The sequence below is a fragment of the Perca fluviatilis genome, chromosome 10, assembly GCF_010015445.1.
Source record: "Perca fluviatilis chromosome 10, GENO_Pfluv_1.0, whole genome shotgun sequence".
In the NCBI taxonomy this organism is placed as follows: Eukaryota; Metazoa; Chordata; class Actinopteri; order Perciformes; family Percidae; genus Perca; species Perca fluviatilis.
In genome coordinates this window covers 11,710,784-11,777,168 of record NC_053121.1, presented here as the reverse complement: position 1 = coordinate 11,777,168, position 66,385 = coordinate 11,710,784, and the positions used below count along the sequence as shown (strand labels likewise).

The 66,385-nt window shown below is 40.1% G+C and overlaps 2 protein-coding genes and 1 long non-coding RNA gene across 6 annotated transcripts in view; 1 reads left to right on the top strand and 2 right to left on the bottom strand.

Moving 5' to 3' along the window:
- Positions 1–5,746: 5,746 nt before the first annotated feature.
- On the bottom strand, positions 5,747–10,648 carry LOC120567272 (trypsin inhibitor ClTI-1-like). The gene is made up of 4 exons (XM_039814179.1): positions 10,517–10,648; positions 8,626–8,717; positions 7,922–8,031; positions 5,747–5,920 (listed from the first exon to the last, which is right to left on the bottom strand). The coding sequence occupies exons 1-4, from the start codon at positions 10,563–10,565 to the stop codon at positions 5,869–5,871; spliced, it is 303 nt and encodes a 100-aa protein (XP_039670113.1). The 5' UTR covers positions 10,566–10,648; the 3' UTR covers positions 5,747–5,868.
- Positions 10,649–17,411: 6,763 nt separating this feature from the next.
- csnk1a1 (casein kinase 1, alpha 1) lies at positions 17,412–50,217 on the top strand. 4 transcript variants are annotated; one of them, XM_039814175.1, is made up of 11 exons: positions 17,412–18,131; positions 18,433–18,539; positions 23,200–23,326; positions 24,673–24,771; positions 30,276–30,359; positions 36,120–36,259; positions 36,681–36,759; positions 39,241–39,315; positions 39,400–39,506; positions 39,973–40,121; positions 49,386–50,217. In XM_039814175.1, exons 1-11 carry the CDS (start codon positions 18,009–18,011, stop codon positions 49,391–49,393), a joined length of 1,098 nt encoding a protein of 365 aa, XP_039670109.1. In that variant the 5' UTR covers positions 17,412–18,008; the 3' UTR covers positions 49,394–50,217. The 4 variants fall into 4 exon arrangements, with proteins under 4 accessions (XP_039670109.1, XP_039670110.1, XP_039670111.1 ...); XM_039814177.1 differs by having other exon boundaries at positions 17,413–18,131; positions 39,973–40,085; XM_039814176.1 differs by lacking the exon at positions 49,386–50,217 and having other exon boundaries at positions 39,973–40,126.
- Positions 50,218–66,249: 16,032 nt separating this feature from the next.
- LOC120567332 overlaps positions 66,250–66,385 on the bottom strand; it is a 13,043-nt gene continuing 12,907 nt past the window's right edge. The window contains exon 3 of the long non-coding RNA XR_005640544.1: positions 66,250–66,385. This exon is cut by the window's right edge and continues 3,510 nt beyond it. This is a non-coding gene — a long non-coding RNA (uncharacterized LOC120567332).

Below are 66,385 nucleotides of genomic sequence, written 5' to 3'. Positions count from 1 at the left end.
AAAACGTTGAAGAACCCTGTCCTATAGCCTTCTTTGAGGATGTTTAATGTTGATATTAGCAACTGCTCTCTGAACAATTCCAAACTTTAATTCAATATTGATGGATCTGGACGCTTATCTTACCTAAAAAAATAGCAAAAAAAAACTATGGAATGCATAAAATATACATATTAAAGCCATGTCACATACACAGGTCTAAATGCACTTTGTGACATTCACTAATAATCAGTCGAAATCCTCTTTTAGACTAGGCCTACTTCAGAAACACACGTATTGTAGGTTTTATTTAGTTTTTCTTTGTCTTTTACACATTTTTACATTACTGCAAAATGCTGCTTCTAAATTATGCAAGTTGTAATAAGTTATTGTAACATAGCATGCTTTCTGAATAGTCCACAATATGTTCTTCTTACATCTATTTCTAAAAAAACATATCCTGTTCCTCCCATCCCTACTTACACTTCCGTTTTCCACGAGCGGAGATAGGATTACTGACCTGCTGGCAGCAGTTTGGGGTTAACATTAGCTTTTAATTAACTACTCATTCATAACAGTTTGCCATTGTGGGCAATCGTTTGTTACAATGTTTCATCTGCCCAAAATAATAGGGTAACGTTACCATTATATTACCCATGTTGTAGTTGACACTTTACCGCTCAATGTCACTAATGCTATTTTGCACTTACGTTAGCTGTAGGTTAACTGTAGGTCTGTTATTGTTTTGCTGATTAACCTTACAAACGTTAGCTTTTTTTAGCCATTAGCCTCTTTGCTATTGCGGACAAGATAAGATAGACTTTATTAATCCCACACTGGGGAAATTCCTGTGCTACAGCAGCTCAAAAAAGAAAAATGTACAGACGCAAATAACACAAATAGACATAGGAGAAAAAATATACAAAAAGTATTATAAGAAATAGAAAAAATATACTTAGTTATAATAATAATACCGTAGTAATAATACAAACATATTTACACAATAAACACCATTCTATAAACAGACAGTATATATACACAGATATACAGATGAGTAAGGTGCAGATGAATAGATTGGGCTCGAGAGACAACATGGTAAAAATTATAATATAATATGATAATAAACATTGCATCAAGAAGTGCTTTTCACTGATTAGCCACAGGAAGTGAAATGTCATTTTCTGTGACTATATTTTGGTTAATGTGGACTGTGGACTTAGTGCAACTAAGATGAACCTTACGTCTCCGTGGTGCAACCAAACAACACAGTTTTAGTATCAAAGTAACTAGTTTTCAACGTATCGTTTAGTGTAATAGTTGATCATGTAAGGCACGTTCTCAATGGTTTGATTGGACTTATATCGTTGACCATATAGCTCGATTTGGTTTTGGAAATACTTTCCTTAACTGGATCAAACTATTAGCCTACATCTTAATCCTATAGCGGAGGTACTGACAAATGAAGTGGAGTCTGAGCCCTTCAATATTACAAGATGTTGTCCCAAGGTTCACCTCTATCACCACTTCTGTTATTAGCTGTTGAACCACTAGCAATAGCAGTTAGATCTTGTAGGCAAAAACAGGGGATTACAATTGGCAACAGAGGCCATAAAATAGCTCTTTTTGCTGACGACAACATTTTATTCTTAAAACAATTAAACACATCCATACCAGCACTGTTAGATCTAATTGGCCTGTTAGTATGTCCGGACATAAAGTAAATGCTTCAAAATCATCACTAATTACTGCTTAACGGAAATGAAATATAATACATAAACCAATATTTATTTACTTTCAAGATGTCATCTGATTTTACATATTTGGGCATCAAAGAGCGAGTAAGAGCGTTCGCACCATGTTGGCTGAGTCCTGCAGCGGCGCAGGTTCGAATCTGACCTGCTGTCCTTTGCTGCGTGTCGTCCCCCATCTCTCTCCCCCTTTCCTGTCTATCCACAGTCACTCTATAATAAAGGGAAAAGCCCCCCAAAAAAATCTTAAAACAAAAAAAAAAGAATGGGGGATGTCCCTAACTATATCCATGATAGGGAGAATACATTTATTAAAAATGAGCATATTGCCTAAACTCATGTATTTATTTTAAAATATCCCTCTGGCGCCACCTGCAGGAATGTTTCAGAAACTCACAGCACTCTTCAGGAAATGTATATGAATAAGAAATCCTTAAATCTTAAATCTGCCTATCTCTGCTGTATCTTCCATTTGATACTAGGGGGCTGAAATGTCCAAATCTTTATTGGTACTATTTGGCAACACAATTGAGAACTATAATGTTCTATTTTTCTTCTGGAGATGCTACGTCTTGGATAGACAGAGTCATGCTCCTTGTTTTTTACAGTCTATGATTTGTACCTGTATTCAGCCAAGCTAAAGTACTTAAGAACACATACTGTTATAGTTCTCAATATGGTTAATGTATGATATGAGGTAAATAATATATAAACATATTGGACTATTCAGCCCAGTGTGGAGCAATGTTTCATATAAACCAGGCAAGCTGGCTGCAGGATTCCAGATATGGTCAAAGACAGGAATAAGTAAAGTAGGCGACCTCTTTAAAGATGGGATTCTAATGACCTTTGAAGAAATCTCTCTACTGTGAAACATTACAAGGAAACATTTTTTGAATATTTCCAAGTGAGGAACTTTACAGACCAACAGACTCAAGAACTCCTTTGTCCCTCATGCCATCATACTGTACAACTCCTCACTCGGGGGGAGGAGGAAATAGGGTAAAGAGGACAGAACAGAGAACAGAACACTGTGCAATAAATTATTTATAATCTACTCACATACGACACTCTAACTGCTCTTAACTGCTAATTTATGCTAAATGTCATTTATTTATTAACTGTATAATAACACAATACCATACACAGTCCTATATATCTATATATATATATCTTTATTTATCTGTAGTTCATTGTTGTTTTACTGTTTGTTTATTTTTGTAAAAATATTTAGCTTAAAGTTTATTGTTATTCTTATACTGTATTTATCTTTTTTCTATTTAAAGAGTGTTTTTGTAAGATGCTAAAATCTGCTGCTGGAAATCTAATTTCCTTGCGGGAGTCATCCCAAAGGGATCAATAAAGAGAAGTCGAAGTCGAAGTCTTTATTTCTGTTATAAAAAAACAATCAGTCGGGATTCCTGCACTCTTATTCTCAGAAAAAAATTATAACAAACAATTGCAATGAGAGGGGTTTGATTTCATCAATATAAAACTGGCTTGAATCTGCAACTCAAGAGAACAAGGAATGCAGAGTGCTACCGAACATGATGGAATTGAATCTGAAACCCCAAGAATATAAATGTATTGATTTTGCTATATTACAGGCAAAAAGGACTATAGCTCTCATCTGGACAAGAATGGAGGCACCTGCAATTGGTGCTTGGATCAAGAATATGGCGTAATGTATGTCCATGGACAGACTGATATATTAAGAGGCAAATTGGGGGTGTATGAGAAAATCTAGAGGCCATTTGACCAGTTTGTAAAGTAAGGAGTCACAGGGGAGCTGCTACTGTGATCCTGTCATATAATTAGCTTTTTTTTTTTTTTTTATTGTTGTAGTACGGCAGAGGTTGAGAGAGAAATTTTGTTGTGGATTGCGACAGGGGGGGTTGGGGGTTGATGTTCACGTTGTAAAAAGTTAATTTCCCATCCAGGCCTGGGATTCACATTCACTTATGGTTTGATAAAGTACTTATTAGGCTTTAACTTTTTATTGCGCTTATAAGAACACTGGCTAATGACAAAATATGTTAACCTAAGAAAATGATGAGATGTAAGCACTGGTAAAGTCAGTGATAAGGGTGCGTAAATGAAAAATAAATGCACAGGCAAGATGAGGAAAGGTGTTTAATATGATGTCATGTAATATGATGTCATATCATTAGATTGTTTGTCTCATATTATGATGTCATTTATGATTTTATGTCATGTAATATGATGTCATATAATATGTCATGTACTATGATGTCATTGCATATGATGTCATGTCATGTATTATGATGGCAAATAGTTAATTTACAGTAGTACAGACAATGATAATAATCACAAAATATGCTAATCATAATCATATCATAAGATGTCATGTATTATGATGTCATATATGATGTCAAGTCATGTAGTTTGTCATGTAATATGATGCCATGTCACATATGTCATATCATGATTTCATTTTATGATATAGCATTAGCATTGATAAAGTCAGTGATAAGGGTGCGTAAATGCATGAGTGCAGCGTGTAGTGTGATGAAAAGATGTTGCATAGCTGAGAGCAAAACAACAATGCACAGGAAGGATGAGGAGAGGTGTGTAATATCATGCCATGTAAAAATAATTAATGACTTGAGACTTGACTTGGACTTGTAATTTAATGACTTGAGACTTGACTTGAGGCATGATAACTCGGATTATGTACTCATACATTTGAATGTTATATATCAATAAATATAAAATAATATAATTTAATGTTGATGATGATTAATGTCACGTTTCCATCTAACTATCAAGTATGCCATGGTAGCAGCTCAACCTGTAAATCACGATTGGACGACTAAAAAAGCTCCCCGGTATGTGATTGTCATGATTGGATGTCAGTCAAATTGCCACACTGGCAATGTGTAACATCAAAGACCACTGCTGAAGCCATCTGGCTTTTTTTTAGGCCCATAACCGTTGACCAAACTTAATAAATGGGAGTGAATAACAATGAGATATGTACCATAAGGATCTGTAATTGTATCTATATGTTTAAAGGATATGTTGTGGAGTTCAATAAGTGAGGAGACAAAAGACGGAGATGCATTGAGTCAGCTTTACTCTCCACTTCAATAAGTAGCTATATGTATATAACACTGTACAGCGAGTGAGAACAACAGCGGCTACACCACGTTAAACCGGAACACACATATCAAAAACCCCTCTCCCTTAAAGGTACAGTACCTTGGTGAATGTCTCTTACTTTCTATATAAGTATAGTCCCTTATGTCTTACTTGTGGGTCACCACAATGTCCTTTTTAATTGATATTGTGACGATGAAGAATGGAAAGTGTCCTATTCACCTGCTCAGAAGCCTAATATCTGCAGTATCTGGGTCTTTTGTAAAAAAAACAAAATATCAGCCAAGATCAATTTAAGATAAGAAAATATTTTGCCTCTTCTAACTGGATGGCTTAATCCTCAAACATTATGTTAAAAGAGATCCACTATTTACCATCTTTAACATACAGTGTTTGGATACAGGATCCTACCACCCCTGTCTCAGACTTTAAATAAAAAACAGCATGTCTAGTTGTTCTCAAAGGGAAATATAAAAAGGGAATACAGGGAAAATTGGGGTAAAGAAAGACTTCACAACCTGGAGTTAAAGGTATCTCAAAATGATGGAACTACTGACACAGCCCTTATTATAGTATCATTGTTGGTTCTACAATAAGGGTTGTATGTGCAAAACATAGTAGATGCACCCATCTAAAAAAAATGCTCATTTTCAACAAGTGCTTAAATAAGGTGTCTCTCTAGCATGGGCTATGGGCAATTGACCACTAAATGTGTGAAATATAGAACTAGAAATGCCACTTTACTTTCAATAATTGATTTTTAAAATCTGTTCCTCCAACTTTATAGGAGTGCAATACGAAAAGTACCCCCAATACCGTATTTACTGACTGGTCTAAACTGGTGTATACATAGCTAAGGTGTTTGAGTATTAAAGGATGAAAGAGAGACACAAACAAGGGGGACATGTTGCAGTACGTAACTTTATTGAGAAGGCCACATACAGGGACGGGATATAATATGTCTATTACACAGCCAGACACAGGTGTGTGTTTGTGTGTGTGTGTCCATGGGCACCACAGTCCGTTAAGGAGGGCACTCCCCTTTGCTTGCAATTTTCACATTCGTCTTTTGGAGGCTGTAAAAAAATTTATAATACGTAAAAAACAGTACGCATTACAGCATTTTGGCTTGTCTTATGTGTGTGTGTGTGTGTGTGTGTGTGTATGGGGTTATTCTTGTGGCAATAATACAAGCAAAAACAGGAATACACATTTTAATGACTTTTCAATAAAGGAGTGACCAGCAGCTCTTTAGCACTGCAATCAGTGTCACAGTGTTTACTGAAACACATATGCCATAAATTAAATATTGTGTTTGTGGCTAACATTTATGAAATGGATGTATGTGATTCTCATCTGTATTTGATTATTAGGGGCTTGCTAGCATTAGCGTCCAGCCTGTTTCTGTAAACAAATTTATATTATGTAACATTTGAGCATGCAGGGAACAAACACATTACCATTAACAGAGTGTAAAAGGTCTTTATGATAGTGACAGCAGCATGCATTTTTCACTATATTTTCAGTTGGCAACCTGCACCAGGCTAATTCGGGCGTTAGATATGAGCACTAGGGAGGACAGAATCATGAGCGCAACAGATGAATCGAACATGCAGGAGTTGTGCAAATACATTTGAGTCAGCAATACGGATTCTCATGCTCGATCAAAGCTGCTCATGCCCCCTTTTGCCGTCTGAATCAGGGGCTTAGCACAAAATTCTGGGCCCTTAGAAAGGCATTTTCTATGGGCCCCTCCCCGCATCCACAGCTACTTATTCTAGCATCTTTTTGGGCCATCCTCACATGAGGGCCCTGGTACTCAATCCCCTTTTCCCCCCCAGTCCGACGGCCCTGGTCTGAATCACAGATGTATAGTAAGACCTGGGTAGAGGCCCTGTTCAGCGCATCGCGTCATACTCTGAAATCAGCACCACAATATGCAACTAAGGGCTGAACATTAACAAACACTTTTAGCACCCTTTGGCTACCAGAGAGGACAAGTTAGCTATTAGTAAGCTAATGTTAGCTACGTATTAGCAAGCTAAAGCTCTTGAAAACATAGTACTATAGCTTTCTGATTTATCCACATTCCACTATAACACAAGTTGCATACTGTGTACAAAATGCTTTAACTTAACCTGCAGATATAAAGTTAGCCTAAAACTGACATTTGGATATTTGACTTGGTAACAAAATGCTTGCTGTAAACATAACGTCGGACGTAATGTTAGCTTAGTGTCAAGATCCCACTGTTCCCATTCTTCCTGCTGATTCCTCACATCTGTATCCACTTGTATCTTCGGTTTGGCAGCTTTAAGTTATGGGTTCTTTACATTGTTGGTAGTGAATATAACCACACAGCAGCATTTAGGCATTTTTCTGTTGTTTGCTAGCTGACCGAATTGACGAGGAGGAACACTACACAAAATACAAGTCAACGGTGAGCGGAGAGTTGTTTTCCCCTCGGGACGTGCTCTGTCTGTATGAGAGTTGCTCAGTGGCACATGAAGCCATCATGGAGCCAACAATTACAAAAATGATCGCCACTGCTTCTGCATTGTGGTCATGTGGCCTAAACCACCTCTGAATGTGGTATGAGTGATCAGATCTCTGTGTGTCCTCAATGCCTTCTGGGTGCATTCACACCTGTACCTGAACTGTACTAGAGCTGACAGTATGGTGCAGATTCACATGCCCACAATAATTGAAGTTGTAGGCTAAATGATAAGGTATATAGAAAACGTAAATCACATGTAGTCGTAAATAGTTATATGGTCATTAAATGCTCCTTACAGAGGAGCAATGTATTTATAAGCTGACTTTTTTTCCTTGTGCAGACTTTAATTTTTGTAAAAGACACAATATCACACTCTGATGTGAGTGTATCCTGTTGCAGCCTGTTTGTCAAAAATGGTAGGCAAATGACCGCTCAAATGCTAAGAAGCCAAAACAGCTGGAGAACACTGAAAGAGCAGACTCTAACATGATCAGATAAGATACAATTTCACAATTTTCCACACACATTTTCAAATAATATTGCTACCATGTGTGTGTGTGTGTGTCTGTGTGTTACATGCCTGTTCAGCTGGCAGAGAACACACTCAGTGCTGTAGACCTTTCCATCACTGCCACATACTGGATCATACTCCCTGGTGCAGGTTCCGTCTTCATACTTCGCACAGCCAGGCTGGACACAAACACAGGTAGTCACATGATTATTGATTAGACACGCAGGCATTTAGGTTATCAATGTGTCATTGCATATGTCATATCATATGATGTCATGTCATATGATGTCACGTGTCACGACCTGGCTCTGGAGCCATGACAAAAGAGAGGGAGGCATAAACCGAAGGCAAAATAATTAATTTGCAGTACAGTATGTAAAAAGGAGGTTATTGTAATAACCACAAAATATGCTAACCTAAGAATACGATGGGGTGTAAGCATCGGTAAAGTCAGTGATAAGGGAGCCTGAATGCATGAGTGTGGCGTGCAGTGTGATGTTGCATATCTGAGAGCAAAACCATAATGAACAGGTGAGATGAGGAGAGGTCTGTCACATGATGTCATGTATAATGAGTTCATATCATATGATGTCATGTCACATAATATGATGTCATGTACAATTTGATGTCATGAGCCCCATGTTTTAAACTATTCCAAATTGAAATTGTCAAAAATCAACCCTTCAAAAATGATAATCAAACCGCCTTTTTTCAATCTGTAAACCAGTAGTCAAAATAAAAATACAGAATCAGATCACCCCCAGAAGTCTCACCTCTTTGGTTTCAGCCAGAGGGTCTGGTTTTGGTGCGTCAGACGGCACCGTCTCACTGTCTGGGCTCACAGTCTCATACCCCTGGAAAAGGACTACACACACACACACACACACACACACACACGGGTTATCTTTCACTCGAGTCAACTGCGACAATGCTCCATTAAGAATATGAACAGTTTATCAAACACCTTTGTACTTCTACTGTATACAAGAACAAGAACCCTAGCCCAGCCCTAATCTTAACTATCACAGCTAAATGTCTAATCCCAACCATTACTCTAAAGGTATTAACCTAAACCTAATTCTAACCTGAATCCTAAAACCAAGTCTGAACCCTCAAAGCGCCCTTTGAAAAAATGAGGACTGGACAAAAAGTCCTCACTTTGTAAAAATGCCTTTATACCTAATATGCACACACACTATCTCCATCTCCCACACCCCTCACAGGCTGGTTACATTCTTACATTGCGTGAGATGCTTTTGTCCAGAGGAATGTTACCACGCCAAGTCTTATGTTCCCCTAATCTTCCTTTTGTTTTGCTGCTATTTGTGTTTTGCTTTTGCTGTCTGGCGAAACCATGTTGAAACTCAAGAGGCTACTTTTGGCTGAGAAAAAAAAATGTACAAGGACTAAATATCAGACTACAGCATGATAAACAATTTTTTTAAACAACTTTATTCCTTGTACACCATGGTCTGACATATAAGCTCTTTCTGACCAAGTAGTTACAGGAACGTAGTTATAGGAACAGTCCACTTCTAAACAGTTCTACTATCTACTCTCCCCCAAAACAAGTTTTGCCATTTGTATTCACACTGACGGGTGGCCATAGGAACTGACCTTTTGTTATAACACTGCCATCTAACCACCACTATGCAGAAAAGGGAAAAGACCCTTCCCTGAAGTAGGAGCTGAACGAGTTACAGGAACTGTGGCCAGTGGAATCTAATAATCCCCAAATTGGTCCACTCTGAACACAAGAAAAAAAGCTTCTAGGAACCTTATGTTCTAGGAACTGCAAAAATCCCTCTGGTCAGAAAGCGGCTATTGATGGTATTGACTTCTGTCGGTTGACCTCTTTTACTAAAACTCTAGGGTACAAACAGTCGTGGGAAACTCAGCACCCTGTCATTGTTATCAGTTTCTATGGTTAGGCGTCATAATAATCTGGTCTGAGTTTACATGCTATTATACGATATCACTGTTATCTGTATGCTATTTGATTGGTTAAGAAGGAAGGCTGCTTAAACCAGTTTAAATCAGCCATGGGAAGATGCCATCTGAACCACAGAATCAGTTTTTTTTTTAACTGAGAAAACATGATCCATCACAGTTATGGTGTTAAGTTTCACAACATGTTTATTTTTTTTACTTTTATTTCTTTTGTTATAAAAACACATGAATTACATCAGTTTCATTTGACAGACAGTTTTTACATCATGAAGAGGCGCATCATCTTTAGGCATTTTTATCTTATTTATAGCCTCTTCTTTTTTGTTGTTGCATTTTTACATTTAAAGAAGTTAAGCAGGTTAGCCCTTTATAGCACTGTGATTACCCATTGCAAAATCATTTTGTCTCTTAATGAGTCCTAAAATCTTTTCTTTAAAAAAAAAAACAACAATCTGTGATAATACTTTATTATTACATTTTTTTTTACTAATTTTGTGGTCATTTTTCTTGACAATGACGCAGTGTTCTACTTTATGCTGTGTATTTTCTGTGTCCCAATTCTAGACAAACTTGTTTAACAAGGAATCCAAAGTGGAAAATCCACAAAAGCAACACTTTGAGCTGTTTCTTCTTTAAAGGTAAAACGTGTTTGAAGCAGAATCTGCGAATAAATGACATGTTAACATCATTACTTTATGCTGTTTATGAACTTACCAGAGACAGAGAGCAGCAGAGTAGAGAAGAGCAGCACAGTCAGCTTCATGGTTTCTTGTGTGTGTGTACGTGTTTCTGTTGGCAGCAGGTGTGAGTAACACACATCATGTTTTCCTTTTATACAAAACCTGTTGAGCTGGCTGTATTTGTATCTGTCCTCTGATTGGCTGCGCTGTAAAAGGTCAGATCATCTGATCAAGATGACACGATAATACTGTACTAGTATGTACAGTATGTGCACTACACTTGGTCGTGTGACAGGGTAGGATCATTTTTAACAGTGGAAAACAATCTGTGTTGCATTCCACGATATACAATCATTATGTGTGATTGAAAGATACCACTAGCCTGTTGAGCTGGTTGTATCTGTCCTCTGATTGGCTGCCTTGTTAAGGCCAGGGGATAGTCGCCAGATCATCTGATCAAGATAACACGACTGGATCAAAAGAATAACAGCCGGGAAATAAAACAAATATCCAGTTATATCTGCAGGCAAGAATATAGTGACCAGACTGATGTCTAGACTGTTAGAGAGAGAACTATGTTCAAGGTTTTAGTACGAGTACATAGACAACATAATCAACATGTGACACAAACACTGTGTCACACACATTTGGACAGAAGTGTGAACAGAATGTACAGGAAGTTCATCTTCGACATTGGAGTTTAAGATAAATAAACAGTAGTTTGGCCAACTATGTCTCTAAAGGTCCACTTGCCAGTAAATAGAGCTCCATGCCATACAGTACTGTTTTAGTGTACTTTATTATACTATATTATATACGCTAGTTTACTGTGTACCATACTATACAGTCATGGCTCCATTGCTTTGTGTTTTTCTCCGGATATTTTGGGATATTTATATCTATTTCTGATGAAGTGTTCTTTTCTTCTCTTATTTACTGGGTGTGTATCTGTTGACCTGGACGCTTACAATTTCCCTTGCAGGGTTACATAAAGTTGCATTAAATTTAATTGAACTAAATGTGCTATACTATAAAATTACTGAATTACTGTACTTTGTTTTCCCCTCCCATTACATTTAGTATGTGTTGTGAAAAGTGGATGAGCACTAGGTGGTGCCATGGGACTGGGTAATACCTTCTTAAACAGCTGATGAAGGCAGCAGGTGGAGAGAACTGTGCAGTGCAGTACAGAGGGGTTGACACTGGATACAGTCACAGTCTGTACAGTATGTGCACTACACTTGGTCGTGTGACAGGGTAGGGTCATTTTAACAGTGGAAAACAATCTGTGTTGTATTCTACAATGTACAATCATATGTGACTGAAAGACAGCCTGTTGAGCTGGCTGTATCTGTCCTCTGATTGGCTGCCTTGTTAAGGCCAGGTGATACTCGCCAGATTATCTGATCAAGATAACACAACTGGATCAAAAGAATGACAGCCGGGAAAAAACAAATATCCAGTTATATCGCACTGTCACAGAAGGCTTGTATCATGTGGACGCGCCGAGAGTTTGGTTGTCATTACTTAGAATTCCTCATGGGGAAACTATGCACTATAGCTTTAATAAAACATTTTTAAAAAATTCAAGCAATTTAAAAAGACTACTCTTGGTGTCTGTGGTATGTTCTGGAGTAGGTGGGACTCAAACGTATGACCTCAGTCTTTCTAAAATCCCAGCTTTAGCCCTGGCTCTGCTTCAGCACAGGCTCATGGCATTATACATCTTCGAATTGTGTTTTGGTGTCTGAGAAACCTTAAAACTCACGGATCTGGTGCTCAAACTAGACTTTCCGGATTGTAGTCCCCACCCTTAGGCTGCATTCATGCAACATCGTCAGAATGGGAAGAAGAGGTCTATTGCTTATCTTGCTACCGGTTTACTGAAACTATGGTAGCTGTTCACACTAAAGTGGGAGATATTGTCACTGTAAAAAAAACAAAAACATTGTTATCTGGCTAGCTATGAGGCACATGTCCAAGCTAAAGTGAAAGTGTATAAATCATGTTTTTTATATGAGATGGGCTACATCAAAGAGCAGAACTTTTGCGAACCTGTTGGAAAAGTAGGAGTAAAGTAAAGTATTGGCCTAGGCCAAAATTGAATACTTGACTTGCACAGTCATATATACTTTAGTTGCACATATATGCGTAATTCACTTGCACATACATATATACTTCACTTGAACATACTGTACATGCATAACATCTGTGAGTATGTATTTATGTGCGGGGTAGGTGGTTTGGGTGGAAGGCAGGATCACACAAACACTGGACTGTCAATCTGGGTTCAAGTCCCATCTGAAACCAAAAGACAATTTATTGATTTAGTGACTTATTTACATTGACTATTTAAGTTACGTAACAAAGGTACTTATTTTAACTCAAACCATGATCTTTTCATTAACCTAACCAAGTCTTTTTGCTTGAATTCACAACTTTTGGTGTGATGTTAACTGGAAGTTGCTACTACAAGGTAGCACACCAACCTCCAGTAACATAAAAGAAGTGGTTGAGACAGGTGGAAGGCAAAATGCATTAAGGTGGTCAACAATGCGGCTCAGGTCAAAGCCGTCTCTTTGCTTCAGGATTTACTTACAACTCCTTCTGTGATCAATGCCATTGCAACAGCTGGGATAAAGCCTGACATCCAGTGCGTCTCTGACAGCAATTTACACCCAGTCCTCACCTGCCAGCTGTTAGTAATGTGTCAGGTAGGTCGTTGTGGTGAATGTATGGGTCAAAATGGGAATTTGATAAATGAGACTGGGGTTTGCATCCTGTGATAAACTTATTTTATACATTAGGCTGACACATGGAAATGGAAATGTACTGCATTTATATAGCGCTTTTCTAGTCTTAATGACTACTCAAAGCGCTTTTACATAGTACAGGAACCATTTACCATTCACACACATTCATGCAGCATCGGGAGCAATTCAGAGTTCAGTGTCTTGCCCAAGGACACTTCGACATAGGACTGCAGGGTCAGGGATCGGACCACCAACCTTCCAATTAATGGTAGGCGACCGCTCTACCACCTGAGCCACAGCATGGTTAACTTTGGGAATTGAAGCAAAAATACTGGGTTAGGTTTAGGAAAAGATCATGGTTTGGGTAATCTCGCTGTGCCAGACCTTCCTCCACAGCGCTGCGAAAGAGGGTCTGGCTAGTCCACACAGCATTCCGGGATGGGAGAAAAACGTGCTGTGGTTTATTGGCATTTCTTTAAACCAATTACAATCGTCATGGGCAGCGCAAAGCACCGGGAAAAGCCAGAGTGCCGCTGCAACATAGCCTCGGGAAGGAACTTGTTTTGGTGGAACATGTGTACGTTCAAAAGTTGTTTTAGTCGTGCAACAGAAAACTCCGATCAGACAGATAGTCTAGCTAGCTGTCTGGATTTACCCTGCAGAGATCTGAGGAGCAGTTAACCATAGTCCTCAGAAATCCACCGGAGTTTAACATTCCAACACAAACAAAACGAAAGGTACCGGACCTCCGGCTGAAAAGAGTGAAAGTTTCGACGGCAACGGAGAAATACTGGAAGTGGAACGTCATAGACATAGACTATGGTTTGGGTTAAAATAATTATGTTTGTACACATCTGATAATCGTCATTTAAAAGTAGTTTGGACCAAAAGGGTCCAGCTTTTTCGATTTGATCCATATCTAAATGCCTCATCAAGTATTTAGCGGAATCCAAAGTTATGTATCTGTAGATCTCCCCTTTTTTGGAAGGGCTGGTTGGAAAAAGGAATTGTTACACTGGGGGATTTGGATATTGGTGGCATATTGAAATCCTTTGAGGATGTGGTCCAGCAATTTAGAATCCGATAATCAGATATTTGCAACTTCGCAATCTGTTATTGGGGATTTTTGAATTCAGTTCTTCAGCCCCGAAGGCACCAGAATGTTTAGATAAGGTGTTGATGAAATATGGAAAAGGACACAAGGCTTCTGGGTATTATTATGTTTATGCAGAACCTGTGGGGTGGAGCCTGGTCAGCCCTAAAGAAGACATGGGAAAGGGATCTGAGTATTACACTGGATGATGAGGAGTGGGACAGAATCTGTAGGAATATTAAAACAATGTCTTGTGCTGTGAGGGTGCGTCTCATTCAGATCAGTATTATGCATCGCTTCTATTGGACTCCCTCCAAATTGTTTAGACTTGGATTAAAAGACACACCAAAGTTTTCGAAATGTAAGACAGAGGATGGCCAATTACTTCATGTCCTATATTGTCCTGTGACAAGGTCTAAGAATTTTGGACCGGGATACTTGATAACCTATGTCGGATTGCAGGGACCCAGGTTCCATTCAGCCCAAGACTATTTGTTCTAGGAGATGTGTCGATCCTAAACGGAATATAGCCAGACAGATTCTTCAAAGTGGATGGAGAAATGAAGGGGTGCCTTCAATCCAGGAGTGGGTTTGTGAGATGGCTTGAGTGGCAGCATTTGAAAAAAAATTGTATGCATGCGGTGTGTAGTAGAGTGAGTGAGAGCGTGATGGTGATTAGCTTCGGAGCGAGTACCGACTCTAAAGTCATAGTGAGAGAAACAAAGGTTCTCCTCTGTTCTTTCTGACCACGGTTGAAAATCTGTAGCAGGAAAAGTTAACCCTCTCCGTGATTTCATGTTGTGGTCAATTTCTCCATAGCCAGGGCGTAGATTTAATGCAGAAGCATAAATTGGCCTTAAGAAGCAATGTACTGTGGAGAAGCACATACTATATGCTTATTGTTTTATATATATATATATATATATATATATACATATATATATATATATATTGTTATTTTATTTATTTGGTTTACAGTTGTCTATTTTGCTTTTGTTATTATTTTATTGTATTGTGTAGAATATTATGGTTAGTATTGAATCAAAACTGTTAATAAAAAAATAAGTAAGTTTGTTACATAAGTAATATACAGTAGTCACTAATGAATAAGTCATTAAGTTTACTTTTGGTTCCAGACAGGACTCAAACCCCAACCTCCTGAGTAAGTAAGTAGTAACCTCCTAAGTCCAGCATCTTTTACATTACATTACATGCCATTTAGCGGACGCTTTTATCCAAAGCGACTTACTATATATGTCAGAGGTCGCACGCCTCTGGAGCAACTATGGGTTAAGTGTCTTGCTCATGGACACATTGGTTGATGTATCACAGTGGGAATCAAACCCAGGTCTCCCACACCAAAGGCATGTTACCACTGCGCCATCACCACCACAGCATCTGTGTGATCCTGGCATCTACCCTGGCCACCTACCCTACATACAGACAGAGCTCATGGTGGTGGCCCCTGCACCACTGCTCAGGAAAGTTGGAGACCTGGCCCTGGTTGTGGATGGCTGCTCCATTTCCCCATCTCCTGAGGTGCGCAACCTGGGCGTCATCCTGGAATCCACTCTCTCCTTACGGTCCCACATCAACAACATCACCACCAAGTCCGCCTTCTACCACCTCAGAAACATCTCACGACTCCGGCCTTCACTCACACATTCAGTAACTGAGACACTCATCCATGCCTTCATCACCTCCCGTCTGGACTACTGCAACGGTGTCCTGTCTGGACTGCCCACCAAGGCCCTCAGCAGACTCCAGTATGTCCAGAACTCGGCTGCCAGGGTTCTAACCCACACGAAGCCCTGGCAGCATCACTCCCATCATCCAACAGCTCCACTGGTTGCCAGTCAGGTCACGCATCACCTACAAGATCCTCCTGCTCACCTACAAATCTCTCCATGGACTCTCACCACACCTCACAGATCTCCTCCACCCCCACACACACACACACATACCCAATCCCCTCCTATTTGTTTAACGACCTTGGGTACCTTGAAAGGCGCTATATAAGTCCAAGTTATTATTATTATTATTATTATTATTATTATTATTATTATACATAGGCCTACATACATACTTAGACATTTGATTTAGATTTTATTAGGATCCCCATTACCTGATGCAGAACATCAGCTACTCTTCCTGGAGTCCACACAAAACATAAAAACATTACAACAGATAAGACATTTCATTTACAAGTTATGCATGCATGTGCAAGTGAAGTATATATGTATGTGCAAGTGAAGTATACATGTATGTGCAAGTGTTTAGTACCAGTAATGTATGTATGTGCAAGTAAATGATGCATATGTGCAAGTTCTTTGTACCGGTATACAGCCTACTGTATATATGTGCAAGTGAAGTACTCAGTTCTGGCCTAGACGGCTTCTCATAGAACCACGGGTCTACAATACAATATCCATTTCACTTGAAGTCAGAGATATTTCATAACAATGTTTTGGTTATTTTATTAGGCTATTTTAAATATATTGTGCAAATTGGTGGACAAACAGTGTGCAAAATTTTTTTTCGTGTGAGATTCATGAAATGGCAAGTGTAAATGGCCTTTATTTTAATACCAGTTGATGTTGATAGGCATACAATAGCCTACAAATATAAATTTCTCTTTTAGGAGAACATCGTTATATAGCCTAGTTTGGGAGAAAGGGAAATAAAGCAAAAAAAACAAACAATAAAAGTTAAAGAAATATCACCTAAACAGCATAACCCTAAACATCTGGCTTAAAAGGCTTAAAAGTGGACTGCTTCTGTTTTGAAACTGCCAGATAGACTTATACATGACGCAGCCTGTTCTAACGTCAGTCGCACCTGTGGGTGCATTTAAGAGCTCTGGGATCGAACCTATTTTTTTTCTGGTGTCGAACCTACGGGTCGAACTTGGAATACTGTATGTAGCCTATCACTTTGCAGCGCTCATGTCATGAGTCACCTATTTTTTTTTTTATCTGGGGTCGAACTTGAAATACTGTATGTAGCCTATCACTTTGCAGCGCTCATGTATGTCACAAGTCTTGATTGTAGTATTTCCGAAAGCACCTGAAGGTGTCATGAGATAATCGCCTCCAACGGAAACCAGCTGAGAGAAAGGGTAGAGAAGACAAGATGGCGGAGTGAGTGGGTTGCGCTTTCTACAGACGGTTGCGACCCTTGAAGTTTGCTGAAAAAGCCCTTAACGGACTAAAAAGATTGAAAAAGCAACACTACCATCGGACGTTTAATTGAAAGGACCGTTTTTACTACTCAGCACGGAGGAAGTCCGGACATTTTTTCCGCGGCGGTCCTTGCGACAGCGTTAGCTTGATGCTAACGTTAGCCACCGTTAGATTTCTCTAGCAGCTACTTCGAGGTAGCTGGGTGGTTGTTGAAGGCCGCGAGCTTTTTAGTTTTGGATGTATATACTTCGATACTGACACGGCGTTCCGTGTTTCTCAGAGGAGGTTTTATTTCAACGAAGACCCAGTGTAGCTAGCTAGCTTATGAATAAAGCGAACACCGTCAGGAGAAACTTGCTTGTTCGGTTATCTGTCGACACAAACAGCTAACGTCAGTCTAATACTCATCAGGACTCTGTATGCTCTGCTGACCATCGGGCCGCTAGACTGCCACACACAGTTTCCTAACGTGAATCGGGTGGTCATCTGGTGGATATTATGGCGAGCAGCAGTGGGTCCAAAGCCGAGTTCATAGTCGGTGGAAAATACAAGCTTGTCAGAAAAATTGGATCAGGATCTTTCGGTGACATATATCTGGCCATCAACATCACAAATGGAGAGGTAACGAAATGTACTGCCTTAACACTCGTCTATATTCTTGATGGGAATTTGGTAGCCAGTTTTCCTGCCGAACACAACCGTGGCTGAGTCAAAGTATTTGAGGCAGATGGATTGCTACACACAGCTTTGTGAGTTAGCCTGCCAGTAACGTTAGCTGTAAATTTGACGTAGCTAAACTGCTAAACGATGCATTAATCGGCATTATTCATGTTACAGCGTGTGCCACGATATTTTGTCGTTGCTGTATCTAAATGCAACGTTGTAAATGTAAATGTGATCGTTTGTGTGTGTCCTTTTTCAGGAGGTAGCTGTAAAATTGGAGTCGCAGAAAGCCAGACATCCACAGCTGTTATACGAAAGCAAACTGTACAAAATCCTACAAGGTGGTGTCGGAATCCCACACATCAGGTAACGTCAAGTGGAATTGTTTTTACGTTAGCGACACTAATGATATGTTGTTCATATCTCATTGTCTTGCTATATTAGTGTTGTAAATTATTCTGTGTTGGGAGAAAAAAAAAGACAACTAATGCTAAAGAGACAGCAGCCTTGTTGGCATTAGGCCTGCTAATCTCTGACATTACTTAGTATATTCTAGGAACGATATATTTCCCCCGAACGCTTCAAAGCCTCATCGGGTTTTCACTGCACGAGTTGCTTTGCATCAGTCTTGTTTAGACTCAATCTGTGCACTTTTATTGGGATTAACAGCTGTTAAGGTTGAGGAAAACCAACTATGTGGTTGGAAATGGCCGCTCCTCTTTTGTTGCGTTAGCTCCCAACATGTCTTCCCGTGCCCTGTTAGAAAATGGCGGCCGAGCACAGAAGCGAAAACAACAACCCAAGCCCCACGGTAGAAATGTTTTCACCGCGTGATTTCAGTCCTTATGTGGCCTTGTCTCAACCGGTAACGGACCACACAACTTGTTTTGTTGTCTGAAGTAACTGTTAAGAGGGAGTTGTAGCCCAACAGAGCAAGTGGTAACGTTTGAAAGACACAGGTGTGCCCTACATTTCCAAACTGTAAACTACAACTCTAGAATATACACTATGCACTTTTATTCATAGTGTGCCGTTTGACCTTTTATGTTAATATTATGAATGGGCATGTGAAATTGAGAGGAGTTTGCACACTTTAGGAGCCTGTGACATTTATCTATTAATTGGATAGAAGGAAAAGGTTGTGTATGTGCCTTTATGGAAGATGACAGTAATAATGGTCTCTACCTGTACAGTGAACATACATAAATAGTATACTGAAGTTTCACATGTGATGAGAAGTCATTTGTTTATATAGGCCTAGTCTAAAACAAATGTAAGTATACTAATAAGTTGTTGATATTTATTGTATGACCGTGGCAGCAGGATTGTTTGACAAACAGTTTTGTGTGATTGCGATACATCAAGAGCTTAAATTATGTTACGGTGACAAGAGGTGCAGGTTAACTCGGCTTTATTCAGTATTATAATGGTCCAGTTGGTGTGTTTTTTAATCACCTAACGTTCATTTGACTTATTCTGTAGAATTGGTAAAATAAATATATTTGTACCTTCTTTTTAAAAAATGTACTTTTAGGAAATCAAATGGGTCATTTTGGTTCCCGTTGCTCTTCTCGTGTTAGGAAATAATCATGTTATTCATTGACTTTGTGTCACTTTCTAGTTGTCATACCAACCCTTATGTCTGCTATCTTGTTCATAATTCGTTTGAAATATGGAAACTACCTTAAGCAGTGAAGTAGTAACAGAGCCACATATTAAAACGTTATTTTATCACTTCCAGAAAACATCATGGAGAGCAATGAGGGCAAAACCACGCAACTGGTCAGTTTTAACCAGATATGCTCTGGCCCAGCTCAGCTAAAAACGCCAAATCTGTCAGTGTGTTAGTGTATCAATCACTTACAAGCCTGCTCTTTAAAGATGTGAAATTATCACAGGCAGTTGCCTCGGTCATGGACTCACGGGAGTGTGTCGCTGCAGTTTAATGCTGTGTGCCACTGCACAATGAATATAGGGGGAAAACACACTGGATATTTGTCGTTATTTTTGGCATTAAAGTTTTTTTTCTGCCCTGTGCGATAATATAGGAAACTCCTGATATACATATTAGTTTATGCACTCTTCTCTTGTTGTTGGAAAGTCACCTTTTCATTAAGCATAGCTCCTTTTTTAGGAAAAAGTATCTGCCTGTCTACCATACAGAAAATACCAACATTTGACTGGTGTTGATTTTCCTTTGCCTGTTCTATATCTGGCTTAACGGCGCTAACATGCACAGCCTTATACAGTACAGCTGGCACATGGCTGAATAGAGACAATGACTGTGGAGTCACGATGACTTGGTTGAAACCTGAACTCTGAACAGGCACACCTTTTTTCTTTTCTTTTTTTTTTTTACAAAGTAGAACTGCATTGTAAGGTAACCCTGTCATAGATCTAAGCACACATGGGTTGAATGCCAATTGTTAATTTTTGTCTGCACGCCATGGCCACTGTAGAGTTCTAATGCGGGAAACGTAAAATTCATTTTGTAGGCACCACAGAGCTGTAGTAATGGGTTGTAAAACGAGCATCAGTCTCATGCATGTGAGACTTCCACCTTTTACTGTAATGCAAGCAGGGACTGCTCATTGAATCTTCACACTGATAATGCTGGCTTAATGTTGCAGCAAAGTCTTGTCCGAGCCTGTCCAACCTGCTGATCCTGCTGCCCCTCCTCCACTCTGACTACAACTGGGCTTACCTTTTATACAGTGTATACACCATAGTTTCTGTCTTTTCCTCATTCTTGCTCTGTTTTTTCACTCTGTGTGAAACCGGTTCCTTTCTGACATTTGTCGTAAAATGTTATGTTAATTTAGCCCTCAGTTGATCAATGCTAAAACATAGAAAGCTTCTTTCAAACAAATTGATGTATTTGATCCTACCTGTCATTATGTCACAAAATGTTACACTATAAATTGTAGTTGTGTATGTTCTTTTTTTTTTTTTAATGAAAAAAGAAATTGGGCGGTTGACATATGAAAAAAAATATTTTCATTCAAATTACTCGGCGCTGGCGTGAGACATTAAGAATCCCAGCTATGGCGTTTCTGTGGTGTACTGTACATGTCAGTATTACCGCATACCAGCAGGCCACGGCAGAAAACGCACATCAGCATATGCGACCTAAACGCAACACTAGCCATGAATTGGCAATGCAAAGGACATGTTGTGCTGTTATGTGCACTTGCATGTTTTTCTGATTCTGTGAATTAAATTGGGAGTTTTAGGAAACTGGGGTGGGGGGAGTTACATTCTACAATGAAAACCTAGGCTAATACTTGGGAAGGTTTTATGGGACTACAATATTTTCTGTTCTCTGTATGTACAAATCTACTACTTTCAGACAAATGAGTAAATTAATGATTCAGTATTTTCCCCACCAGCATTTTATTCCCGGCATTTTGGAGAAGACTTTAAACAGAATTGTTTAGACCTTCCTATTGGGAAATAAATTGCACAAGGTAACAGTTAAGAAACCAAACGTCAAAAAGGCCAAGCAATAAAAACAAAAAGACTACTGTTGTAAAATGTATGGCTTCAGTTCTTCTAAAAACAAAAAAAATCCCAGCTTTCCCCCCTGGCCCTACTTTGGCACAGCCTCATGGTGTTAGAACACTTTGAACTGTTTTGGTGTCAGATAAACTTTAGAACTCACAGATCTAATGCTTGAACCAGACTTTCTGGATTGTATTTGATTTTCTTTTTTGTTGATTTTTTTTCACCTCTACCTGAAGTTACGTGACTTTACACATGCCCACACCCAATACAGCCCCCACAGTGTTTGACAGTGGCATAGTCAAGAGGCATGCATCATTTATACGTAGCAAAATACAAGTCATTTAATTGCAACACAGGCTGATTAATGTACACGTTGCCTACTTTTAACTCTTAATCTGATAAATGGGTCTCTTTTCTTAAGGTCTTTCACTGATGTGAAAACTACAATATGGCACATGTCGACCCACTCAAAACGACTACCAATGTGGGCCTGACCTGTGTTACAGTGGCTCCTTGAATGGGTTGTTCTCTGCTAGCCTGGTAGCCTTCAGATCTTATGGTCACGGCAACTGCTATTCTAAAAGAAATGCACCTGGTTTTCATTATGACAGCTTGAAACTAATTCAGTTGTGTACTATAATATTATGCTAAACTAGAGTGCAAAAAATGCAATTTTCCCTTGTGGGATAATAAAAAAAGTACATTTTGTGCCTTTATAAAATGCTGTAATGGCCAACTTTTGCATGCGTTCAAGCAATAGGGTTTTAAAAGGGAGGACACTGGTTTATATTTCCAATTTACTGCTTATAACGACACCGCTATTTGAGTCCACAGAATATTGTAATTATCTGTTAAATGCACCCACATGTCTTGCTGTTGAAAAACAAAGCCCTTTGAATGTATGTCACTAGCTTAGCCTCATAGAGATAAAGGTAAAAAATGTTTTAGTTTATCGTCCGGTTAGATGTTGTGTTTGCAGATTTTGTTGGTACTGCTCTGTACTATAATGTGCTTTTAGCCTTGCTAAATCCTTTTAGTTTGCCAAGCTCAACCTCAGCTAACTAAGCAGCCTCTTGGAACTCGTGTGTCTCTCTCTGTTTCTCTGTCTGCCTACCTATGTAATTACCAAACCAAAAAAATCTGTATGTCAACAAAATGGTGCAGGCAAAATGCTCTGCTTCTGAAATGCCCCTGGTGTGGTATGAAGCCGTGCAGAGGAACTGTGGATGGTATAAACATTATAGAAAGAAAACTGGTAGGAATTTGCCCTTACGGTAAAATTTTGACTACACTGTGCTGACCGGTAGAGCTTTAATTATGCTTGACCCCAAAAAAAGGGGAGGGGGCGTGTTCTGGGACCAGTTCTCATCAAAGTTAAACAATGTTTCCTACCTAAATATTATACTATTTATTTTTAAGCCGAAAGATCTGTGTTCAAAAGTGTGACATTGGTTCCGACAATGTGCTGTGATCAATTCAGATTGAACACCGACCCACCCTCATATCACTATTTTGTCCCCAGGTGGTATGGCCAAGAAAAGGACTACAATGTCCTAGTCATGGACCTGCTTGGACCCAGTCTGGAGGACCTCTTCAACTTCTGCTCTCGCCGCTTCACCATGAAGACGGTTCTTATGCTGGCAGACCAGGTAGCTAACACGTGAACACATCCACCTCTATGCAGTCTTCTGAATCAGTGAACGGGCTGAGGAACACCGTTCAGTAGTAGGCTGTGTAAGGTGGTCTGGTTTCCAAACTACTAGCTTTATCTGTGAGTGAGGAGTAAACATGATCTCTGCTTTGGTTTAAAGGTAAAGAAGGGGGGAAGAAAGTTTACTTTTCGCTGAAATTGTATTTTATGAGTTCACGTGGAACTGTGGAACTTCACTAGGGCTGCACGATTTGGGGAAAAAAAGTAATATTGCGATTTACGATGCTCAGTTGCGATAGAACGGTAGCATGAGTTTACTTGATTATCAAGGAAAATGCAGAAAATAAAGCTACCAATAATGTAGGTGTATTTTTTTTTTTTTAACGTGAACAAAGTTAAACGAACATGGAGAAATACATAAATGACAAAAATACAAACTCTTAGTTACAAATAAATTATACTTTGTACAACCTTCTCTTAAGGTCTACATGCTCTGAACCCCTCCACGCTTCAGATATTGACGTGGCCATACACGACACAGAGGGCCGATTCAGTGAGATTAAACACGGCAGCATAAGTCGGGCCTTAGCAAGAGCGAGAACGGCAAGGGAAGGAGTGGCGCCGTGCCGGAGTGGTGAAGCAAGAGGAGAGAGGGACCGCCGGTGAGCGGTGTTGGACTTGGCGTAGCGGCTGTGTGAGGGGGGAGGGGGGGGGGGAAGTGAGAGGGGAAAAAAGAGATGGCAGAGACAATGTGAAGTGAGTTAACAGTAAACCCCAAGCTTCTTAGGACACGGTGGCTTCATCCGTTGTTAATACCGTCGGTAAAGTGAAGGGTGTTAACAACGTGGAGACCTGGAGTGCACACAGCACACCTTTTTGTTTGCACACTTTTTGCGGTTATGTAATCGCACAGTGACGTTGCGCTTAGATTAATCATGCAGCCTTATTTTTCACAGCAGACATTTTGACATGCCCTAGCAGGAAAGCACAGGTGTAACTAATGACGTTACAAAGGGCTGCGTTACCAATGATGTTGTGCAAGCTGCTTCATTGGCTTGGCTAACTTGGATACTTGAGTTAATGTTGTAATGTAAACCGGGGTTTTTCATGCTGTAACGTGAAAATGTCCACGGTCTATAGTCTATTGGTGACTTTAAATGACCCATATTTGTTACTCATAAACCTGATGTGGCTTCTACATCCCTGGACAGGATAAGCTGTGTGTTTACAAGTTGAATTGATGGAACCACTTTCATTAAAATGTAAACCTATGTTAGCATGTTATGGGGAGGATGGTAATTAACTTTGTGAAATATTTAACTGTGGCCTTCTTTTCATCTTCAGATGATCAGCAGAATTGAGTATGTACACACAAAGAACTTCATCCACAGAGATATCAAACCAGACAACTTTCTCATGGGCATCGGCCGTCACTGTAACAAGGTAAGACCCGTCCAGGTTCTATACGTAAGTATGGATAATCAAAGCTATAGAGCTGTTGGCAGAAAAAAAACTGTATGTCATGGTAGCCATGTTAACGTTACAGTCCTGGTCCTGAGCTGATCTACAAATGTAGCTTTAGTAATGGTGATCTCTCCATATACTCCACTTGCTATCTTTTCATGGCTACGACTTGACCCACTGTTGCTGCTGTTTCAGAAAAACCTTGAATTTGGCACTTGGTCCATGGCATGTCTTTGTTAGCCTGCAAATGGTACCAAATGTCATGCTTTTATCACTTTTTTTTTTTTTGTTTTGACTGACCGCAACATTACCTGGTCTGGGCACCAACAAGCAATACGGGTTATTATCCCATATGAAAAAAATAGTCTAACAAAGAGAGGACCTAACCTAGTGCAATTTGTATTCAAATCAAATGCTGTTCATATCCTGAAAGATGTGATGGCTATAAGGGCAGTGGTGGAGTTCTGAAAAAAATGTAAGTGCTACATTCATGGTGCAATCTCACAGGCAGAAAATCACTTTTAAGGCTGCATTGCAAGTTTGAAGTCCAGTTTACACAGTTAATTAATACACAACTTGTGCCTCAAGTGTAGGTTTTCTTAAACTAAAATCAGCCTCATCAATGTCTGTATCAATGTTCAAAAACATTTATTTCTAAGGTTTCCATAATTTTTCCAAAGTTTCACTGCAATATTAGTTTTATAATCTTTAAAATCTTATCACTCAAAGTTTGTGTACATACGCCTGCATGTACATCTTGCATTCTGAGTGAATATTGATCTACTAGAGAACCAAACTGACATACATCAAAGTTCTTTTATTTGTCAAAATAGCAGGCACCCCAATATCAAAGACTAGAAGCTATTTTAAGAGTAGACAAATGAAGAAATTAATAAACACCTTTTCAATGAAATAAATGGTAAGGGATTAAATATGTCTATTAGATAAATAAACATCAAATGAAATACAAATACCTTCCCAAAATTAATAAGTAGGCAATTAAGTGAGTGAGATGGTCTCATGTTTTAAATCCAAAAGTAGGCTTTAGAAGATTGACAGCAGTTCTCTAGTGCCAATGATCGTTCATTTTGCGTTTAATGTTTAAGGTGTGAAAAGAACATTTTAATTAGCAGCTGAGTGTTAACTGCTTCAACTGAGAAAATAATTGTGTAATGTGGGAACTACCCCCTGAGTCGGTCCACACTGATACCAAGCAATGTAAGAAGTTTCAAACACATTTTCCAAATAGTTTGCCTTCCACTATTAGATAAAGATAAAAACAATTAAGAGATAACCTATCTTCAACATAATATCCAATCTAATTCCCCTATGATTTTGTGAGCTTGTATTCCATTTAGCTATAATAGAGCAGGTCACACACAAAGGTATACCTTTGTAGGAATGATGGCCAAAATGATCGAATTAAGACCCTACTTATCTAAACAGTTTTTTCTTAAATTATGTAATTACCTCTTCGTTATAAAGACAATATTGTTGATGTAGTGTAAAGGTTGCAGGGTGGTGTAGCCCAGTTTCTGTGTACCGGATTCTTGCTGAAGAACTGATTCTGCATTCTGGACTATGATGCTGGTTTTTGTAGCTACCCACACAAAACAAATATTCAAGCGACATTGTCTTCTTGTGATGTAATTTGTTTGCGTCTGGTCAGAGGTGTGTGTGTGTTCAAGTTGCCTGAAATTAAAATAGAATATTGTGTGTCCATTATTTTGAGCCCTTGCAGACAGGCAACGTCTGGCTAAGTTAAAGCAGGGGATATATACTTGACTAACTTTCAAAGAATGTGTACTCTGCTGCACAGCAGGTGTGCAACCTCAGCCCAACCTCCACTGATGTTTCCCGCTTATATGGCAGCCTTTCATCTCTGACACTGCAGTCTAGCTCTAGTTTGTTTGCAGACACATGTTCAGTTGTTGACAGGTAAGGTTCAGGCTAATTTGGAATGCTTATAAATATAATGGAATTGTATTGAGGATCATTCCATTCTAAAAATCAATAGGAAAAATTGAATGATAAATTTGACAGATGACCATGTTTCCCGTAGGATTTGTTTTCCAGCGGCGGTGCAGAAGTGCGTGAATGCGTGAAAGTTTGATTTTATTTTTACACTGCCAGAAGATATTTTGCATGTCTGCTGACACAAGAGGGGCTCTAGACAAATTGGTACACAGTTGTAGATGTCAAATTACGTTTTAGAATGCTTCAAGGCTTCACAAAATATGTGCGAGGTCAGTGGAGATTATTTGTTTCTTATTTTGGTTAGAAGGACCCCGTAATCTTTTTTTAGTGCGTCCTTGTTTTAGTATATTGACATTCTAAATGTGCTAATGTTGTTGATGTGTTTTTCTAGGCTGTAGTATTTTAAGCAGGTGTGTGTGTGTGTGTGTGTGTGTGTGTGTGTGTGTGTGTGTGTGTGTGTGTGTGTGTGTGTGTGTGTGTGTTTTGACGGAGAGTATGATGGTAGCAGTGAAGTTATAGCTGTGAATGTAGCAGTGCAGCGTGTGTACAGTTTAGGCTCTTTGTCGGTGAATAAATGCCACGACTCCTTAAGACCCAAACTAAGTTCCCATGTGTTGCTTGCCACCTGCTGATTTAAAGTAAAAGGGGTTAGCACCAAAGTTAGCGTCAACTTTGACCCAGACGTACTTAAAGCCCTGACACACCAGGGAGAATGTCAACTGTCGCTCCGAGTCGGGCCGACAGGGAGCGTCCGTCGCCCTAGTTTTTTGCCGCGTGTCTGCATCGTCTCCACCATTTAAAAAGAACGACCGCTTTTCAGTTTTTGAATATTTCCTCTTAAAAAAATGTATAGCTTTGAACTCATTTATCAATTATCTATTTTTGCACATTATATCCATAAAAGTGTAAACTTACAAGCAGAGGTGGAAAGTAACAAATGACAATTATGTTCATTATATATATATATATATATATATATATATATATATATATATATATATATATATATATATATATATAGTTTTTTTTGTTGTACTTTTATGCTTTAGAGTAGTGTCAGTATGTTACTATTGTACTTTGCTAGATTTTAAATCAAATTTTTTTTCGCAGTGAAAAAAAGAAATACAAAAAGTAATGTTTTGGCAAAATATCTGAAATCAAAATGTTTTTTTTGCGTTTTTCAAGGTTTCTGTCGCTTTTTTTTACTGTGCTTAAATCGCAAAAGATTAAATATAAAAAAGTATATCTCCACTCTCTGTTAAAAAAGTAACTATGTAAATGAACCCTGAGTACATTTTAAATTAACTACTTTTTACTTCAGTAGATTGTTATACCAGTAATTTTACTTGTACTCAAGTAAAAGTTCATCAGAGGGATCGTACTTTTAATTCAGGCCAGTTTATTATGTTTCGGGGAGATTTTTATAGCAGCTAATCCTTTAGCAGTGGCATTGTTCGAAGCATAAAAGGGAAACGGAGTGGGTCACTTTACAGTTGTGTAGCAGAATTAGTTCAATTACTTTTTAAATAGTTTTTTTTATACCTTTTTACATTTTCTAGAGTGGGGTTGCAGTATATCATGATGCAGATGTATGAATCCATCTTAAAGCAAATCAGAGCTCACTGTGTGCAATTCGAAGTTGGCCTTAGAATCGCACACAGACGCAGAATGCGCATGCACGTTGGCCATCAGCCGGCCGTTGGCTGGGGTCCTTGCTGTTTGTTCAACTGACAACTGTGAACATCAAATATGAGGCCGTGCAAAACACTTGATCAGTCGGCGGTAGTTTTTCAAGGAACTGCTTGGTGGTGTTAGTTCCCTAAAATGATAGTGAGTTTATTCACCGTGTACCAGAAAACCGGCAATATATATGTCTACTCAGATTTATAGGGACAAGATAAGTACTTACAGGCATCGTATGTCACAGGTATCTCTGACATACCATGTTAGGTTGTATTTAATCTCAGTATTTAATCTCTCAGATAGATAGAAGATAAGCCAATCATTGAATGAGGAACTGTTGAAGCTTGAGTGTCTGCATAGTCTTGGTGACAGAATTTGAATATCACTTTAGTAATAGACAGGAATTGGAATAGCTTGACCAAAGGAATAATATATTTGGATTTATTATCCAAACGCCTTTGTAGTTTGTCATAACCACCCCCCCCATTTCTTTAAGTGCCAGACTGCTAATATGTGCGTCAATGCTTTTATATATTGTGACAAATTGTGCAGTAATGATCTGTATAACCCCAATTACCACCAGCTTCGATGTGCTAGTGCTGATATTGATGTGCTTAGGGCAGGAAGATGCTGTTTAGTATCTTGTTCCCCAGTGTTGCCTCTGAACTGTTTTAATGGTTTAATAATTTAGGTTCAGCCGTCACTTGCTCATGTGTCAAGGTTGAAGCATTTGATTTGTGGTTGTTTGGGAACACGGCTACCTCCAAACGTTAGCTATCTCACCTGCTCTCTGCTCCTGGTTTTACCGCAACGTCTACACATTCTTCGGTTGTATCGCTGTCTCAGGTTAGTACTAGGGCTGAGTAAGGCTTGGGTCTCCCCTGCTTGCTTTGTATGTACGGGTCTCAATATTCCAGAAGTTAATACTAATTCTATCTTGGTAGACAGTGTTCTGGTATCCTGCCCCAAAGCAGTGCTAGGACCTACATTTGCAGGCTTGTCTTTGTAGAGATACTTTGTTCCGAAGCTGGGCTTGCTGCATTGCAAAAGTTTCAGTTGATAAGTCCTCAGAAGGCATCTTAATGTGATACAGGTAGTAACATAGTCTTATTAGACAATTCACAGGTGGCTCATTACCCATTTTTCACTTATACTAACTTGTCTGTCGTACAGATTTAACCCCTTATGTCTGTTTAGCTGCCTATGATTGACATTTTTAAACAAGAGGCAGGAACTCTTTAGTGTTCTGTGAACAACTTGGTTATGATAGTAATCAACTTCACTCTCCAGGGGCCTGTTAAAGCTTTCTTTGTTAGCAGATATTTAATATGCATTTGTTTTGCTGATTGGAGGACGGACAACCATGGGCTCTTTATCATCTGCTGCCGAAATCCCCTCTCACCCCCAGGTCTTTTCTGAGCCATGGTGTTGCCTGTCTGCACTGGCCTTTATTGTCACTGTCAGACATGATATTGAAGTTTCAACATCTCCACGTTTACAGAGACACTTTTGGCTTGTTGTACAGGGTTGATCTTACCACGGTTGTCCTGACGGAAGAAAATCACAGTCATGTGGTTTCTTCTAGACTGATGGCCCGAATGATCATATCTGTACCACAAAGATTTAAAGTGGATTTTTTTGACTGTGTAGGTCCAGCCTTGGATGTGCCTGTCCCAGCTGTAAAAGGCACTGTTAGTTGTATCTAAGGGAGAAAACCATGTGGGTGCAACCAGAAAGTGCCTGTTGTACTCATGCTAACTGTGACTGAAGGTGGATAGCGGCTGTGTGATTTTTGACCCCTGCCCCTCTACTGTCTGCCCTAGTGTTTAGACTCGTCAGTGGGGAAGAGGAAAAGAAGCTTGGCTGTTAGCTCTTCTCAGGACCCATCTTTCTCAGGATTAAACCAGGTGTGACCTTTACCACAACACCAGCTGCCTCACAACAGCAGTTGTCGCTTTGCAATCATACCTAACTACACTGGTTTAAAGTGAATCAGACCACCAGCACCCATCTTGCACTCACAATACCCAATGTATGTACCCCCCCACGTGTGCACTTCATTAAAGTGGGAGAGGAAAGCAAACTCTCCATCAGCATTGCCTAGGGAGTAGCTATTTGTTGTAATAAAGGGTCCCAGTCCCTCTAATTGTGGCTGAAAAATCTTCTTGCCTACATTTAAAAGCCAGTTTTTAATGTTTGTCCTGATAGTAGTGAATGCATTTATCCAAGTGGAATGCAATGATGCACTCTGTAGTAATTCACATTAAACCAAAATCATCTGAGCTAAAGCAGTATTGAACTTGATTAAATCTACTTATATTATAAAATAGCAGGCTAGCTGACCAAAAGTAAGCAGTGTGGCTCCCAGAACTGTTTAATTAACAACCATACCGATAAATACAAAAGCTGTATACGTGCCATCGAAAAGGAAGGGCAGAAAAGCTCTAATGAGAATGGTATCAGACAAAGTCTAGATGACTAACTAATATATTCGCATGACACTTTAAATGAAATCCCAGCCGAGCTGCATATTTAAACAGAAAATAAATGCTAAAATAAAAAGGCAAATTGAGTCTGCCATGGGTGTCTTAAAGGCCCCCTCCAGTGTATTTTGACATTTTAATTTTCTGACTATGTTGACTTACCACACTGTTCATTAAATATTTTTTACAAATAACTTAATTTTGTGCTCAAAGGTTGTTGCTAAAATGGGAATAGGACAAATGTCTATAGTAGAAGCTGCAGGTCATACGTCACCCTCCAAGCTTGCGCAGTTCTCTTACTTAGGGGTAATGTTATTTAGCTGATGGTAGCATTTGTGTATGCGGTGAACGGATGCAATCAATGCAGTGGATAACACGAAATCCCACCGTCATAAATGGAACAACACACTGCTGTCTCCTGCTGTCTTCTTTAACGCCTCGACCGATAGACCTGTTTGGATGTTTGCACCGTACACCAGCACCAGTCTTTTACAGGTCCAGATGCCGGGGAGCAGTGTTGTAGTCAAGACCACCCAAACCGTGAACAAGTCATAACCAAGACCAAAGTGTATCAAGGCTGAGACAAGACCAAGACTTTTAGGGGTTGAGACTGAGCCAAGACCAGACCAGTGCGAGTTCCACACTGCATGACACGATAAAATGCTAACTATAGGCACTTCTAAAAAATCTTAATCCATTTAATTTAGTGCAGCAAATTAGTCTTTTCTCTCAACACCTAAACAGTTCTCTTTAGGATCACAGCAAACCCCTAACAAATAAACAGTCAAAGTTCCGCACCGGACAAAGAAACTAAGCTTAGTCGACGCCTCTTGCAATAGTAAATCTTAGATTTTGTTCTCGTGTTCCGATGTCGGCTCTAAGGAATAACAGCCAGTACGCGTGGTTTGCAGGTGGAATCACGGTAGAAGTGTGGAGAATTGGAGCAATCTGCTTCTGTAAAATGGATGACTAAGAAAGACTGACTATTTTTTTTTATTTATTTTTTTTACTTGTTGCCAAGGGCTGGCAAGCTACGAGACACACTCTGGACGGACACTGGTGAGAGGCAGCGCACCATAGTTGGTTTGAAAGGGCCGGTATCCAGGCACTCTGGAGGTGTGTCTGTAGCGCAGGGCTGTGTGATTAAAAGGCTGTGATCCCTACACACTGATGTAAATGATCAGAGGAAGGTAATCGGGGTGAATGCCAGTCCCCGATCAGTTTAAAAGATGCCCATATCAGCTCTGATCCAATATTTGTAATCGGGATAGGGCCATCCCTACGGTCAGTTTAATAAAGCACCAGGGTTAGAAAATAACATTAAAGCATGGGGTGAATTAGCGGAGGTAACTAAACATTGTTTTCCCGGCAGTAACCTTTGGTGTTACTAGTTAGTATGACAAATGTATACAATTTGAGTTGCAATGGCTGTTCATGTAGGATATCCACTCGTGCTTGTTGACTCCAGGGAAATGAAGACCTTGTTTTACAATGCATCCACGTTCAGAAACACACACACGGTGAAATACTTCACACGGCGGAAATATTAATTTCCAAATAGTCGCCAGAACCTGCTTGCAACTGACTTCGGTGGCCGTGTGTGACGTTTTTCCAGCTAAATATGCTGCGTTTGAAGTCTTTCACGCATGTGGGTCACCACATTCAAAGGCTCACTCAGAGACTCGTGCCTTTTTTATTAGTAAGATACAATCAAGTAAAAGGAATGGGGTCAATAAACTAACTTAAACACAGCTCTTCATGTAAAATGTGAATCCAGCTTGTATATCAGTCTTCAAATGTAAATTATTTTTGAAAAGGTGTAAGTGTCATTGTAATCCCCTAGATACAAAGAAGCTTAGCTTCTGTGAAGCTGCTTGATCAAAGTCTAAGCAAACTGTCACTTTCCTTTTTTTGTTGAAAAATATATCGCTCATTCATCTGCTTCAAGTGAAAATGCTCACATTTACAGGATTTAAAAGTAGTTGCTTATTACTGCCAGGACCTTTTTAAAATACGAGATCATATTTTGAACCAGCCGCATTTTGCTATACAAATAATTCTCAAATACTTTAATTATTGTTAACAATATACAACAATATAATTGTCTTTCAGTCAAATTTAACCCTTGTGTGGTCCTTCGGGTCACCGGGACCCGAAGGACCACGTAAGGGTTATGTACTCCTGTTTATTTTGTTGAATTGCTCTCTAAACCCTGTCTCTTGTAAAGTTTGTTTCTACAGCACATTTAAACACAGTTTAAGCTGACGAAAATGCTGTACAAACAAGCACTAAGGTGCTGTATTAACCCTTGTTTTGACCACACAAGGGTTAAAAATAATGATTTATATTATTTTAAACCGTTTTTAATGTATCCCAGGATACATCTGTTGGTTATGTCACTGTTTTATATGAAGTAAACTTGACAAAAGAACATTTACCCTTATCAGGGTCTCTTATCTTAGCCCAGGATGTTCGGAGTTGCTATGGCAACAAGTGATAGCTACCGCTAGCATAGCTTTAGTGCAACATTCTGACCAATTATCACTTCTATACTTAAAATTTGGCACATCTAAACAAAATCAACAATTACCATCAACAGTCATAACCCTTAGGACCTCAGCACATGTTAGCAAACAAGTTGTTATTTACAGATTAAAAAATTAAGCACACAGATCCCCGTGGAACGACGCTAGCACAATGTATGCTAGTCGTTTGCGCTACAGTGTCGTCATTTACAGTAAGTTACTAATTTCACAACGCACGATGGTAGATTAAAACCAACAGACAGACTAACGTTACATTACTCAAACTCATGACGTTTAGGTGCTTCGGTGGATTTTTAACGTTCCAAAGCCGACTTGACTTGCAACTGTGGTTGGGGTGTCCTCCTAGGATAGCTACTACTCTGTGACGCAACAGTGTGCACGCAGGTATTGTAAACGTGTTTGATGGATGCAAACAAATGTGAACCATCTCATTTATAACATGCTTCAATGTTTTAATTGCGGTTAAACAAGGGAACCGCGATTACGGGACAATTAGGTAATAATTGTTACCTGCCTATACACGTGTACATTATAATGCAGAACATTTCACTTAAGCAGATATAACCTGAGTAATTAGAAAATGTAAAAGATAATTGACTGGCTAATATGGTGACACACTTCAGGTGTACTGGGGAGGAGATGCACCTAAAATCTCACTAATGCAGTCTATTTACACCAGTAGTTTATCGTAAGTTACCAGAATTTCAAGACACAATATGTCCAAGCTGCTATACTAGATTGTCTGTCTGGTATGGTCACATTTGGTCATAGCAGGTTATATTCTGCATGGGCGAGGAGTTTCCATACGTTGTGAAAAGTGGCAGTATCATATTGTCTTAGTTTCCATGTTGTGGTCACTTAAGTGTGTTTGAAACACTTTTCCGATAGGGTTTCTCTTTAATTATGCATCTAGTTTGAGGACGGGGGAGTTTCAACTGCCGTTTCACTACTGGTTGTGTTCCTTTTGATAGTAACTATAAGGGTTGTAAATCAGTTGTCTTTAGTTAGGCTTTGACTGCGTTCTGTTTCAGTGTAGGTTGTCACATCAGTATTCATTCTGGTCTTTTGACTTCATGACAATTTGTCAGGTTTGTATTAGAACACTTGTGGGATATGACCTTCATATGGGTTGTATTCAGGTTGAAGATGATTTAATGAAACAATCACTAAATGCACTAGTTGAAGCGATCTTGTATACTTTACATTGACCAACACCTGCTGTTTAATAGCACCAGTCTGAATAGCATAACTCCTGGGTGGTACTGTGACATTTATCTTCAAATGAGATTCAATGGTCAGCATTGCTCTGCAGAGGTGTGCTCTGACTTTTACACCAGAAACGCATTGCTTTTCACAGTGACGGATTTGGCAAAGATTGACAAGCTATGGGTTATGGATCAACAGGGCTGGTCTTAATGATTGAGGATGTACGCAGATGGATAAGCTGTCACAGGATAACATTAATGCAGAGCCCTCAGCCTCAGTCATTCTGTGCCCTGTTGAACTCCTGTTATGCCGGGATAGGTACTCTTGCTGCTGGTCCCAGTTGCCTTTTTTGGCCTAGAAAGCCCATATGTAGCCACGTTGTCTTGACGTTTAGATTCGCAGTTAGCACACACGGTGAGGTTGGGGTGATTTTAGTGTGCTTTTTCGGTCCGCTTCTTCATGAAGTGTTCAACTTGTGCATGACCACGGAGTATACCTTGGATGTTTACAGTGCTCTAGCGCACGAGCATTAAGAATTACAAATGACATCTGTCATTTTGATTGACTCTGCAACACGGTTACCCACAATAACTCAACCTCTACAAGAACGTAAATAAGTGGCATTAATGTCAATCAAAATGGCCGACTGATGAACAACATAGTTTTAGGAAAGCTAAACTGCAGCTGCTAAACTGGACAAGTAAGGCACCCATTACATTTTAGGGTTAGATGAAACTGGGCAGCTTGGTGAGTCAAGTGTGAAACGAACCAACTTCATTCAATCTACAATGGATCAGCACAGTGCTAATTGTATTTAGCTGCCGAATCTTTTGAATACAGAAATCATAAGCTAATTACCATCTTTCATAGCCTCTTCACTAAACTGTTTTTTCATTCATTAAACAGAGCATTTGACTGGCTCTAACACTCTTGATAAAAATGTGTGAATAATTATATTAACTTAATTTTGTATTATTATTATTATTATTATTATTATTATTATTATTATTATTATTATTATTATTTTGGTTACAACCTCTGAAAAGGTTCTTTAACTATTAAAATAAAAACAACAATGCACCATCACTATCATATTGTACAAGGGGAGGTAAATATTCTGTCTGATGCAGCTTTCACAAAACTCATTGGGTCTTAATTGTGTACAGCTACTGTTACCACATTAAAGCTATAAGTGACTTTATTTTAGTTGTTGATAATGACACTTTCCCCCTGTGCATGGTAATGTAACAAGGATCTCCTTAATCAATGCAATAATGTTGAGAAATGCATGTTACGTAGCAGGACTCAGCTAAAATTAATTAAAATATGTAATTTTGTGCATCTTCATTTCTGATTTTAACTTTTGGATTGTCATTGCTCTGTGGGACGTCACTGACAAATAACCACCATGTGTTCTCTCCCTCTCCGTCAGTTGTTCCTTATTGACTTTGGTTTGGCGAAGAAGTACCGAGACAACCGAACACGACAGCACATCCCCTACAGAGAAGACAAGAACCTGACTGGCACAGCACGCTATGCCTCCATCAATGCACACCTGGGCATTGAACAGAGGTCTGTGCAAATATTTGATTTCGTTCAACTCGTTTGGATTCATTCGTCAATTCATTCATTTAATTTGATTCTTAAGGACAATTTTAAAAGAAAAGCAATATCCCCTTTTTTTAAGATGAATGTTCCTAGAAATAAAGCCAATAATTAAAATGGTCTTGGCATTTGAAAACATGGGAACTGGTTTCTCGGTTGAGCTAAGCAATCTTTGCAAGTTGCTGTTTATCCTGGTCTTACATTGGTGTAACCAGCTTCTCACTAAATGTTTTGTTTTCCATGACAGTAATACATGAAATGTATATATGATATATAATAAATATTTATGAATGCAAATATGTCAAAGAGGCAGTGACGCCCTGCATCTGTACTTAACAAATACAGTTTTTATTCCATTATATTTGATCAATATTGTTGTTGTGTGCAGTCGCCGTGATGACATGGAGTCACTAGGCTATGTGCTGATGTACTTCAACAGAACCAGTCTGCCGTGGCAGGGATTAAAGGTATGGAAATATAACCGACTGCCACATCACAATTTAAATAGAATTTTTTTATTAATAAAAAACCACAATTTACAATAAAATGGTCCCTCCTGGACGGGCTGCCAAAGGCAGTTGCTATGGAACGCTAGCATATTAATTTTTTCATCACATCCTAGCATGACATTGATTACGTATTTGACTATTTACATTAATTCTTAGGTTCCCTTTCACTGTGCAACCACTGAAACTGTGCAGCATCAGTAGGATGACTTTGAAAACTGCTTGTAGCCTTTGCATGTCTTGTCTTGGTGGAGGTGTGTTGCTTGTATTGGCGAGGATGTTGCTCCACTTTCTCCGGTCACTAAGTTTCGGCTGCCAATAGCTCTGGAGAGAGGTTTTGCACTTGTGGCCACTTAATGGCCATAATCTCTTGTTTCAAGACCCGCATCAGATAGTTTCTGAATCATGGTGCGGCAGAGGCAGCGATTAGTGTATTTCTGTGTTCCTGCTTGCAAATTCTGGGCAACATTGTTGCAAGATGATTGCTCTCTAGTGTATCTGTAACACACAGCAAATAACATTTTATACATTTAGGCTGTAACTTGGGTCATTTACAGCAAGGATAGCCAATATCTCACACACACACACACACACACACACACACACACACACACACACACACACACACACACACACACACACACACACACACCCCTATGCTACCCTTAACTTGGGTTAACTATAAAACATATGCACTAGGTCACTTGCCAAACCTCGTCGACGCCGCAGTTTAACTGAAGACAGAAGGCTAGTGCGTCCAAGGGTAGGTGGGAGAGATCTTTCTCTGTATATGAAACTGGCGAGAATTGTCAGGCTGTTCACACATAAAGCCGCTTGTGCTCTCTTTATTCTTCTCCAGTGGGTTATTGTGATTCTTTGTATGCTTGTTGAAGGCCAGTATTGCATTCCTAAGGCTGTTTTTGTCTCTTTTAATGCTGAATGACGTGGGTTAGAGCTGCCAATAGCCTTCATTTCCTCTGCACCCAAAGTGTAGTTGAACACCAAACCACACTTTGTTCACTGGCCCCTCCGGGGTGTTGGGATCCAGCGCCTTCTTTCTCGAGTTGAAGTCATCTTCTGATATTGACGCACGTCGAGCGATCACGTCGAGTCCCTTCTTTCTTTGTGTTTTCACAACGCCAATGAATACATTGTTGCACGTTGTAAACTCTGTGTCTTTGAGGAGACCCAAGGAGCGACTGAGCGGTGGGTCATTAATGTAACTGTTAAGTTTAGCACGGAGACCAACACAGCTGCTCAGGCCATAGAGCTCAAAATGTCATTGGCCCGTCCCTTTGACACGGTCTTGAGGTCTAAAACTACACCTTTATCCGTACACCGGTCTTCAAAGCACTTCACAGCCCATTTTGTTTGCTTAACGGTGTTCAGTTAATTCCGTTTTTTTCTCTAGTTGGTCGACCTCTTTACAAATGGCGCTTTTCCATTACATGGTACCTACTCGCCTAGACTCTACTCGCCTTTTTTGGTTTTCCATTACGAAAAAAAGTACCTGGTACCTGCTAACGGATACTTTTTTTTTTTTTAGTACCTCCTCAGTCGAGGTTCCAAGCGAGCTGAGGCGAGCCGAGAAGGTGACGTGAAACCCTGCAGGCTACAGATTGGTCGGAAAGACTCGTCACTGCATTGCTAGCGACAGACGGCATTTTTAATTAGTTTAGCCAGCGGTGTTTTTTTGCTCCCGGAGGCTCCACGCAGAGCTTTCTCCGTAGCATACAAGTGGCCTGATGTTTATACTTGTGCGCTGGTGTGTGTCGAGTCGCCATGTGTGTGTAGCTGGTGAGCGAGGGAGAAGTGAGAGAGTGATGGCGATTAGCTCCGCAGCGAGTAGTGACTCTAGAGTCATATAGTGAGAGAAACAAAGTGTCTCCCCTGTTCTTTCTGACCACGGTGGGAAATCTGGAGCAGTAAAAGTTAACTATCTTGTTGATTTCATGTTTACGGAGAAGGAGAACCAGGAAATGAGTCGAGGGTGGGGGTGGGGGGGGAATGCAACGCTACCAAGCCACGCCCACGGCAGTCGCTATGATGACCAGCCACGCTGAGGCGGTACTAAAATCTGCAATGGAAAAGGGACGCACAGTGCGCCGAGGCGAGTAGAGTCGAGGCGAGTCGAACAGGTACCATGTAATGGAAAAACGCCAATAGCTTTGCATGTCATTTAGCAGGTGTATTTTCTTCTGGAGATGGGTCCTCAATCCACTCCTCCATTGTCAGGGTTACTAAACTACAACGGCAGCCGGTGAGCTGTGGTGCCAACACGATTGTTATGCGGCAGAAATAGTAACTCAGATACTGCATTTATCTTGCAAAAGTGAATGTTGTCCATGTCACAAGAGAGTATTTAAAAAAAAATAAAAAAAAAAACATTGGAGTGGTAGAATGTCGCTAGTAGCATTGTTAATGTGTCTGTGTGTTTCTCAGGCTGCTACAAAGAAGCAGAAGTATGAGAAGATCTCGGAGAAGAAGATGTCCACCCCTGTTGAGGTCCTCTGTAAGGTAAGGGAACGTTAAAACCGTCACCGTGGTAAAAGTGATCTCACTCCAGTCACACAACTTAATTGTATGAATTCATGTTTCCAGGGTTTCCCAGCAGAGTTTGCTATGTATCTGAACTACTGCCGTGGCTTACGCTTTGAGGAGGCTCCAGACTACATGTACCTGCGCCAACTGTTCCGCATCCTTTTCAGGTAAACACGCGTACACATGATACACAGACATAAGGAAAAATGCCATTTTGCTGTGGCCAGTCTTGATGCCCGGCCTGATTCAGGTCCGTCTTCTGTGCTACTTAAGAGAAAATGTGTACTAGCAAGTTTGCAATGTAGTTATTAAAGGCTGCTCCAGTCATCCCCTGTGCTGGATGAAATGACAGTGGCCATCAATTACACTTTTTCTTTTCATTCCACTGTTGGTATACCGCTATTTCTGTAGTATAAACACATGAACAAAGCAAGCTACATTAAGGGAAGACTGATTTCTATGCCATCGCCTCTTCTTGTCTGACTTTGCCCCCCCAATCTCTTGCTTCTTTCCCCCTGCCATTGTTTTCCTTGCTTCATTCCTTATTTCCTATGCTGCTGTCCTTACATAACCAATTTCAAACAGCAGATTGTTGGGAATATTGGGCTGATGTGGTGTTTCTATGTATTTTAGGACTCTGAACCACCAGTATGACTACACATTTGACTGGACCATGCTGAAACAGAAAGCAGCCCAGCAGGGGGCCTCCTCCGGGGTCCAGGGCCAGCAGGCACAAACCCCCACAGGCAAGCAAACTGACAAACCCAAGCCTAACATGAAAGGTTAGTAGCAAACAGCCAAGCGACGTTTTTTTTACAGACACCAATTGCTCATATATTCATTTAGTATTGTATTTAGGACTATTAGATATTGTTTTATTCCCTAACCCACACCCCAGTGCCCTTTTTTTTAAAAACGATAAAACACCAAATTGGAAATCAAAAGCAAATAAAGCTTCTTATTCCTGTTGGAATGATGAAGCCAAACAGCATTAAAAGTTTCAGGAGGCACCCTAAAAGAACAGAAAATCCCAAATAAAATAATTTGATACAATTGGTCTGTCTTGCAGAAGCAAAGACGTCCTTGGGGAATTTGACTACTAACTTTGCAACCATGCTATTCTGTTCCTTTGTTGGGACTGGACCACAGGCTCTCTCTGTTGGGACACTGTTTTAATGCTGACCAACTCACTCTGATTACACACCTCTGACTCTTCTGCAGTCTTTCTTTATTAACATTCCCTCTCCAAACTGGACAATGTTGAAAATTATTTTTCATTGTTTTTCCCTCCTTACTTAACACTTGTTTTCCCGTGCTATTTGACTGTGACATTAATTATCCACACCTGGTGTCAAGCAGATGGAGACTAGGTGTGTCGTTATTGGAAACGACAACCTGAGGAATATTGGTCCTTCAGGACTGGAATAAAGGGTACACCTATGATGTCACTGTATGTGGACGTTTCCACTGTCACTCTACTGGGTGGCAAACAAGTCAGCCACAATACATTCACACAGCATTGGGTTTTTGGTAAGGTCTAAAAGTACAGTATGGTAGTATTACACTCAACCAACATCAGGAAAGACAGTCTGCAATACGTGCAAAGAAGGTATCGGCATGGGAGGAGCAAGGGCTCTTAAGGTTGTTTTTTTTTAAAAGACAATGTTGACAAGTTCTCTTTTGCAGCATTTAATTAAACATATGCTTGAAGACATTGAAACAGTTTTTGTTGGCGTTTGTGTTATTCAAAATTTTGACATTTTACTGCAGATGTATATCTGTTCCAAATATTGGTATCTGGTCTCCTCGATTACCGATAATTGGTATCAGCCCTAAAAAAAAAAAACATCAATTTTTTTTGTAAATACTTGGTTCCTAGCCAACCTTAAGAGGAGTGGAGCACCAAACTCCAGCTGACCAACTCACACTGCAGCTTTCACAACTCCCAGCCCACTCTGGTCAGGTGAAGAAAATAACTCAAGAACAATGGCTAACAATGGCTTGCCAAACAATTAACCTCTGAATTGACTAGGGCCCTGTTCAAGAACAGTCGTCCCTACCTTTGCCATTTTGTGACGTATTCTGTTTTCAGTCATTGTTTTCTAACCTTATGTCATGTTTTTAAAATGTTTTGTGAAATGTTATATTTACTGTTTTGTTGTGTTTTTAACCAGCATATCACGGCCACCATTATTTTGTCTGTTTTTTGAGATTGGTTTCATGAGTTTGAGTTGCACTTGACTTTACTACTTTGACAGGTAGTTCTTCCACTTGCTGTTCAGTGTAGGCTTCAACAGGTCCAGTGTGGAATGTCAGTCAGGTGTGTCTGACATGCAGCGGTTTTTCTAGTTCTGCCCGTGAGCTATCATAGGCACTCAGACTCATAAGCAAGCCAGCTTTCCAGTAATGTTATGTACAATGTATTCACAAGTTGTAATGCTTTAAAACATGATATAATGCTTGTGCTTTCTAAAAGCTTTCACTTTAAAAAAAAAAAGTCTTATTCTTATCTTATTTCATATTTTTCTCATAAATTTTCTCTCTCATACATTTCCAGTTGACCAGGTAGTGACAAAGAATAACTCATTTGAAGGTTTTAAGTCCACCTTACCCGCCATAAACACGGCAAGTCTTCACTTACATAGTCCAAGTTAAAAAGCTGATCGTAACACAGATGACTTAAAAAGAGATCAGAATCAGACCCACTTGTCACCCGCCCTCTAGTGAATATAACTGCATCTTCTGTCACTGTTACAGCCACAATCACTTCTTTGCTGAAAGTCTTTGTTGCACCCACAGAAAATTAGTTGGCTTCAACAGAATGCTAGCTTAAAAACATTTGAAAGAAAAATATGACTGGTCCAGAAACTAAACAAACACAATGAAAAGTAGACAAAGTAGATTTCAGAGCTCATTGTTTAACGCACATATCCTGTTGGTCCAGCCCGCTCTTGCCTTTTCGTATAATCTCACCATCTCTACTAGATTTAGTTTGCTGTTGGCATGATCGCAGGGAGCATCACGGCAGGAGACACCCAGTCTGACAGGAAACCTCTGCCGAGGCCAGTGGCTCATTAGTTGCTGTTTCAACATGCCCATTTCTCCCTCTGCCCAACACACTCAACATTAACATATTTGCTAGCAATAATGCACCCAACGTTTTAGAGTACTTAACAACCCTCAGTAGTGTGAATCCACAGTTGGAATTTTTTCTGCGCCCTCTGAAAAACTTAAAGCAGGCACATTAATGGCCTTTCACTACAGTGTGCTGTCGGTACACAATTTCCCTGTTGATAAACGGGCAAAGGTCACATGTATTGAATAAACTGATGCAGTTTTTATCAATTTTAATTCAATTTTCCCAAGCAATTTAATGTAAGACCTGTAGTGTGTTTGACAGTTAATTGTTTAAAATGCAAGTTTTTGGATTTTTCTTTTAATTCATTATTTCAACGGTGTGGCTTCTGTCTGATAGAACACTGGCACGTTGTAGAGTTGGAACACTGTCTAAAGTTTAAGCTTTTAAGACAGTCTTTATAGGTTTTTTAAGGTTAATCCCAGGTCTTAAGGATGGTTCAGTTATCAGGTTGTACAAAAGAAACTGTGGCGGCTCTACCCAGACTCTGTTCCAACACTGCTCTAGTGGTGGATGTGAGGCAGGCAATTTTATTATTATTATTATTATTATTATTATTTTTTTTTTTTTAAAAGAGGAAAATGTCAGTTTTTTTGATTGACATGAACTTTAGCCCATCTGCTCTAAAAGCCTGAGAGTAGCATCCATAATGCCTCTGCTGCCTATCTCAGTGAGGCTTTTCTAGTTACATCGAGGTTAAATAAATGTTTTTTTTAATCATAGTTAATGTACTCAGGGAGTGCAGAACACTTCAAACCAGACCTATCAACCTTAATGGATTATTGTTATCCACCCTGGCTTCACAACCCTGGTCCCAACCAGAGTTGAATGTGGGCTGAACACTGCTTAGCTTTCTTTATGAAAGACTGAACACCCGTTCATACCTGAATATATCTTAATCATCCCACATAAAACACAGGGTGTGCTAAAGTGGCATTAGGTTTCAACCCTAGTTGGCTTTTATTGAGATGTAACTGTCTGCAAAGATCACATTTTACTACTATTGTAACCAGTAGCTTTTTCTAACTTTAGCATTGTTCCAGAATGTTGAAATGTTTTTTTTTTTTTTTTTTTTTTTCTCATAGCCTACCAGGAATGTTTGGCGATGTTTCTTTGGTGGGCAAGGCGTTTAAAACGTGCAAATGCATGAACGCCTCACTGTGCGAAAGTGATGGTGCTGTAACTACACCTGCATCACCTACTTATGGTTAATATGGTTAAGTTAACATGCAACTCTTTTTTTGGCTTGCTAGAATTGACTTTGTTAAAAGTACATACAACAAAAAGTGTTACTCTATGGTGCAAACATAAAAACTATGAAGTTTTTGCACTTTTCTTTTTTTCTCAAATACCAATGTATTTTGCAAGTGCCAATTCAATTTGCAATTTTGTCATGCAATTTTAAATGTGCTTTTTGCAATTAACTATTTAATATGCATGGTTATGATGCCATCCTCAATTCAGTTTACATTTTTTGACTAATAATTTGAATGGAAGCTCAATCAATTGCATTTTATATTGGCATGATTTTTTTGGTCTCTTTATTCAAATTCGCAATTCAATATGCCAGCAAAATAGCACGGCCAAGTCTGTTGCATTACATTAAGCACATACACCGTGCTTATTTGGCCTCTTGATTCAAATGGCAATTGAAGAAGTCCTCTCATCAAGGCCGGTCATTAGTTAAGATGACACTCTCCGTTTAGTGAACGCAGGCTGTGTTAAGAAGAACCGCCTACTCTCTCCCCAGTCTTCATGCCACTGACAGAGCCTGTAATACCGGTCATTTTTATCTGAACACCTGTGGTGTCAGAAAGTTCTTTCACCCTCTGGGAGAGTGTTTGCACCCTATCAAAGACATCAGTTGCCGATGCTCGATCCACGTCATCTGCTAAAGCATTTTTGATTCAGACCAAATATTCGCAGCAAGACATCACTGTTTTAGAACGTTGCATGGAGAAGTTGCAGGGGCCTGAACTGGCCCGTCTCAGCTCAACTCAAGCCAGCTTATGGCGGCGCCTGCGACTCAGCTTGTCAAGTCACCAGTGCCTGGTTTTAGAACGAAAGGCACATCACCTGTTTTAACAGCCAATAGCTGAGTCAGCTGGTCAAGTCAACTAATGGTTTTATATCTACGAGTTACAAATTGTTAACTGGTCGAAATGGCAGTTTTGGACGGAGGCTCAACGAGTGCCGGCAAGCACGGTATACGGTCGAGTGAACTAGAGTGACTGAAGAGAGCGAGTGGCGTTGGAAGGAAAACGTGAATCAGAGAAATAAAACATTGTTTTTTGTCACTACTAGAAATGCAACTGTAGCAAGTATCTCACTTATCCTCATTCATATTTTTAGACACTACATATGATATTCAGCTACAAAAAAGCCTGAAAAGTAAGAAAGTAGAACGGAAGTACAGAGTCGCTGCTATGAAGATGATGCACCGTCTAGTCGCGTTTTGTGTAAACTGGCAGGTTTCAGGACATTAAGTAGTTGCAAGTTTCAACTCGTCTCGTTGCAAATCTCTGGTCTGAACTGAGCTGCAACAAGTTCATCTGTGGCGATGTTAGCATTAATGTATAATAAGAACATGTTAGCACCTGTGGGCCAAATCCCGCAAAACCTCTACTTTGCCTCTGGTACTCATTTCCTTCGTAGGTTTGGTTTAGAGATGGCCAATCAGAGGCAGAGTAGAGTGGTCCTCCCAGGTGGTTGGTGGGGACCCTCCTTGATCAGAGGACTGACAGATTAAATTTCCAATTTAAATAAAGTAAATAATACGAAATGCAGTTGAATGTATATTAAAATTTTTAGCCAAAAATAATTTAACCTGAATTGAGATTGCATTGCCACTGTGCAAATGAAATTGTCAATTACAAAAATGCATGTTACATTTTTATGAAGAAATTGCAAATTAAATGGACAAATGCAAAATGTTTTTCCATTTGAATAGACAAAAACACCATGGCAAAATGAAATGCAACTGATTAAGCTTTCATCTAAATTTTAACTGAATTGCAGTAGCATTGTCACTTAACATATTAAATGGTTAATTGCAAAAAGCTCGTTTTAAATTGCATGACAAATTGACAATTGCAAAATACACTGTAAAAAATGTCCATACAAAACACACTCATTGGCCCAATCCCAATGTCCGGACTCAGACTCACGGACTTTGGTGCGCGTTCTTGCGAAATTCGTCAGGGCTTAGGGTTGTCCCAATGTGGAATTTCAAAGGGCGTGAGGGTTTGAGTACACACTTACCGAGCCCTTTCCGTAAGTCTGCATCGATGCAGACTTCACCAAAGGGAATTACCCACAGTTCAAAGCGTTGTGACGTTTACCGCGGAGACGATAGGGAAATCCAGAAATTACGAAGGTAAACAACAGCACGAGACAGGACCCGCGAACGGACCAACCTGTTGTCCTGCTCGTAAAAACAAGAGTTTGGATTCAGGCAGCCGCGTCCTGGGCCTCGCGCGTTAAAAGCAACAAACTTAAAAGGACAATTCCCAAACCGGCAAGTGTTAGCAACATCTTTGTTATTAAACGTCGCCAAGGTAACATGTGATCTCGTGAAGCGCCGTCCCAATCCCATTTATACCTATCCGAGCCCATGTGGCCTCACACACTCGCTCACTTAGTACCTGAGATCACTTAAGTCTGTGAGTCCTTAGTCCTTAGTCCTCAGGGCTCACTTTGGGATTGGGCCATTGACTTAGAACATGGAGCAGAGAATGTGAAGCTGGTAAAAACTAGAGTAAATGATATATTTTGCACGAGCCGTCATCCTTATGAAATTGAGTTACAGTTACAATACAACAACCATAGAGGAGTGTTTATGATCTCCTGACCGGAGGGCAGACACAGTGTCACATCTGGCATGGTTAATACATTTAACACACTTCTGCTAGTAGGGTTACTGTAGTGCACAGAAACATGCTTAAAGGACCATTCTGGTGCAAAATGAACCTAGGGGTTAATAACCCATGTGTACAGAGTTTACCGTTCTCTTGGATTTGTTTTCATGCTAATCGAATGGGACCAGTTTTATTTCAAACCGCTAATTAGCTTATAATGCTAATCGTCAGGCATGGTTAAAGTAAAAAAATCTATTTCTATACTACTAACAAGGCTCAAAATGGCACCACACTTCCACGGTAGCATAATGAGGGGTCCCTACATGTAAACCGAAGCATTGAGAACTTTGTAAGTGTACAGACGGTTTATTTAAAAAGTTATGGTCAACGGGATTGACTGACTTATTGAATGTGTGAAATGGTCCTGACAGTCGGTCCGTCAATAAATAAATGGATAAATATTCAATGATAAATTAAATCAATCATTTCTTTTCATCTAATGCCTGCATACTATTTCACAGAAGTTGAATTTCAAATGTGTGAACAATTAGTCTAACTTAAGTAGGGTTGGGTACCGAAACTCGGTGCCAATAGGGAACCGGTGCCGACGTAAACGGTAGTAACGAGACCGAATAAGAACGAAAGTTTCGGTGCCTCATTTCGGTGCTTGACTTTACACTACACCTGACAGCATGTAACGTTAGCCTACCTTTAGCTAGCAGCTGGATTAAACACCGGTAAAATGTTGACAGCTAACGTTAAACAGTGTAAAGTGTGACTGTATTTCACTGTGGAGGACTTCAACAGCGGGATGTAACAGTCTGCTCTGCAGCGCAACAGCAGCTGCCGTTGTCGGAGTTCATAGATATACAGTATGTTTATATGGTCGGAATGAAACAACACAGACGGTGCGTTCACTCGCAGCTGCCGTTGTCGGAATTAAACACAGACGGTGCATTCACTTAAAACAGGTTGCCTCGTGGTGCTTTCACAGTAATTGTAAAATACCCTTTTCCCATCTGGGGTTCAACAGCAATTTACTGGTGAAATAAGTCATTGTTATAGTTATTGCATTATTATTAAATCTTTAATTTTGATCATGGTCTTAGCAATAAACAAGTCACTGACTGTTGTTTACTACCCTTATTTTTTTTCTTCTTTTTTTTTTTTTAAACTTTATTGAAAAGTACCGGTTCAGGCACCGTTTAGGCACCGGCACCGTTTTAAAAGTATCGATTTAGCACCGGAATCGAAAAAAAACCAAACGATACCCAACCCTAAACTTAAGTCAACGGACTGATCTGACTTCAAAATGACAGAACATCACGTCAGAGTGGCGCTGAGAAACGTCCTGCTTCCACGGACTAATTTCACCTCAGAATAATAGCCGACCACCTCGGAGTGTCACTCACAATATCTGCACATGCTGAGAAGTTAAGCCCTCAAAAATATTATATGAGCTATGTTACCTCTCATTTTAGATGATCATGCTGGTATGATGAAAGGGTTAAATAAAGTTATTGTTGAGAAAATATGTAGATGTTGAGATGTACGGTCAAGATCACATCACATGTCAAGATATTATTTATAAGCCATATTGCCCAGCCCTTCTGTGAGCTGCTGTGAGCCGATACTGCCATATGTACAGCCGTAGAAAATCCAGTCATCTAACCACTTGCGAACCAAAAACTACCTGTTAAACTACATGATCAGCTGTTCTCAGCTCAATCCAGTGTACTCAATTTATCGCTGTGATGGACCAGATAATTAGATATTGCGAACCACTAAACTTGCTGACATCCACACGCAAACAGTGAAGTAGAATTTTCTGTAAGCTGGAAGACTCGGGACAATGCTTTTCCTGTGGGAGGAGATGAGCTGATTGATGAACTCCCACAGAGTGCAGTGAACACAAAGTATGGGTGCAGGGTTTTCCTCTCCAACAGTGTAAAGATACCTGAATGTTCTCCCTTGCATTGTGGGAAACGGAGAATATTTTTTTCATGTATCTGGCTTCATCGTTTGGTGTGTTTTCTAGGGGCCTTTGCTCCTTCTGTGTTTTGTAGACACGACTCTAGTTAAAGCACTGGCCGGTGAGATTCTTTGGACAAATAATCACTTGGCTACATACAGCGAGTAACGGAACACTTCAACATTATCAGTCCCTCCAGAAAAACGTGATTATGCGATTGCATAATCAGCCAAAGTCTGCATATTTATGCGGGGCCTGCATTTCTTTTCAACTACGCCGCACTTTCGCCACATAAATTGCTGATTTCCGCGCAAAATATGCGGCGCTTGCACGATTTCATAATCCCCGCATTTTCGTTGCAAAAAAGTCACATATATCTTAGCAGAAAGTTGAAAAATGTTGCGTTTACTTCACACAAGAGCAGCCATTTTCCCCTGTTGCCATGGGAACGTTACGAAGTGACGTAATTACGCGACGTGAACCTCATCGAAAAGCAGGGTGTTGGGGCAATCACATTTTCCCCCCCCCCCCTTTTTCATCAAACTGCAATTTTTGCAAGTTCCCACAATTTCATCGCATAAAATTGCATAAATATCCTGCATATTCCATCGCATTTTTTAGGTAAACGTGCTGCATAATCAAGGATTTTTTCCCCCCGCAACAATCACAAAAAACTCTGCATTTTTCTGGAAGGACTGTATTCTAGACCTATTAAACACCTATTATTTAAGAGCTCTACATATTCGAAGGTGCAGCATCCTCACACAGGTTCAGTCCCTTTTTTTTTTTGTTTCAGTTTGTTCAGCAGAGCAACAAATGAGCTGTGAGCCCGGTTGGGTCGGAGGGATGGCGCCCTATGCCACCTGCCTGAGGCGAACCGCTCCTATACACTCTGTGATAGCTCTTAAGTACTCGTCTGCCCTTTCCTCACCACTCGGGACTCCCAGGTCAACGTCTTGCAGCTTTGCTGTTGAGCCAGCGTCTCCGTCTGTATCTCTGCCACCTCCGTCTGTCTCGTCTGTGGGCGTCTGAACCACGCGGTAATAACGCCGCCTTGTGTTTTCTGTCTGTGTGTCTGTAGGTTTCTGAGTGGTCTCTGCCCAGAGCGGAGCTGCAGAAGCGTTGGTGACCAGGACCAACAAGTCTCTCTTCCTGGACAAGCGACAAACAGAAAGTCTGTGTCTCTCCTTCCATAATAACTATCTATGTAATGGAAATGTATAGATTCACACACGCCTTTGTAAGCTGTGGTATCTATATATTCATATGTAAATATAATAAAACTCTGCACTCCGAAAGAAAAGAAGAATGAAAAAGCAGGTTTTTTTTTTTTTTTTTTGGATGTGGAGGCTGTAGCCCCCTGCCCCCACCCCAGACACACACCCTCCCCCATCCATCCCTGTCTCTGTCCTCCTTTCAGTGTTGACTTTTTGTAAGGTTTCTTTGGAAACTGAAGTTAAGAAGATAGTCATCTGACCCTGTTATTTTTTTTTTTTTTTTTTTTCTCCCCAGTGGAAACATCTCAAAAGCATCTTTTCCCCTCTTCACTCATCAATTATTTCACTCTCCTCCCACTCTCCCTTTTACCAAGCAAATGTTAATACATGTAAACCTAAAATCTGTTCTCCCTTTTTTGTTTCTGAAATAATTGAATGATGCAACCCTGGATGTTATTTACTAAAAAAAAAAAAAAAAAAAATCAAAAATGTTGGATTTCCTTTCTTGTTTTCTTTTTGTTTTCCTATGGTGATTAGGAGTTTGCCTGTTGACAATATAAGCAGCTGATGGCAACAGTCAATGGTAGAATGATACTCTGGCTCTCTCCCTCTCTCTTTAGAGCTCTGAATTATTATTAAATCTGTTGTAAAATGGTCTTCTCCAAAAATACCAATAAAAATATTACATAAGTCAGACCTCAAGCACAAGTCATTATCAAGCACCTGCACAGTGAAATTCTGTCTTTTCTTATACAAATTGCATTGTCAATAGCTAATTTAAGTCCCCCCGTCACCACACCATGAGTGTTCTTACGATAAGCTTTTCAGTGATCTTCCTTCTTTCCTCCACCGCTGATGTGATACACATGCAGTACTGATCAGTATCAAGTCCGAGTACGTAAACCCACAAAAAGTCTTCTTAAATGTTTTCTAGTTAAATGTGTAGTACCCAAAGTGGGTCCGTTATTCTTCCTGATTGACAATAAACCTCAAAACAATGGAAACTACATTGCTGCTGCACAGCAGCTGGAATGAATTCGGACAGCCCTCTGCCAGTTAGGCTGTTATCTGAAGAGTCAAAGTGTGCTGGATCACGAGTCTACACTATGACCACGAGACCACACTGCTGCTTGTTATCCAACAAAACTCAAGATATACTGGATGGATTAGACTTAAACATACAGGGCTCTTAAAGCCCAACTCATTTTTGTATCCCAAATTACAAGTCATTAAAGGAGACAAGCATTTCCGCCGTTGGTGCGGAGTCGTAGGAATTTGAAAGGGGGAAGTTTTGGGAGGAATAGTAAAAGTGGCAGGAGCCACAGTGAGGAGGTAAATGTTTAGTACAGTTTGGGTGAACTGAAACCTGTCTACAAGGTAAGCAACACTGCACCGTTATCTTGCTGTTCTTGTTTTAGGAAAAGTACACAGTGCCGGGGTATTGTCGTAAGTCCAGATGCTGAACACCTCCAAGTGTCTGTCAATAGATTAATATTGATGAGTGATTACTCATTCAACAAATCATTAACGCTAGAAGATTATGTTCATCCAAAGTATTGTTTGACAGCACAAGTTGTATACATTTCCTTATATTTAAGTTAATGGTTGTGAAATTGGGAATGCAGTGGCCAGACCAATAAAGGATAAATTGATGGTATTCTATATTTTTCTTGTTTTCTACTAATCCTATGTGGAGACTGCTAATTGGCTGTGTGTGTGTGTGTGTATCCAAAGCCTGAAATATCTTATGCCTCTGCAGTAGAGCTCCATTGTCCGTAACTGTTAAAAACACCACTGTTGGACTGGCTGACATTTTCCATCTTTACCATCACTGAGTCCTTATTAAAAAATGAAACTATACTGTAGGTCTGTGAGCATTTCTTTATTCGTTTTTTACATCAAGTATCGAGACGGACTAACGCATGGGATTTGTTGACTAAGAAAAATATAGAATAATACCATCTGAGGGCTCCTTGACTCATTCTGTTGCTCTGTGACCGGGAGCATCTTGCTGATGCAGCTGATTGGACAAACCTGTCATGTGGGTCTGGCTACTCCCGAATTTCAAAACGACCATCATGCCGGCTCGTTCAGAATACGATAAATGCGCTGAAGTCGCTCGACGTGACCCATAGGAATGAAGTGGAGCGTGACGCGACAGAAGCGTCACACATCCATGTGCATCTGCACCGTGAGACAGCAGCATCCACAATGTTGCTAGACGCTAGTCTCACATAGCCAGACGTTACTTCACAGCACAGCGGAGAAGCTAACGTTAGATGCTGGCTATATCGACAGTCATAAAAGCCTGTGCTCACGTGGAGCTCTGAACCAAACTTACAGACGCACTTTTTCGGCTTAGAAATACGTTAGGAACCGCTAAAAACGCAAAAACCTCGCTGTCCTCTCCACCCGACGGACAGACACACTTCCTCGGCTTAGAATTACAATAGGAACCGCTAAAAATAACACTACCTTACCGTCCTTTTCCACCCGACTGAACACACTATTGGCTTAGAATTACGGCAACAATCGCTAAACACACTGCAAACTCACAGTCCTCTCTTTCTGATTTACACCCCCCCCCTCTCTTGGCTTAAAATAACTCACCGTTGTCGGCTACGGCTGCTGAACAGGCTACACGTTGCAAACAGCCGTGGCCCGCTTGCCTGGTCCTCCGGTAACGTTAGCTAGCAGTTAGCAGGGTTAGCATGGCGGCGTTAGCCAGGACTAGTAAACCTCTAAATATAGGGCACTAGCCAGGACCAGTCGGGATCACTTTACTGGCTGTGTCTCCGTTGTTTTTGCGTGAAACCAACTCAGGTACTCTAGCTATATAATTCAATGTGAGTACACAAATGTTGAAATGACATAAAATGCCTTTCCCTAGGAGCCATGATAAATTAGCCAGAAGCTAATGCTTGCCTGTTGAGGAGGAAATTAGCCAACTCTGCGTCCTTTGGTGCCCTGCCACACGTATTTCATGACACTGGAAAAAATGCCTTGGTTACCTTGTTTCAAGCCATTCTAGCGTGGTATAGAAAGCCTACAGGAAGACTCAGCTCGATTTCTGCCAGTTCTTATTAATATAACGGCTAGCCAATGAGAGCCTGGCTGTCAGAATCCTTTACCCAGCCCAACTGGGCGAGCAAATGAATAGTAATGAGCTCAGGCAATATGATGTCAGACTGACCAGCTTTTGTAATTGGCCTGATTTCTCCGCTTATTTCTTTTCAGTGGCTAGAGCTGACAGAGGAGGCAGCAGTTCATTTTCACATTCACAACATAACACAAACACATATGGACCTAACATATTTAAAAAAAAAATGCAAGTAAAAACGCTTTTGTATGGCAGGGCACCTTTAAGCTGTCTCCATCTTTCAAATACATCTCCAGTATTTACCCGGGGTTTGTTACGTCTCTGGCCACGCAACTGTTAGAAACTCGCCGTTTTTTTAAAGTCGGGTAGTATCTATCTCCGTTAATCCTGTTCGTTTGTTTGCTGCTTTCACGCCTGTGCTAACGTTACAGCTGTAGCACGCTGGGTTTACATTTTTACAGGTACAGTATATCTGGCAACCCGGCCTGGCTGTCAAACCGGGCAGTTGATAACAACACACAGGCCAAAACACAAACAGAAATACCGTCACGGAACGGAAAATTTCAAAAGGAGAAAATACTGGCATTAGCATTGTTGTCAGAAAAGATAGTATTTCAAACTTAGCATGTTTCCATAATATCTGATGACGCATTGGGCGTCGTTTTTGGATTTATTACAGTAAATATATTACATATTGGACCTTTTAAGTTCACTGTGAAATCACAAAACAGCTTTTGGGCTATAGGCCCACATGTAACTCAAGAATTTCTCCGCTAATTATTACTTAGTACAACAATTCACACAAATGGGATGAAATGGTGAAGTTATGACATGTTATAACCAAAAAGGTCATGGTCAACTTCACTGTGACATCATAATGTTCTGCAAAAACACTTGACTGGTGGAAGGAGGCATACCACAAGGTAGTCATTCTAGTTGTCACTGGGTTCTGCAGAGCATACAGACATTATAAACCATATCATAACTCATCAGCAGCTCTGGGTTTATTACTAGAACATCAACAGTATGATGCCTCAACACTGCTAAGGTGTCCGAGCCAGAGATGGGGATTCGACTGACTGCCAAACTGACCAATCGCAGTTTCAGTTGAGTCTCCCCACTACATTCCTACTTTTTTGCCTTGTATACCATTAAACGACTGAGGGAAAGAGATGTTCATTGGCCATGAACACAGCGGTTGTATATGCGCTGATTTATTAGTCTATTGTCTCCAAAATAATCAGAGGTATGACACATTTTGATTAATGTGCACTTTTTTCTCTCATAGGGATTGGTACTGAAACCGTGTATTAAAAAGGCACCAGGGCTAATATTAATAGCATTGATAATTTCCGACACTAGCAGTTCTTTAATCTGTTTATTACTTGTTAACATTTTGGTGTGATTTATTATCACGCTGCGGCATTTCCTTAAGGTCAAGGTAAACTTTTTTTGATCCCAAATGGGGAGATTCGGGTGGTCAAGATGCAGAAGTGCACGAACCAATCTTAAAAACAGATACAAATACAAATAAACAATATGCAGTCCCCCCTTACACACACACACACACACACACACACACACACACACACACACACACACACACACACACACACACACACACACACACACACACACACACACACACAGAACACTGATATAGAGACAAATACATACTTCCAATATGCAATGGGTTCATAGAGTGGGCTACATGATCCCTGAAAAACGAACTCTGCATTAACCATAGGGGTAATTTGGGGGTGGGGGGGATAATCAAAACTGGCCAGTCTGGCCAGAATGTAAATATTAACTGTTATAAAAGATGATAAGTGGTTGGCTTTCTCGAGTCATAGTTATTGGCAAGCAAAGAAAAACATGTTTTCGCACAACCTCCCCCCCCCCCGCTTCTGTGTGAGACTTGGTTGCGCCCAATCCTTCTCCGTGTTTTTCAAGCACACAGCACGGCGGATGCGACTCCTGAGCGCTCGTGAGAAGTCTGCGCTTCTTATCCTGGAACTCATATTTATTTCAGAGGACTTTGTTCAATAAATCCATACTCTTAGATCCAATATTGATAGTCTTTTGTCCATATTTGATTCAATTTCGGTCCTTTTATTGTCGTTAGCTGTGATGCTAAAGCAGTTTTAGCTTTCCCATGATGCTTTTGAAAGTTTTTGACCAATCAGAGGAGTTGCTTTCAGGGCCCATGAAATAAAGTCGGAAAAATACATATTTGACCGACCCACAATCCTGCAATATTTATTTACAGAATAGTATGGAATTAAATACAGTTAAATAATAGTATGACTATCAAATGGCTGAAAATAAATATCAATTTTACTAATACTGGAACAACAGATTTGTAATATACATTACAAATGTGGTGAATTAATTATTTATGCTATTCAACTGAACTTGTTGAGATATGTAGAGCATGTTGTTTTGCTATGGCTCTTAAAATGAATGTGAAACAGCCTATTTGGGCATACATGTCCCAGGACCTCCCTAGATAGGTGGAGTCAACTTCCGTGTTTTGGTACAGTTGGTTTTTACACCTGAAAAAAATGAACTGTAATGACCACATTTTCAAGTGGACTTGGGCATGGATGTGTTCACACTTATCAAACAAGCAGGACTTTGGGATCAACTTTAGGATCCGGGGGGCCGAATGAAAATGTAGCTATTCATATTGTCAAAACTTGGACCAGCCAGTTGGTCCTTTGCATGAAAAACAGCAGAGGCTTCTTTTTGTTGATTCTGACAGGGGTAACGCAATGGAATGCAACATCTGAAAGGCTGCTGCTGCAAAGGTTTTGGAGGAAACATTCAAACAGAAATACACTGAAAACTGTCCTCAGACTTACTGCACCCCATGTGTGTCCTTTCAGCTGACACAGCAGATAAACAGGGAGCAGCAGATGGCTGGTCTGGACTTTGATCACAGCAGCAGCCTTGAGCATATGACGCACTGTATGTGTTTGTATTTGTCAGTACGGCCGATGACTATAGGTTTTGGCTATTGACGCTGAAGACTGTCTCTGCCATTGTGTCTGTAAAAAATGTCCATTCATTCAAATAAGCCAAAGAAAAAAATTGTCACGTGACTAATTTTCACATCTATCAAATGTGGCGCATTGCACTGTGGGATTGTTAGCAGAAAGTAGTACACGACTCTGCTTTTTTGTTCCATTGTGAACATTTTTGAGGGGGCTATATAGAGCATTACCTTGCAAGGCAGCTGGATTCATGAGAGCAGGATCACATATCACACAGAAATCTGTTGTGTGACAGCAAACAATCTGGCTCATCAGGTTATATAGAGCATACATTTCAACCTGAAATAAAATGAGCAGTAAATGTAGAGCACTTTATAGTCAATAGGTTACAGTGCAGATACAAACTCTCACACATTTCAGTCAACAATATGGTTGATTCAAAACTATTATATTTCTTAGGGGGGGTGGGTTGAGCAAGGTATATGTAGGCTTGACAGGTGATTGGAGGTGTGGTTGAGGCGTGGCCCATTAGGTTTTACATAAGTCCTCTACATAATGGCGGTAATAAGAAACTTTTTCATAGGGATTTCTAAAAGAAAAGGCAGCAAACTGGTTGACAGAATTTTTGTTTGTGAATGTAAAATGTAGCCTTTTGTTTATTTGACAGTGTATTAACAATAATGATACTATGTAACGTAAATGTCATTTGTAATGTCATTTAAAGAATGTGGTTAGCTTGAGGAATAATTCTTCAACTTTCTGTTGATCTAAAATATCCACATATTTAGCAATAAAACAAAGGACAGAAGCAATACAACGCTGTCTTTCAAAATGTACTTCTTTGGCTCTGTTGAATATGGAGCAATTCCATAGAATGCATTTGTAATTTAATAAAAAATAATAAAATTTATAAAAAAACAAAAAACTTGTATATGATCATGTTACTGTCTGATTGTTTTCCAGTCCAGTCTGTAAGTACTTTCATTATGTTGTCATTGTACTCCATCGCACTCGATTCAAACTGAACCTGTGAGGTTTAGCTGTTGACTCTGGTGCCACCTAGGCTGCAGTAGAGTCAGACAGGAAACAGAGAGAGCAGGAACGACATGCATCAAAGGTTCCAAAGTAAAACCGGGGAATGATGCAGCCACGAGACACATGTCCTGAACCACCAGGCCGCTGTCGCTCCTTTACAAGAGGAGTCCTTCCGATGTCTAAACTCTTACACACTACGTGTCAAACTGTGTTCATCGTGTTGCAAGGTCCTGCACAGAATGTAGGGGTGCAGTGTGTGTGTGTGTGTGTGTGTGTGTGCGTGTGAGCGTGTGAGCGTGTGGGCACATGTGCATTGGAGGAGGTGTCTACCGGTAAAAGCATGTCCGACAGTACGCACGTGTCACACACACCTGAGGCCATAGTGTGTTGAAACTCACTCAGAAGATTATTCAGAAAGGAGTGGCCAAGACACACACATACACACACACACACACACACACAAACACACACACACACTTATCTATCGTTCCCCATATGTGTGTATTTAAAACAACAGAAGTACTCTTTGCTGGGTGTGGTTCTGCTGACGGTTCACTGACTCACAACACTGTCATGGACACACACACACACACGCGCACACAGAGGAGGTTGTCTAACCAGCATTATGAGTTATGAGTACCATCTGAAAACTAACATTTACAGTTTCTGTTGAATGCTACAAACTGCAAGACATGTAGACGACATTTACATTTATTCATTTGTATTATTTATTATTATTATAATCCAAGCTACAGTAGACAGGCGTATCTTTGTCTCTGTTAGGCTTTAAAAGGTTTTAAAGAGCGGATAGCATAATAGTGTAGACTCGGGCTGGACTTTGCAGTTCAACATGTTGAACATTAAGCTCATGCTCATTGTTTCACCAACTTTCTGATTTGATACAGTTATTATTTAAACAAGCTGCTCAGAACTGCTTCTCAACAAGATGTCACAACTAGGAAAAAGAAGGGAGGGGGTGGTGCCTGTAACGCTGCCAGATTGATTGATTAGAGTTGGCAACGCTTAGTGAAACTGAACAGGCTTTGTTGTGTCACCAGTGTGCTCCATAGACAACAGTAGTCATACCAGTTTGTTAAAAATAAGAATAGAGCCACTATCTACAGCCTACGCTACATGATATCAATAATCATCAGTAAAGGGATATGTTAACTTTCTTTTCATCGACACACTAGTTCATTCTTATTCATTGCTGCAAATGTTTCGGATTATTAGTCGTTTTTTAGTTGTACAATCTTTACTGTTACTGAAATTGCATGGCCAACTGGTTGAGATGGCCGCCCACCTAGAGCCAGGTTCTGTTCAAGGTTTTTGCCTGTTCAACGGAGGTTTATACGGTGGCCGACAGGGGCAAACGCCCTGCGACTTAAAGGTGCACTATGAGTTCCTGCATGACGTCACCTCTGTTGACGTTCCAAGTAAATACCAAACAAAACAGAGCAAGCTCGCCCCTCCCCCCATGTTTCCGTAACTGTCATGACTAACTGACTAACTGTCACTAACGGTGCGTTCTTTTTGTCTTGTAATCGCGACTAGTAGCTCGAGCGTGACGTCACATCCGTGTCGAAAAACGAATAACCGCGGGTTGTTGCATTCTTTTTGTCACACAATACTACGAGTCGGAGAAAAGATGGATTTTTGTAACATTTTTAGTACCATTTAGGAATCTATTCACCCAGTTATTGACATATTACACACATATATTTCACAGTTTGATACATGAAAATTACGTTTTGATTAACGTTAACGTTAGGCTACTGCCTCAAGACTCGGCTTGAAAGCATTGTTGTCATATAGCAACCGAGCATCTCTAGCCAATTTCAGCTGCACAAGCTACAAAATAACTAATCAGGCGGTTTTTAACTCCTAATAAGACTGTAGAGACATGCCTATAGGTAGCAGTATACAGTGCTATGTGTACGACTTCTTCATTTGGTTACAACAAAGACAAAAGTGCTTAAAAATGTAGAAAACCACAATATTTACTACGTGTGATGCACGACGTAGCCATCTTTGAAAGTGAGCTCGGGGTCCTCTGAGTTCAGACGACTTGACGAGTCGTAAATACGACCTCAGGGGCGTTCTTTTTGCAACTTCCGGGTCGTAACTCCGGAAAATGACGCGTAAAACGACTTCGGTGGACAAAAAGAACGCACCATAACCCCCACCCCCTCCCCCAACCATCTTGTCGGTGAGTGACTGCAACGTGGTTTGTTGTATTTTGGTGCACAGCCTGTGCCCCTAGTGTTTGTTTGACGTTTACGACCCCTGTGTTGTCTCCCGAGACCGGGCTTTTTCACAGTGTATTCAGCGGGCAGGCAGCTAGCGGATCAAGGAGAGATGCCTACGATTTGAGACAAAAATGAAATCGCGCTGAAACCACGCAGGAACTCATAGTGCACCTTTAAGAAAACACAATGCCAGTAGACAAAACACAATTTACGAAAACATCTTCATTAATTTGACAACACATGCGGCATGCAGCATTTAGCAAACGCACTGCAAATACACACAACACAACCAAATACACAAACGCGCTGCAAATACACAAACGATGCAAAATGAAAAGCACACAAACCCCGAAAACAGAAAAACGCTGCATCCAGTTTACACAACGGAAGGCGAGGTTATGTCAGAGAGAGTGGATCATTTGTTTTCCTAATTTATATTTAAGTGTTCTACTTTTCAGTAACATATATGGGCTAACTAGTGTTAAGCTGGCAAGCTCCTGTAGAAGTCAGTCTCTAACACGGTAGCTACTGTACACCTGTTGCTCTTTTATAATACTGTAAAAGACTAGGGCCAAACGTGAAAATGAATATGCACCTTTTTATGTCGCCTCTTAACTACTCAACTTCTCATCTGCTCTCTCTCTCTCTTTCTCTCTCTCTCTCTCTGTGGGGTCAAAAATCAAGCTGTACTACTTAGCGCTCCTCCTAGAGGCCTGGAGAACTTTTTTCTGTTGCATTTGTTTTCGGGGTTTGTATGCTTTTCATTTTGCATCGTTTCTGTATTTGCAGCGCGTTTATGTATTTGGTTGTGCATGTGTTGTCAAATTAATAAAGATGCTTTCTTAATTTGCTTGTTTTTTGTCTATTTGTTTTCTTAAGTTGGGGTGCGTTTGCCCCTGTCGGCCACCGTAGATTTTGCCTCGCCACCGCTGCATTAAATACTATTGCTCTTGTGGGAATTGTTGTCTCTCTATACATTTGTAGTGTGGTCTAGACCTACAGTACTCAATCTGTAAAGTGTCCTGAGATAATGTCGGTTATGACTTGACACAATCAATAAAATAAAAAAAAATGAACGGGAATTTGAAATTGAGAGGACTAATTCACAATCACACCACCTGAACATGACTGAGCTGATTGACTTTTTTAATTTATTTTAAAAACTCACTAGGTTTTTTTGTGTCCTGCTGCTGTGATTAATTAAAACAAAGTGAATGGATGAAATCAATCATTGTTACCTGCAGAGCTACATTCTTCTCTGTTCACTGGGTTTAGAACCAGAAATGGTTCTTTCCTCTCTCTATGCTTTGTTTACTTTAGTGTAAGTCAACATCGATTATATTCGGGTTAGGGCAATACCCCTTCAAACGTCATGTAAACACCTTACCCTGGTTATAATCAGAGTTCTCATAACCCGGTTAAGAGAGGTAGAGAACTCCTTTAATAACCAGTGTATCCCTGCATGTATACACCTTGACCGAAACTTAGCTTTATATTTCCCTTATTGCCCATCAAGTGTTTAAATCTGGGAGCTTCAGTTTTAAACCAGTTTGGCTTTTTACAGGCACAAGCCTTACTCTTTCAAGACTTTATAGAGTACAGAGTATAGAGTAGTACAAGTGGCTTCTTCTGTTATCAAACCAGAGTACAATATCATACTGTCCATAGGGATCTCATAACCTAAATGTCATTTAACATTCATCTTTTGACCGGAAGATGTGGGAATGGTTAGCCCTTGTGTTGTTCTTGGGTCAATTTTGACCCTTTTTTCAACAACAAAAAACTTTACATAAGAAAAATGGGTTTCTTTCAACAAAATTGACCAAAAAAAAACAAAAAAAAAACGGATGTATGGAACCACAATGTTCTTCGCGTAAAGTTAATGATTACTTTCATTGAATTTTTTATTACATTTTATAGCATTTGAAATTTTGTTTGAAACGGTGTCCTGACATATACCCGTCTGTGATTCACTCAAAATCCTCTAAATTTAAATATAATTCAAAATAATTCATAATTTCTGCTCTTTTTAAACTCAAAAATCAATGTATAATGTTATATAAATTAGGTTTATTGACCATGAATTTTAAAAAAAGCGTTGAAAAAATTGACAGACGTATAAAAAAGCGCCAAAAACGTCAGAAAATGATCGACAGGAAGACAACACAAGGGTTAATATTCATGTGGACAAAGCGGTTTGTTTTTCATACGACATGTGATCCATGTGTGTTGTGTTTCATAGAATTCCAATCCTCTTTTGATATTTAACTCTGATTCCCATTTAACTTGGATATTTAAAGAACTGATATCTTTCTGATTCTGTAAACATTGATATAGTATAGACATTTCACTTGAATGTGTCTGTTTATATGCTCCCACCAGTAGATCAATCACTGTGCGGCCCTAAGTGGATGGGCCTTTATTTTTATTTCCATAATATTCCCTGACTTGTAAATATCTAATATCCCTTTGTTCAGTTCATTAAAACTCTTGAATTGTTGAATTCTCTTCTTTGGATTAATATGGATGGTTTTGAACTGTTGGCCCTAAATTCAGAAGTTTAATGTCTTTCTTCTAACTTATATTGTTTTACAAATGAGCAACATATATTCACACAACACATATATTCACATCCCATTTATCTGATGGGTGTGTTATGTTGCTTATTAAACAGGAGATAAGCTCACACAATGTCACTAATGCCGTTCTTCTTTTCCTTTTTTCTTTTCTCCCTTCATATCTGCTGTCTTTCCATCTTTCTCCCCTTCCCTCTTTGCTTCTGTCCTTCTTCCTTCCGTCCTGTCTTGACAGGCTGAAAATCCCCATGTACGGTACCTGGAAGCTACATTTTGGAAGGTGTCCAGTTTGATCCCAGCGGGATAAATCAGGCCAACAAAAGTGGAAAAGGAAACAGCCCTGGCCCCTCCCTGGTTATCACCACTTAGGCAAACACACTTTTCTTTTGGATACTTGAGTTTAGTTTTTATCTAGCTACAAGACGTCCTTATATGTCCTTATATAGAGTAAATCACAGCAATAATCAGGATGCTTTGACACAGAAAGCAGGTGGTGTCTAGGACTTTGAGTGGCACCTGTACTGTACATACAGTACTGTTGTGGAGCTACGCCTGCTCAAAGGGCAGGGCTGTTAGCCATTGTAACGTAGTCTGGATCAACAGAAGTACATTTCCAGGATATGTTTGGCTTTGCCCCTCACCTTCCGCTCTCTGTGTGTTGCCGTTCTCAAAATCGACAACAAACCTCGAGCTAGCAAGCTACACGCTGAAAATGGCAAGTTTTGAGAAAAATTTGGATCATTCAACATGGCAGGCCTGCTTGGTTTTTTTCAGGGAATGGTTGTAAAGATTTACAAAGAATATGTTTACGGCATTTCCTCTCTAACTGGGACGTTTTGGGACCGATTGGTGGGATTGCCGTGGATGAAGTGCACACAGCGATACATTGGTAAGAGCCAATGAGGTTTAACCATGTATCCAGCGAATTTAAATAGCTCACGTTACTGTACTGTGTGAACAGTTAACTTCATTTAATATTGTATGTGGCGTTTTCTTTTGCGGGGTAAACGTTCCTTCCTTTGACTATTTAGCAGACCCACCGTCGCTGTGTTTGGAGCTTAGCGCCACCCAAGACATTTGTGATTGGTTTAATGAAATGCAAACAACCCAGACCGTTTTTTCCCCCCCTCCTATCCTAGAATGCATCCGTGGTGTAGCCAGACCTTACTCCACAGCGCTGTGGAGATATAGGTCTGGCAATACTCATAGCACATTCCATTTGTGCATTTCTTCTTCAGTGTACAGCGCACACTCAACTCTGACTGGATTCAGAGCTTTGCTGTTTCACCTGATCATGCTTTCCTGTCCCTTTTCTTCCCACTGATTGTGAAGGTGGTAGTATCAGAGATGTTAGACAAAATAAGTGAGGAGAAAGTGACACACTCATAATTTCGAGTTCTGAAAATCAACATTTTAGCTGCCTGCCTTCTTCAGGATTGAATCCAACAGTCATCTGACTGGTATATTAGGGCCTAGGACAGGTGTTTTAAATCCAATCAGCCGGATCATACAGCAGATGTGTAAACCAAGGCCATGGAGAGAACATTTATTGCCAAGAATGGCTTCTAACATCAATATGTTCACATGTCCAAGAACCAGCAAGCACAACGTTCAGATACGCATTAAAAGTCAGAGTAGAGCGTGTGTGTGTGTGTGTGTGTGTGTGTGTGTGTGTGTGCGCGTCTTAGTGTGTGTGTCTTTTGTGTGTTTCTATATGTGTGTTTCTTTGTGTGTGTGTGTGTGTGTGTGTGTGTGTGTGTGAGGGCTTGTTTAACTATATTTGTGTGGTCCAAAAACCGGGGAGTCCAGTATGCTTGTGGGGTCCCAACAGCTTTGTGGGGCCAAAATGCTGGACCCCATGAGTTTAAAGGGCTGTTTGAGGATTAAGACTTGGTTTTAGGATTAGGCTTAGAATGAGGTTATGGTTTGGGTGAGGGTAAGGGTTAAGGTTAGGCATTTAGTTGTGATGGTTAAGGTTAGGGTAAGGGGCTAGGGAATGCATTATGTCAATGACGGGTCCCCACAAAGATAGTGCCACAAACATGTGTGTGTGTGTGTGTGCGTGTGTGTTTGTGTGACAGCCACATTCCTGTTGTCATCCAGTCCAGAGCAAGTAGGACCTGTCTCTCATACCTCTACATCAAACAGCAGCATGGGAGGAGCTCTGTGTCTGTTTACTGCTGTTGGATGGAGAAAACAAGTCAGGTGATAACTGAGAACAGCCTGTAAACACATTCTCCATATTTGAATAGGGAAGTTGAGTTCCTTGGGGACAAGGAAGGCCTACAGGCAGCTACACGGTACAACTGCGCCACCGTGTGGTCACACATCATAATTCTGTGATTTTATGTTGGCAGGAGGAGCCAATATACTCAAACTTTTTCCTGTTTTAGTAAGCCTAGTTGCTTGTATTTTCATGGCTTTTTATAGTACATACAAAAGGAGTGTTTACAACTTATTAACACTACTAACAGAACAGTAAGATCTCAATACTGTACTGGATACACAGTCACGGTCATGCATGGAGGGAAATGGTAACCCCGGCCTGGATGTGAAAGTCAATCAATTAATACAAATAACTATGAAGAAAAAAGATCTTTCACTCTCTTGACTCAAAATAAGAAGCGGTTCAACTGTGTTTTTGACAGTGTAGTAACCATGATACATGCTTCCTTCTCCACTGTTAGTCAAGTTGTGTCTCTGTCCTCTGTCCTCCTGGCAGCTTGGTTCATATGTTTCGGTCTCTAACTTTCCTTATACAGTCTATTGTCTCCACAGACTTTAGAACCTTTGTCTTTTTGTCTTAAAGGCTAGATCCACATCACAGCGTGTTTCATTTAAAAACAAATACCTTTTGCTACGTTTACGCCTCGCGTCCAAACTCAATCGGCATTTCCCGAGCCCCTAAAACGGAGACCTTTGAAAACACTGCTGACCCCGTTTGAGTTTGAAAACTCCCGGAGTGCTATGTATTCTGGACGGGCAGAAAGGGGACATTTGGAAATGACGACGCACAGCAGTCAGTCTTAGGTAGCTTACATACCTTTCAGTAACAGTTCCACCCTGTCGTTGGTCCAAGCCAATAAACACCTGAATATTAAACTTATACATCCATGATTTTCAACCGCAGAGTAACTTCAGACAATCTGCTTCCTGTTTACACCAGCACGCACATGCTAAGTATCATTGGCTAGCTAACGTTACTGTAGGTGACACTACATGTGACCAATCGCATAAAAAAAATGCTCTAATGCTTTATTTGCAGCTATACAAAATAACCGCAATTATGTAAAAAGAATTGCGGTTAGACAATTATTTAATTATTGTGACAGGCCTAGTCACAGGAGACATTTTACTGCAGAAAGACTACTTCACTTTTTATGCCTTAAAGGTCCCATGACATGGTGCTCTTTGGATGCTTTTATATAGGCCTTAGTGGTCCCCTAATACTGTATCTGAAGTCTCTTTCCTGAAATTCAGCCTTGGTACAGAATTACAGCCAGTAGAGCCAGTCCTACAATGAGCTTTCCTTAGTATGTGCCATTTCTGTGTCTGTAGCTATTGAGGAGGAGAGGTGGAGGGTGGGGGTGTGGCCTTGACCAACTGCCACTTTGCTCGTTTGAAAGCCATGATGTCTCTCTCTCATGGGTGGGCCAAATTCTCTGGGCGGGCAAAGCAGAGAAAGGGGAGGTAACCTTGCTCCTTATGACCTCATAAGGAGAAGATTCCAGATCGGCCCATCTGAGCTTTCATTTTCTCAAAGGCAGAGCAGGATACCCAGGGCTCGGTTTACACCTATCCCCATTTCTAGCCACTGGGGGACCATAGGCAGGCTGGGGGAACGCATATTAATGTTAAAAAACCTCATAAAGTGACATTTTCATGCCATGGGACCTTTAAAGCAACACTATGTAACTTTTAGGCCACATGTGTCAAACTCAAGGCCCGCGGGCCAAATCCGGCCCCTTGCAAATTTTAATCCGGCCCACATATCAATTTATATTCACGATAGATTTTGGCCCTCCTAGATGTGAGCCAAACCAAAAAGACGGGAAACTGTTTTACAGACTGCAGTTGTGCGACACTCAAAGCAGAATTTGGCAGATTTGCCGACTTCGAGGCTCAGAAATTGCCACAGAACCAGAGAGTTTACATATTCAGGCTGTGAAACAGGTTGTTGTAAAAAAAAAAATAATAATAATCTTTGATTTGCTAAACTCTATGATGCTGGCCAAGGATTTTTTTGCTGACTTTTTAGGGTTTTATGTCGCCCAAACTGTTAGTGAGAAAGATATGTGACACAAATAATACAGTCAAAGGTATTATTCAACTTTTCAGTTGAAAGAAATCATGTCAAACATGTCTGGCCCTTTGTGCGATTCTCATTTTCCGGTGTGAAGTTGAGTTCGACACCCCTGTTTTAGCCCTACAGGTTGTCTCATTGGAACTACAACTTGCGCTACCCGACGCGAGTTGTAGTTCAATAAGACAACCTGTAGGGGGACCGTCCCCCTACAGGTTGTCTCATTGGAACTACAGCTGCAGTTCAAGGTTACATAGTGTTGCTTTAAGTACGTTTTGCTGATAATGCTTCTGTCCTTAAGTAGGATTTGAAATGCATGACATGATTACTGAAATAGATTCTTTTTACATTGTGGTTTGGGTGTATTACTTAAGGTAAAGGATCCGAATACTTCCTAATCATTTTTTCTACCCTGCTTTAATTTCCAAACTGCAGTATTCATACACAGTAAATGACAATACACAAATAGTTCTTTGTTTTGAATGTTTATTAAACAGAATGAGCAGTAATCAGAATCTTCAAATGTCATAAACAGGAACATGACGTGACTTTGAACGGGATTGAAACGATAGTGAATAACGGGTTTCTCTCGTGTTTAAACACTA

What these genes read in the sequence shown, in the direction of transcription:
- LOC120567272 (XM_039814179.1), bottom strand. Translation starts at nt 10,565, where the DNA reads ATGAAGCTGACTGTGCTGCTCTTCTCTACTCTGCTGCTCTCTGTCTCT. An exon ending in TCTGCTGCTCTCTGTCTCTG is followed by an intron (nt 8,718 to 10,516) that starts GTAAGTTCATAA and finishes GTGTGTGTGTAG; the next exon opens with TCCTTTTCCAGGGGTATGAG. An exon ending in GTTCTCTGCCAGCTGAACAG is followed by an intron (nt 5,921 to 7,921) that starts GCATGTAACACA and finishes ATTTTTTTACAG; the next exon opens with CCTCCAAAAGACGAATGTGA.
- csnk1a1 (XM_039814175.1), top strand. Translation starts at nt 18,009, where the DNA reads ATGGCGAGCAGCAGTGGGTCCAAAGCCGAGTTCATAGTCGGTGGAAAA. An exon ending in GTCGGAATCCCACACATCAG is followed by an intron (nt 18,540 to 23,199) that starts GTAACGTCAAGT and finishes TTTTGTCCCCAG; the next exon opens with GTGGTATGGCCAAGAAAAGG. An exon ending in TGCCGTGGCAGGGATTAAAG is followed by an intron (nt 36,760 to 39,240) that starts GTATGGAAATAT and finishes TGTGTTTCTCAG; the next exon opens with GCTGCTACAAAGAAGCAGAA.